Below are 72,089 nucleotides of genomic sequence, written 5' to 3'. Positions count from 1 at the left end.
GGTTTTGTAACATGCCCTTGATTTCGCTTTGCATGGCATCCGCGCGTTCTGTTTGCAATTCCATATATTTCTCCATTTGTATTTGCTGTTGGTATTGTTGTTGCTGCTGGGATTGGAGGATTTGCATTTGTACTTGCATGGCTTGTTCGTGGCGCTTTTGGGTTTCTTGGTTGCTAGCGATTAGCCCCGCTAGCAGCTCTTGAAATGGCACCGGGGTGGCCATGCTTACTGGGTCGGTTGGTCTATCGGTCAGCGTTGCCAGAACCGGGTTGTGCCCACATTCTCCACCAAATTGTGACAGCCCCCGGGGTGGACAGGGGGTTTCACGACAACACTGACCAATAAACACAACCAGTCGGCAGATAAACGGTTCAAGTGAGGCTTTTACTGAAGGTAGAGAGTGGAAAGAGGTAGGATAGACACTCAAGCACACAATGTCCGCTTTCCAGAGGGAGGGTCGGTGTCCAATTCCACGGGTCGGTGCACAACGGGTATTCCTCAGACGGTCCAGGGCGCGGGCAGGAGCAGGGTAGTCGTACAGGCAGGGGTCGTGAGCCGGGCGGGTAGTCAGACGTTCCAGGGTGATCCAGGGGTAAGGCAGTCTTTTCCAAGGGGTTCGTTGATCAGGCTACTTCTTCTTCTTCTTCTACTCCTACTCTCTCCCGGTTTCCTGTTTCCTGGGCCCTTTTGTAGTCCCCTCCTCCTCCTCTGATAGGGTGTGGTCGCTCCCTCGTCTCTCCTCCTCAGGTGTGGCTTGTTGGGCTGATGGTGGTTTGGCGCTCTTTTCCATTCCCTGACATGGGGGCTCCGCCTCCATGTCATGCAATATCGTCCCTCTATCACTACCCCTCTGGGGTTGCCCCTCCGGCTGCCACAATATAGATAGATAGATAGATAGATAGATAGATCTATGTCCATATATATATATATAGATAGATAGATAGATCTATGTCCATATATATATATATAGATAGATAGATAGATCTATGTCCATATATATATATATAGATAGATAGATAGATAGATCTATGTCCATATATATATATATAGATAGATAGATAGATCTATGTCCATATATATATATATATATAGATAGATAGATAGATCTATGTCCATATATATATATATATAGATAGATCTATGTCCATATATATATATATAGATAGATAGATAGATCTATGTCCATATATATATATATATATAGATAGATAGATAGATCTATGTCCATATATATATATATAGATAGATAGATAGATCTATGTCCATATATATATATATATAGATAGATAGATAGATCTATGTCCATATATATATATATATAGATAGATAGATCTATGTCCATATATATATATATAGATAGATAGATAGATCTATGTCCATATATATATATATAGATAGATAGATAGATCTATGTCCATATATAGATAGATAGATAGATAGATCTATGTCCATATATATATATATAGATAGATAGATAGATCTATGTCCATATATAGATAGATAGATCTATGTCCATATATAGATAGATAGATAGATCTATGTCCATATATAGATAGATAGATAGATCTATGTCCATATATATAGATAGATAGATCTATGTCCATATATATATATAGATAGATAGATAGATAGATCTATGTCCATATATATAGATAGATAGATAGATAGATAGATAGATAGATAGATAGATAGATAGATCTATGTCCATATATATAGATAGATAGATCTATGTCCATATAGATAGCTAGATAGATAGATAGATAGATAGATAGATAGATAGATAGATAGATAGATAGATAGATAGATAGATAGATAATGAAGTATTGCAAAACCCTTACTGGGCAGATATTGACTAAATATTGTTTTCCACTTCAGAGCATCACAATATATTGCAACTCATTGCACTGCACCATCAACATAATGTGTCATGCTGCCCATATTTGAAGAAATATGGCAACCAAATGACCAGGTTCCATCTGTGACTTGAATATTGAATAAGTCTACCTTGTGCAGCACATTTTAAAACAGACTATGTCCCCTTTTAGAAGACTTTGGATGTTAGTTTGACCAAGTAGACTCCAATGAAAGTTTCCCCTGAATCAATGAAACAGAGTTTTATATTATTCTTCCCTCTGGCTATGAAGTCACATGTAGCTGAACTATGGGCCTTCTTTATGACTTATGTTTAGGAAATCAAATAAAGAATTAAATGAAATGCCTCTGTGACATATCAGGTTTTTTCTTGATCCCATTCCCACCACTTTTTTAAAATAGGAACAAAAATGAAATCACTTGCAATCACAGGCACCTTTCCTACAGCTTTTAAAACAACTTAGATTGTTCTGTCATCTCCAACTACAGACCAGTCTCCAACCTGCCTTTTCTGAATAAGTTTTCAAACTTCTTCTGCAACAACTCTGTGTTTGAGAAATTACATTCAGGTTTCAGGGCCCAGCACAGTATGGAAACCTTTGTTACGTATTGTAACTCAAGAGTAGGCATAGTCTTCTTAGAGCTGAGGCCACTGAGTTCATCCTTCCACGCATGCACAAAGTCATGTCACAAAGTTCTTTTGCGCTCTTGTGACCTGCTAGGGCTTCCCTTGCATCTACATTTGTGACATATAACAGCCATGCAACAATAGTTCTGCTCCCAATTTAAACCTGCATTTTTTCAGCTGACATAGTTAGAGCCAGAGGGGGCCCCAGTTTAGAGCAGTGGTCCCCGACCACTGGGCCACGGACCGGTACCGGGCCTCACAGAAAAAATACATTTTATATTATTTCCGTTCTATTTTGAAAAATGACCGGATTCTCTCGCAATTTCATCCGCCTGTGCCTCTTGACACATGTCAAGACGCTTGTCTCGGTCACGTGATATGTTACCTCAAAAATTAAGCCCTCAAACGAGCGAAAAAGATGAACTTTTGGAGAGCTTCAAAGGCCCACTAAGGAGACAGAAGAAGAGCCTACAACTTCCAAGAAAATGAAAGATCAGCTGCTGGAGATTGCAAATGACTGTGGCCTTAAAAATATGTTTGAGACAACAACTCTGCTGGTGTTTTGGATTAAAATCAAGGCTGAATATCCTGAGATTGCCACTAAAGTATCGAAAACCCTGCTTCCATTTCCAACATCCTCTTTGTGAAGCGGGATGTTCTGCAGTGACGGCAATCAAAACAAAATGACGGAGTAGACTGGACATCAGGAACACACTTCGGGTGTCATTGTCTCCCATGACCCCCAGATGGGACCGTCCCGTTGCAGAGAAACAAGCTCAGAGCTCCCACTGATTCAGCGTTATTGTGAGTTGCATTTTATTTGTTTTCATGCCAATCATATCATTTTATTTCGTCATGTTTTTCTGCCACACCTTGAAGGCCGGTCTGTGAAAATATTGTCTTACATGAAACTGGTCCGTGGTGCAAAAAAGGTTGGGGGACCAGATGGTACTTTGTCAAACGTCATGGATAGTCACACTATGCCATGTTGAATAAAGTCATAACAAAGTCAGTTTAGCATGTCGAAAAAAATCATAGTAAAATGCAAATTGGGTTTCTTCCAATCAGAGCAGTGAAACGTGCTATGGAAACAAAAAATAATTCGTAGAAAGACGTATTATTTGTCTTAATAAGTATTATCCACCAAATAATTCAGTTCAAAACAGTTTTAATAATTAAGCGGACATTTTTAACACAAGAACCGGCCGCAGCGAGCGGTGAACAGCTGTTTGTGTGGCGTGTCTTCCGTCTCTTCCTGTTCCCTTCTCCTACATTCCCCTGGGTCCTAAGTCCTTAAGGTACAGCTTCTTATCACGGCTCCTCTCTTGGGCACAGATTATATCGGTGCATCTCCGGTCTGTCTTTGTTCATCCTGCATCGCTCTGTTCTGTTCTTTAATGTAACGTTACTGGAGCGACGGAGCCTCTCCCAGCTGTTAGCAGACTGTTGTTAGCGAGCTTTACCCAGCATGCAGTGAAATTTTATAAATGTACAATTATTAGTGCTACAAATTGTTTATCTGTCACAAACTGTTGTGGTGTTTTGCCCTGTTAAAGGGCGTTAGTTGTGGGTTGTTAATTGTTGTGACCATGACTAGGGTTCCCTCTCAATACAGCTGATACAACTAGCTCCGACCGTAATGCTCCAAGCAGCGAACAATATATATTGCTGCCTGTTGAAGAGCGACATAAGTTGTTTCGGCTGTGTGTTTCATATATGACGGTATAGAATAGAATATAATAGAAATGTACTTTATTCATCCCCAAGGGGAAATTTGTCTGTGGCAGCAGCAAACAGGGTTACACAATAAAATAAAATATTGGGAATGGAAAATGCACACTATATACACAATATAATAAAATAACAGAGCAGGACCTATTCAATTTAAGAAAACAAAATAAAAATGCACAGTATACACACTGAATAGAATTGTATTAAATTAACTCATAGGAAAAAATAAAAAACAAACAAAACAGTAGTGCACAAGATCACCAACAACAGTGTAGCAGTGCTATAGTCTTGTGTTTGACTTGGCCAGAGGTGATTTATTATACAGTGATATTGCAGAGGGCAGGAATGTTCTCCTGTATCTGTCCTTGTGACAGCAGAGCTGGATCAGTCTGTTGGAGAAAGTGCTCCGCTGTCCCTGCAGGAGGTGGTGGAGAGGGTGGTCCGGGTTATCCAATATGGATAATAGTTTCTTCAGTGTCCTCCTCTCCACCACCTCTTCCAGAAAGTCTTGTTTGCAGCCAATGATGGAGCCAGCCAATGATGGAGCCGGCCTCCATCATCATCTTGAAAAATTCATATCGTAGGGGAAATTAAAAATCGGTTGAACCGGTATACCGCCCAGCCCTACAAGGAACACAATTGAAATGTAGGTAACTTTGGATCTGAAATGCACATTTGCACTTCCTCAATGACTTTGACCCGTATCCATTAAAATGGCACCTTTGTGGCAAAAAAATGATGTAATTTTGGTTGCCATTTGCAGGGGTAGGATTTTTCAGAGCTAACACACTCGTATGAGGTTATGGTCCTTTGACAGCTTGGCTCGCATGTGGCTTCAACATGTGTGAGGCATTTCTTTGACAGCTACACTACCCAGCCCTCTGGACACTAAAGACAAAGGCCAGACTTTGTTGAAAGCTCTAGCATGTGCCTTTGTTGTGTGAAGCCAAGCTCACGTGACGAGGACTTCAAATCAAAGCTGAGCATATGTTAAATGTCAGTGTTGTTCTGACTGGGCTAACAAATTATTGAAGATGTTGATTTACATCCAGACCCTGGGAATGTGATTAGTCTTTCAGGTGTTTCCCTAAAATGTGATAATCCTAAAATGTTCAAGACCTATATGATAGTCTGCTTTAGAGGACAACGCTTATACCCATAATCTGGAGTTGCAATACATAACTAACTAGCCAGATATTGTTTGGGCTTCGCCATCTGGTAGCTGTCGCTATTAGGTTAAGGGTGAAGCTGATGTAGTCTATACTGTGACCCCAAGTCAGCCTTGTTTGGAGAAAAAAGGGGATGAGTTATGTTACACTCATCACACAGCACTGCCACTGCAGAAGAGGTGCCGTTTAACATTGAATGAGTCAGGGATGACTCGCATAAATATCACAGATGGAAATGGATGACAGGGCAAGAAACCCAGGACTCCACAGCACAGATGTCTGTCACTGTCGGCGGTATGATGGCATCACAGCCAGTGATACGAATGCTGTTTTGAGCCACGCCTTGCAAGTGTCCTTTGTAGTCAACAAACAACTGCTGTGTCTGTCTCATGTCGACGGTGTGTACAACACACTGAGACAAACAAAAGATTGTTTTTGATTACGTGTGGGCAGAGATGGGCAGTATTTCTATTACTTGTATTTAAAATACATATTTCAATTACTTTGAGTATTTTATAATTTGTATTTGATAGGGCCCATAAAAAATCGAATGTAATTTGTAACAAAATACTTTAGAGTGGAGTAATTTTGTATTTAAAATACTCAACATACTTTCTCCACCAATCAAAAAACAGTTCACGAGTTCAGATCGTCAAGTTAAATATTTTATCTGAGTGTGACAGATATCAACTAGCTTGATGTATAATTTATGTCTGGGTCTGGCTACATAGCCTATTGTACATGGTGATGGTTATAATATCAATCTAGCAATTTATGCTAACATGCTAATTTATTTAATTTAAAAGACATATTATGAAAGTATTCTTAGTTTTATTATTTCATACATTCTACAGTTGGCCAGGTGGACAACATGTCTGTGACTGTTCTTCCTTTTTGTGGGGTTCACCAGAGCTTTGTGTACATTATATATAATTATATTATATAGCCCAAACCTGAATGCTCTGCTATACCAAATTGTGAGAAAACGGAAAATCCAGAAAAAAGTATTTCCTATATTTTAAATACAAAATACATGTAGGCCATTGTATTTTGTTACATTTTCTGGCACCAGTATTTTGTACACCATTTACCTGTGTAATATACTGTAGTAGAAGGGGCTAGTATCCTGGATAGTGCACACCACTGCAGGGGGTAGCCCTAACCCTCCCAAGTGCTCACGTTCAGCACGAGGCCCATAGTGCATCTGCGCCATGGGAGCTGCCATGGTTTCCCCACCAGCATAATGGTTATGCCATCATGTATGCTTTACTGACCGACACCAGTGGTCCTCCATTACATCTGTCAGAGGTGGATGTCATCTGAAAGGCCATCTATCTAGGGCACTGCAAATACCATGATAAGAAGACTGAAATGTGCACAAACAATGTATGTTTGGGTTTCTGTTTATGCAGTCCAACTGATTGGAGATTGGATGTAAAACTGTTCTGCAGAAGTAGTTACTGGCATTCACAATCAGTGTATCTTTTCACACTGACAACTTATTACTTTTATCTCCACGACACTCATCTTCTGTGTCTCATGTGGCTGGAGATCGAGCAAAATGACTAATTTACATTCAGGACAGCGCTCAATCAGTTGGCTTGTTTTTGATCACCGTGCTGTCTTCTTTCTGATTTGCAGAGGAAATGTCTCCCTGAGAGTGGTTTCCATTGACAGTGAAACACGAGTTATTTGGCTGTAGACACATTTTAGAATTGCTGATATTCACGAATATTTACCAATGCCCTCATTTGTTGCACTGACACTGTGTGAGTTTGTGAATATAAGCATTTGTTTTGTGATTTTATGTGGAGTAATGAACAGACTTTTAGAAAGTCACTGTGTGCTCACCTGTGCTTTCTCCTGCTCCAAGATTGCTGCATCCCATGGACAGATGCCCCATAACGCAATTGCAAGTCAGGCAGCATCCACCACATAACTCATTCCATGAGAAGTCAGACTAAACGTATGGAAGTTTCAAGATGTTAAATGACAGCAGTGGTGAAGGTGAGTTTGGAGGTGCAGAAGAAGCAAGAAACAGAACATACAGTAACCCTCTGTAGGGGTTTTGGAAGAAGGTTAATTACTGATTAGGGCTAGGTGGGAGTGGAAATTGCTTCTGCTCTACGTTAATGTTCCAGTCTGTGCAGATGGTAAAATCCTAAAATAAAGGGCCTTTCATATTTGAATGTAACCTCTTTTTTTAATTGCCAAAACATTAGATGTCTAAACCTGATTTTTAATATACCTTTAATATATACAGTACCTGGCTGTTTTCCCTAAACCAGTTTACATAAGGATGGTAGAGCCCAAATCATCCATGTGTTAAAGAGGACTGTTATTAATAATAAAATAATTGCAAGAAGAACATTTGCATTATTTACTTAATGTAATGTTAATACATGAGGCCTGTTAATTATTTGGAATTAACTTTGGGAAGGCATTCTTTTCTGCATGTCATTTCAAACACCAAGAGAATATTGCATTCAACCAATTTTCCTTTTCATCCTCAAATCAGTGGATTGACTGAAATCATTTTTTTGAACATTCCAAAACCTCAGAAAACGATGCATGTTTTCACGATAGTCTAAAACACTTGAAATTTTCCCATTAAATGCCACCACAGCCACGTTAGCCTCTCAGAGCTGAGCTGTAATGGGGAATCAGCTTTGATTGCTCCCTGGGCCTGGAGTGGAGCTGCAGACACACAGGGCAGCAGTGGGCAGGTGCAAGAAAAGGCCCTGATAATTGGCTGGCTAGTGTGGCCGGGCCTCCGGTGGGGCTGGGCCGTAACTCCTGAGGAAGACACACAAAATGAGCAACTCCATCAAAAATTGAGGTTGGCAACCTCCATGCACGTCTGGCCGATTTTTCAAATGAGCATTTCTCAGCCCTGAAGGAAACCACGGCACTCCTGCTATCACAAGCAATTGGAATAGAAATGGACACAAAACACTTTTTTTCAGCTGGCATGCATGAGTAGGTTGGGCAAGAGAGCAAGCTGCAATGTTCAAAGCGTGGCTGATAGGAGTGCAGGAACTGAAAGAGACGTTTTATTTCCTATGAAATGAGGCGAGTATATTTTTGGTTCTGTAGTTTTTCTGTTAAGCCTCGCATTTCCTTTTCCTGTTCTTTAAACAATGAAAAGAGATCATAGAAATGGGCTTTGAGTCCTAATAAATCAGTAAGGGCTGCTGTGTGTCCTGCTCCCACTGACTGAGCTTTGAAAGCCCAGAGCAGAAATAGCTCAATTTTCACATCAGAGATTCTAAACCTCTTTTTTGATAGATGCAACTAGACAAGTATGCTATCAGGTTCCTTTAATCCAAAGCATTGATAATTTATCAGGGTGGACATTGTTTTTCAGTTGCATGAAATGCATGAAATGCAATTTATTCTTTAACTTGCCTTATATGACACATAACATGTGAATGTAATTTAAGGTGGGATTTGATGAAATTGTTCAGAGATTTAAATTGATTGATCAAAAGTGGTTGTTATTGTGGGCAGGGACACTTTCACCCACACCTGGCTCACCTGCACTGGGAACAATTCCAAGCCATGAAAGTTATTCATGAGCAACTACAGCTACTAGCTAAGCAGAAGTAGTTCCCTCGTCGGTCGGTATCCCTTTTGATTCGATTACATTTATGTTGCTGTGTTTGTTCCCACTAGGCAAATGCAAGTCAACACGCATGACTCACTCAGCCTTAAGCCCTGTTTTGGTCTCCACCAACTGGAACAAATCATTGAAGTGTCAGGCTCTAAAACCTAAACAATATGCTGAAAGATACTTTTCAGAGCAATGACCTCCTGTTTGCGGAATAAGACGACCGGAAAAAAATGGGCTTTCGTCAGAATGGGACATTTGCGGATTATTGGGCCATCAAAACAATGGGCAGTCCCCAATCCTCAGAGCCGTTTCCAAAGTTCACAGGGTTTCTAATATTATTCCCTTCCTTCTGGGGCTTTCCTTAAATCTGATGATTTGAAGAAAATGTGCTTGCCTTGGATCCAGATTGTACGCCACGCTTAAAAAGAACTTGGCAGTTGATTGAGGGAGAAATTTGCATTTAGCCGACCAAATCACTATTTTTATAGACCTGTTTCGCAATTACATATCCTCTGTGTTAATGTTACTTTCAGATGGAATTAGTTCTTTCTGTGCTCCGATGCTTGTAGTACATTAATTTAGTTTTATTGTCGCTAAATTAGATTCACTTGCCCCCTCTGGTAAGGAAGCATAATGATCATAAAACGTATAGCCCTAAACATTTGCTTCCAAAATATTCAGCTCAAGTACACTGTAGGTAGGCCACATGAATGTCAATAACTTTCAAAACGTCTTCGGCATCTTAGTTTTAGGCGTCTATTGTGATATGAACTGAATTACTCTCTCGTCTTCTCATTTCAGTTCTTCTAAAAGTCACAGGCTGCCTCTGCCCGTTTAGGACGCCGCGTCTTGCCGCCTACTTTCAGTTTCTATGGGAACGTTTGCTCCGAGGATCTGGCATTAAGATCATGATAATATTATCACCTTCACCCACCACTTTCTGTGCAGACGGCACATCCTTTAACATTATGTTTTAGTGCCACTATTAAGGCATTATGAGTTTGCGTGAGTGGTTTTTTTTTTCTGTTGGAGAAATGGCTGTGACTCTCTGGGTCACTTTGGGAATTGTGTTTGATTGCAGCTTGTGTGGTGAACTATGAAGTACATTTTCAAAGAGCCGCACAGATTGCTCTGTGGGGAACTGCAGCTAGGACTACGCTGAAGAGAGAACCAACTTAATGTTGAACAACAAAAGCAAAGCAGCACATGCTGATTGCGGAAATATGTGTCACAGAACATCTGCCCCTTGAGGAGGTAAATGCTGCTACTTGAAAGTTGTTAGCACATCATTATAAAAACTAGACCCACTGTTGGAGTTGTACTAAGATGTAGACAAAGTAAATACAAATGTTACATTGTAAAACAAAAGATAGTTAGATTCTCTGAATTAACTAATAACTAAGCGTAAATTGTACTAAAGATAGGCCAAAAGATAAATACATTTTTATCACTGCATGCCGACAATTTGTTTGGCATTCAAATCAAACTATCATCACATTTCAGTTTTTTTTTTTGCATCAATCTGTTTACACAAATTTCACTTTTTGCTCAGTGTTCCTTGCAACAGTTACTTCACTGAGGTAAATCCTTTGAGTGTCATATCAAATATAACATATCACATTAGAGTGTGAAACATAATGTTCAGCAGGACTTTGACCCAACAGCTTTAGGATTGATAACTGGAAGATCCTCGTATCTGCAAATATGAAAAATGTGGATTTTTTTGTTGTGAGAAATAAAGAGATCTAATGAAACATATGGAAAATTCACGAGTCACATTTATATTCAGAAAGATTTTCAGCGTTCAACTCATCTGGTTCTATTCAGTCAACACATTGGATGAATTGAAAGTTATTTATCACATGTTTTCCACCAGCTTTCAGTGCTTTTATGGCGAGTTGGTTGAATCTGAGAAATTCTGAAGACCAAAACCTTGGAACATGACGCATTTTTTTCCCCACAGTCTGAAAGACTTGAACTTCTCTCATCAAATGCCACCACTCTGCTAGCCTCTCAAAGTTGAGCTGTATTGGGGTATTCATTATTGGGGTTCATATCAGTGATTTTAATCTATTTTAATTCAATAAATGTATGTTATGCTGTTGTAGCATTGTGACATTTAATTATGAGCATGCCTTGTCTGTCTAATGGTTATATCTTTATAAGAAAATAATCACTTGAATAACCCAAAAAAAAAAGAACAAGTAATTTCAACCTTGCACCCTAGGGTAATAAAACTAACTGGTAATTTCAAGAAAAATCCATTCACATATTAGAGCCGTCTTCATCAGAATTTGAATTGAATGACACTGCTGTTAATTTCAATAAAAGAGAATAATATGTGGCTGCATAGCTAAAAGGTTCTGATTTCAAGTCAAGGCCAAGATTTAACTCCCCTAAGACAGAAACATCACTGAGCCATCAGTGAGCTCCTGAGTGATCGGTATGAGAGTTTAGAGAAGGTCCGAAGCAGCGATGAGTCAAAGATCTTTGCGGTACACAACGCGTTTGCCTTGATGACTATAAATACACTTTTAATGGATATTCCTTTGATTTAGTTACCACCTGCTCTGAGTTTAATGTCCCATGAACACTTTCAGAAATACCCAAATGTCCCATTTGTATGCCTCTTTATGCCAGTGACAGTTGTGGCCAGAGGCATTACGTTTATGGGTTGTCAGTCAGTCTATCCGTCCCATTTGCGTGAATGCGATATCTCAAGAACGACTGGAGGGATCTTTTTCTAAATTTGGCACAAATGTCCACTTGCACTCAATGATGAAGTAATTTGAATTTTGAAGTCAAAGATCAAGGTCAATGTGACATTGCAAAATTCCTTTTTGGCCATAACGCCACATATGTACATGCCAATTATGTCACACAAATGCCCAATACTATGAAATGATGAAGCTATGACAGTTTGGCAAGAAGTGGACATAAACTGTAACTTGACTGGTCGGCGGAGGCACACAGCCGCGAGGCGGTAATTGGTGATTGATGGTTGGATTATGATAGCTGCCTGAGCACGAATAAATTCAATTTAATCTTCCTCATTATTCCCACTTGGACCTGAGCGTTAATGAAAGTATCACATTTTTGGTGTGAATCCATATCAATATGCTGGCTTGCTCTGAGTTACATGGAGTCATAGAGCAAAACATTCTGCACAGACTTGTCTTTTGATTGTTGTAATGCATGGATCATTTCAAACCAAATCACTATGCAGAAAAATAATGAGCAAAACACCCGACACAGCCGCATAATGGGGCTAACGCTCCGTTCCATTACATCTTGAAGGGTGTAATTACAGTATGAGCTTGTTAAGACAATATATGAATGAAACATCGATGCAGAAATATATGTATGTTCGTCATGTAGCCGCTATTATTCCAATATGTTAGTGCGAGCCAAACTCTGTTCATCCCTCGATCAAATCATTCTCCGTACTCTCTTGTTTAGGTTTGCAGGGTGCTGTAGCATTTCCCAGCATCCACTTGGCCCAGATTACTAAATTAAAATGCAACTTTATATTCCAAATGTTTATGTTCAGTAACTGATCACTCAGATTTTGGTTTGATTTGACAGGAAATACTTTTAAGATGACAAACATGTTAAAAATCAACCGAAGAGTCAGTTTCTTTTTATTCTGATGTAATGTCAATCTTTCGAATTCTACCTATCATTTTCACATGATCTATTGTTTCGTTCCACTGTGCTAGCAGGAAGAAGCAATTTGCTTTTGTCTGACATTTTCGGCAGAAGGAATCATTGGCCTTTTTTTAACGTGTGATGGGGATTACTGCGGGCCATTTCAGTCTCTGAAATGGTTAAAGATCAGAGGAGTAGGAGAATGGCTGCATTCAGGTGACATACTATACGTCTACAGCAGGGGTCTCAAACTCATTTTCACTCCGGGCCACATCAGCATCACGGTCGGCCTCAAAAGGCCGGTTGTAAATGTAAGACTGTGTAAATGTAACTACTCCTAACATATTGGCAAATAACTGTCTCTGCATTGTATTATTGTTTATTCAAGTGTAAAAATATTGTACATGTAGTTATATGAATGTAAACATATATTTAAGCACATTTCTGTTATTATAACTTAAATCCTTTTAATTTAGGGTTAAGAAACCCACATTACTCTATCAAAGATCAAACTATTAAAGAAAATAGCAAAGACAAATATCAAACACAAGTTATTACAATAACTTTGTTCAATGCTTAAAATACTTTCAAGGGTGCATTTGCACAATCCGACATGAAGTATTTCATGTGTTTTTAAAGCCACGTTTAAAGTAGTCTTCAATGTACTCACAATACATTTCCATTTCAAATGTACAGTAACCAGCCAAAGAGCTGCTTCTGTGTTTAAGTATCTCATCATTATGTATTTCTATCATAGTTTTGACTTTCTATCTCATAATTTCGACTATGGGGATATTTTTATTGTCAATTCTAACTTAAAAAAAAAAAAAAAAAAAAAATGTTTTGTGTTGGCGGATTCGCGGCCCACATAAAATGACGTGGCGGGCCTGGTCTACAGCACAAAGCGTTTGGGGGACGTTTGGAGTGTGGCGCTCTTATTTCACGGCTTGGAGTAAGACATAAACCCCCGCAAATTACAACAGACTACAAACCAGTGATAGAACCACCTGAGATAACGAGCTTTGATGCTGTGTCTCCCCGACTGCCTCAAGCAGCCATCAATCACCACAAATCCAAAAGAGTTCTGAAGAATAATCATTGCTCTTCTTTTTATTAGAGCATCATATGCGGTTCATGTCTAAAAAAATTTGGTCAGTTGTAGTTTTAAATCACACGTACACAAAAATGCATGTATCAAATGTTCTGTAAATAACTATATCAAAAGAGAGAACATGTTTTGTCCTCATGAGGTCTCATATATTGGATTGATGTCCACAGGAATAAACTAGTATTTAATGATCCAGGTAAAGATGTTAAAACACCAGCTACCGGATCTTTTTCTGTAAATCAGTTATGCTTTGGTTAGATTACCTGACTCCTAACAAGCTATCAAATAACGTGAGTGTTCCACTCAATCATTTATGATTTGTTTTCTGTGGTAAGTGCTTTCACAAAGGAATGATACAAATGTCATTCAGAGATGCAATTTTCCAAAAGAGTTGAATAGCTCCTAATAATATTCATCTACCACTAAATGTTGCATTTTGTATTAAAAAAAAGGAAATGAGTCTTGGATGCAGCCGTCAACATTTTTACATTTGCACTTAATGTCTCTGATTTAACCCTTTTCGCTCTGCTTTTTCTTGGAATATTAAAATTATGAAATATATCTTGAGCATTTAAACGGGTCGCAGTGCCAACACTCATTGGCTGGATTAGTTAAACAGCTATCTGATGTGTAAAAAAAAAAATCCCCTCTACTGTTTTGTCCACCTCAGTCTGCCAGTGATGATCTTGTACACAACAGCTGGCTTCTACGGTGCAAGCACTTCCGGATACAAATTTGTGTGTGAATGTGACAAAGTATTTGGGCGCACCAGTGAGTGACTAGGTTCTGAGGCTGAGGTTGGCAAAGTGCACGATTCGGTTAGTGTCAACAGCAAAGAGCAGTAAGGTAGCAGCCAGATTAAGTTGCATAAGTCACTGGTTATGGGTCTAAGTCGGTGAGTAACTTGACAACAGGCCAAAAATAAACTTGCTTGGTTAAAGTGCTCTCTGAAAGCCAGTTTCTGTACTCAAAGGAAATTTGTGAGGGGAAAAACCGCTCTTTGGAACGCCACCGCTCGAGAGACCTTTACCAGCAGAAATTCTGAAGGGCACAGGTGAAGTTGACGACATTACCAATGATTTCCGTGAAAAACTAAGTGGAATGCAGCTCATAATACAACTTATTTTCCCACTATGTCAAAATGTATATTGCGAGTGGACTGTGTGTAAATATACAGTGCATTAAAACACTTTGTCAGATTTTGTTGTTGCATCAATTCATTTCCCCCTCATCATTCTATGTTTGATACCCCAAAATGACAGAGGTTTTCATCAGGTTTTGCAATTTGTTGTAATTAAACCAAAATATCACATCGCCATAAGTATTCAGACCCATCGGCCCTTTGTTGAAGCACCTTTGGCAGCATTTACAGCCTAAAGTCTTCTTGGGTATTATGTGACAAGCTTCAAAGATCTGGATTCGGCGACTTCTTGTCTGAGCTTCGCGCTCTGCAGTCAGGTCTTGTGGCTTGGTTTAAGATCTGATATGCATTGTCAGCTGTTAGACCTGATATGCAGGTGTGTGCGCTTCCAATGTCCAATCAAGTGAAATTTTCACAGGTGGACTCCAATCAAAGGTGATCAAGGGAAATGGGAGGCACCTGAGTTAAATGTCAAGCGTCAAAGCAAAGGGGCCTCAATACTTTTGCCAATGTGATACTTAAGTTCTATTATTTTTAATGAATTTGCACAACTTTGTCATTTAAGGGTATGATCTTTCTTTGTATGGACTTGGTTGTTGAAAAAAAGAAAGAACAAGTGATACGATCAATATTAGTGATGGCTGTGTTTTATTCCCAAATGACCATGACAAAGTTTATGTCATATTTGAATGTCCTATTTTCTGGTTCCATTGTTCTAACACTCAGACACTTTTGTGTGTTTAAATCTTTTTTGGATAGTATCCCACACCCAAGGTATTTAATTCTTCATTTATATAGCTTATTTGTAAAAATCACACCATCATAATGGTTTATCAATGGCCTATCTAAAATCATATTTTCACAGCATATTAACATTTATCATCATACCTATATATTTAAGATAAACATTTTTATCTGAAAATTATTTTTTGGGAGATTTAACTTCAAACATCTTGTAGCAAACAATGAATCACCCTGTCATTTAGCAGCCTGTCACTCTCAGGAGCCAAGCCTAAAGGGACAGCCCAGAGTGGGCTACTTGCCTATTGCACTCGTCTCCTAAAACAGAGCCCCCCAGAACCCGTGGTCCAGGGCCTCATCATCAAAACAGATGACTTGGCCGTTGCATGTGTGTTAATGAGTCCACCCCCAGGGGTGGATCGTCCTGCAGTCAGTTTGTTGTGGAGATATGCGTCTCTGAACCCCAAGCCTATTTAAATGTTTACAACCTGTACTTATTGACCCTCTGGTTCTCTTATCTGTGAATCAATGCTTGTGATTGGAGGAGAGTTTTATTGTTCTTGGAGTCTAGGAGAGGGCGGAGCCTGTTTGAGCTGGATGTTTCCCAGACAAGGCTGGTTTGCATTTACAGTCGACACATTTTCACAAGTGCTAATTTACTTAATTTCAGTTTTACCAAGTGAAACATGACATAAAATCTATAAAAAAAAGAACTAAAACAGAGTAACGGTAATACAGAAAAAGTTAAAATTTTCACAGGTGACAGTGTCGGATAACCAATGATGCACTGCCATATACATTTACTTCTGTGGAGAGAGAGGTTTTCTATGACTGAAACTGTATGATGAGTGCCTGCGGCGCAGAAAAACATTGGTTATAACCAGTGGCGGCTGGTGGAAAATGTTCTAGGTAGGGCCATCCTATCAATTTCAGCAAACATCCCACTATGATTTAATGCAAAAAAAATGTAAGTATCAAACACGCATTACTACTAGACAGTTAAATATTTAACATGTATTCCAACACGAAAACAATCAGTAAATAACACTTATATAATATAACATGTTTATTTATTAAGATGCCCCTATGGACCTTGTTATAGGAGGTAAAGATCAGGAGAAGTAAACATGAAGTGTAATTATGAATACTGATGTTAAATGAAGCTATGATGAGTTTTCACTGTTAATTTAACATCTCTGTTACATGTTGATGCCTCCATGACCAAGTTAAGCAGATGAGACTGAGGACAGCTATGTAGAAGAAAAGATGTTCACTTTGCATAATATGTAGCTTGACAGAGTTCTCATGTGTGTCCTGGTGTTCTCATGTTTCCTTACCTCCTCATCCCTCACTCCCGTAACTGTCCGTGCTGGATCCGTCCCCGTTGTTTTAAAAAGCTAAATAAATGATTAGCATGACGTCATCCAGCTAGCCAAACCTGTCTGGTGTACAGCGAGTACAGAAGCTTCGCATGTACTGCTTCCCTTTCCCGCGAGTCTGCTGTCTGATTGTGAGGTCAGGCTGATCTGATATCAGCTCTTTGGCTGCAGAATCTCCGCCAAAGTTATCCTCTCAAACGGGTCTTGGAGGAGGAGTGCTCGTGGCGCGGGCGTCTGTAGAGACTTCTCCTGACGAGAACACGCAGCGAGGGGGGCCTGATCGTTCTGGCCCACAGCTGAATCAGTTTGAGGGCGCTGATTGGCTAAATTGTATGTCACTCATTTATATCTTGAATCAGCAATTGGCTAAACTGCTTCATAGACCCGTCTCTTTTGGGCCAAAACGATCAGGCCCCCCAAGCTGCGCGTTCTCAGAGTGTCGTGCACACAGACAGAGAGCACGAGCAGAGAGCACACAGGCGGAGAGGACGAGCAGGAAAAGCATATATTTTGAGAAGATATCATATTTTACACACATTACTGGGTACATTCCATAGTTCAAAAACAAATATTGACAATTATAATAATTTATGATTATTATAATTTTTTTTTTTTTGTGTGGCTCATGGTGGGGCCATGCCCCATGGCCCTCTATTGACCAGCCGCCACTGGTTATAACCATATCAGGGAAAGCACAGGCACTACTAACAACCGTAATGAAGGTCCTCTGTCTTCTGCATACTGTCTCACCAATATATAATAAACTCGTCATTGATGGTATTAGTCACAAGGTAAAAATACTCTGTGTGTATGTCAAGTATCTCTTCCATGAAAAGTAAACCATTTATAGACCACACATAAAAAGTTTTTTTTATTTAGTGTATTAACAAATTGTATTATACATTTTATAGACAGATTTTTTTTTCTTCTTTCGATTCACAAACGACAGCAATATAAAAATAAAAGCACATGTAACATATATTGTGTTTCACGGTGTTGGTTTCTTATCTGCAAATCTGTAGTAATACAGCATCTATTTATTCATTTTGTGTATTTATGCTTTTGTTTTTGTCTTACAAAAATGTGTAGTACAGCGTAAAAAAAAGGAGTGAGTTTATTGTTGACTAGAACGCTTAAAACAATGCGGTGCCCATAATGTGCCAGGTTAAAAGACAGGGCCGTGATAGTAAAACGGAAGTGTGTTTATTTTTGAGCCTGGGGAATAAATGTGATGGAAAAGTACAAACATAAAAACATGCTGGTGTTGAAATGTTTATATCTGTAAGATGATAACATTGCTTGGGTAATACTTCATCAGCAAAAGCTTTTGTTTACGCATGACAGCAATTTCAAATGTATGCAACCTACAAACATCAGCACACTGGCAACATATCAGTGGTGGGAGAGCTTTAAATTCATAGTATTAACTGTCAAAGTTAATATTTCAGTCAGGAGAGAGAAGAAAAAAAAGCTATGAGGCAAGTTTGGTGAAATCCTCCTTAATTCTACAATGTTGTACGAATTTATAGGAAAAGCTGACATGAGGATCTCAAATGCACTCTCGAGATCCATGACGACAGTGACAATGTCCCCCAAATGTCCCTTGCTCGGCTCCAGAATTGCTCTTAACATCATCAGGCCTGTGTGATAACTGCTCTGCCATCTGTGCAGCTGGCTGCCTGCCCACTTATTAGCTACATAATTTGGTTGTTTCGTATTCGATCGAGTTGGGCTGCTTGGCACTGAATGTCTGCAGCGCTGCCTGGATCCTGGCAACGTCCGTGGTGGACAGTTTGAGCCGGTGCCGCAGCAGACAGGAGAAGAAGTCCAGAGGCTGAGCTCCAGGTGGGGAGAGCCTGTTGACCCGATCCCGGATTTCCAACAGCTGCAGCAAGGCAGAGTCCTGCGATCCCTGAGTATATGGGTAGTCAAGCTGTAAAATCAAGTCCTGGATTGCTTCTGGGTCAAAGTGCATACTATAGCCATACACCTGGATGCTGTTAATCTTCATGTAGCCTAGATTTTGCCCCGGTTCCAGGTACTCCAAGGGCTCATAATATACACTTCCATTCCCGGTGCTGGAGGGCGCTCTGATGCGACTCCGGAGGTAAAAGTGGACAGTCTCAAAAAAGGTTTTCCACTTGTTGCCCAAAGTCAAAGTCCAGTTGTAACAGTCATAGGGAAGGTCTAATTTAGTCCTCTCCCAGTCTGGGTAGTTGCTCTGGTCAATGGGCATGATCCAACTCTCAGAGTGGCTCCCCCCAAACGGGTTGATATAGACAGACAGCATGGGATCCAGAGTGCTGTTCTTGGTAAGGCAGATCTGTAGAGACATCCCCAGGAGCATGTGGACATGGTTTGACTTGTATTTATTACTTTTCAGCGTCAGCAGCATCCTCTTTCTCCACGACGGGTCAAACCAGTTATTAAGCCTGACATCGTTGCTGACAAAGATCCCGTGGATGCTGATGCGGTTGTCTCGTTTCTGCAGAAGGTAGCGTAGCTCCATGTCCTGCAGGTCCGTCTCAAAGCCGATGTAGTGATCAGTGGAGTCGGGCACTTCGTTGCGGCACACGCCCTGGCTTAGCATGTAACCCTGGTTACAGGTGGCGCAGCGGGAGCGGTTTTCGTAGGAGCACGAGGCGCATGAGGTGCCCTCCCCCACCGTGCAGGGGATCACACCCAGGCAGGGGGGGTGCTCGTAGGGGCAGGAGCAGCTCCTGGTTTTCTCCAGGTAGTAGCCGATGTGGTTGTTCTTACTGCAGTACATGATGGAGAGGATGTAGTTCAGCCAGTAGCTGAAGGGCCTGGAAGAGAAAAAGTGCAGCATATAAGAGTTGTAGATATAAATACATCTATGTAATAAAATAAAGTGCTCACAAAGAAAAAGCCTTGTCCAGAAATAAATTAAGGGAATAAGTGTAATGTCGGAAAGCAATTGTTTCTTGACGTTTTAAGGTACCGAAGTAAAAACGAGAATAAAAGGCTTTGTATTGGACTCAATAAGATTTATACTACATCTCGTCAAATATTCAGTTCAAAAAAAATTAAAAGGAATGAAAAAAAGTGTTCACTCTGTCTGTTTTAATCTGTCAAGTATGAATATAATAATATAAAATAATATATTTTTGATGATTACAAAGATGTATCTGTTATCTTCTTGTATAAAATGAAACTATCTTTTATGACACGTAATGTGTTGGCGACCAAATAAATCCACCCATTATATAAAACCACACTACATCGTTAGCTTGCAGTATCGTGGGTTTGCGATGTGTGTTTCTATGTTATGGCAAGAATATATAAAAGAATCCTTGGCAAAGGTTTAATATCTCCTTTGTCAGTTTCCCGATAAAACAATGTAGGCGAGGGCAGCATGGGAGAAGGTCAACAGTCCCCACAGTTCTGTATCGCTTCATGTTCTCCTGAGACTCACGCCCACTCAGCAAAGCGCACATTTACAAAAATGTTGATCAAATCCTTCTGTAAATTATTTTTTCTATTTTTCTATAATACTTCACTTTCCAGAATATAGAGTGTTTGAGAACAAAATCCATAGTTCTATATTTAAGTTTAGCACTCAAAGCTGGCCAATTGGCTTTACATGATAAGCTGAAAGCAGAACGACTTTAATCAGATTCTGATTGGTGCTGGAGATACCTAACATCTGCTTTTTCCAAACAGTCTCGTCCACTTTATACCAATAGAAGAGCTAAGACAAAAACTCCTGTATAATGTATGTTTCATTTATTCTGAGACACAAACTCAAAATTCCTGAGACTGTTTATGAAAAAAGAAGCAGATGGGCCACATGACAAAGATATAATGCCATAAATCAGTCTTTCACCATCTTGTTCCACATCTGTTACTTTTCTGAATCCTCTCCTGTGCTCTAGCAGTGTTAGCAGTTTTGTTATTGTTCTCGTGTGCAGCTGCTCAATTAATTTAGGGCAAACAATGGTGCATGAATAAGTCATTTACATTTAAAAAAATGTATTTTCGAAGGAGTAATACAACATTTGTTCCAACAGTTGTTTGACTACAAGCCAGGCAGCTTAGTGTGTGCGGCACTGAGAATTTTAACTTGAATGATGAATATTAGATCAAAGCCATTAAAAGTCAGCAAAGTTTCTTTCCACAACTTCAGTCTTCTCATTGTAGAGCAAATATATGAGGTATGTTTCAGCATTTCAAAATAAAGTTCTGCCTCATGTCGCATTTCTGCACAGGAACAAATACTATATGGCAGTATTTGGTGCCGACTTTCCCTTTCCAAACGTTTGATGAGACACGATGATGACAAATGCCGAATGTATGTGCGCACACACAGCACCGTCACCAAAGTAGAACAGATTTTACAATACATTTAAAACAAAACCCTCTTTCCAACTAAACTGACGACTTTAATTGTAGCCGTTTTCAAATCCGAGCCAGAGCCAGAATAATTGGTATCCAAAGAATCATTCAGTACAGAATAGACATCTATTAGAACTATGTTGATTTGATTCAACATATTGAAATTCAATTAGCTTTAATCACACAATATAAATTGACATCTTTATGTAAGAATTGCATAGCAATGGCAACGTTAATGTGATAATATATTACTATATGCTCGGTGATGGATAATGGTGAAATTGTATACATGCATGTGACATTTTTAAGGCAGTTGCACGTTGTACTACATCATGTATTTTGTTTACATTGTCACAAATCTTACAAAAACATGTAAATTATTAAGTATTAAAATGAGGAATATGGTACACATCCTGTAGGTTTCATTCTACTTCTAAATAATAAGTTAACAAATATGAAAAACAAATATGCTAATTACACCTTCTAAATATGAAGACAAGAATAGAGTGAAAACTGCAACCGATATTTATATGTATTATATTTTTCTTATGGAGTCTGTAGAAACACAAGTGCTTCGAACAAACAAGCTACTTCAATACAATATTCCGACATCAAAATCGGGTGACATTTTGTCAAAAGACAATAAAATGTGTTCACAGTCCTAACAGTACCCGGCTACTCTGAAACTCATCAGTTGGAGTCAGTTGTGCATGTATCACCTCCACAGAGGCGGCTGTGCACAGCAAGAGAGGGGAAGCTGTCCCACCATCACAAAGCGCATTGTGTCAGCACGACATGTAAACTGTCATGGAGACATAGTGTGCAGTGCGGGCCAAAGAGAAGCTGGGTGTTCACTCTGCAATCTGTTCACTGTCTGTCAGCTCATTTCACACTAATCAATGCATTACGTGAGCAACACTTTTTTCTCCACTGAAGAGGCACTCCCTTTTTTTCCCCATTTATTAACGGCAAAAAAACATCACATGTTGTTTTGTGCGGCTCTATCATTGATATTCGGACACCTTGTGTGCAGCTCGAAACCGAAAAAGCCTGCTCTCTTTATCTTTTAAGACTTTACGAGAGAATTACAATAGAAACTCCAAAATGGATATGTGGCATACTGTTGCAAAGCAAACAAGGGGGAAAAATATAAAAAACCCTCCATGAACTAGGTCATTAGACACAATACAATACGGAAAGAATCTGTTGAATAGAGGAAATCATTCTATTTTTTAAGTGTAGAACAAAAACATTCTGCATTTTTATGAAGCTTGTATTTTGTGTAAAGTTTGTAAATTATATTCCAAAGTGAAAAGGATTTTCATCCTGCAACATTTCATTTATTCCGACTGCTTGGCTTTTAACCGCGCTATTATGAAAATAAAATAAAAAATACAGACGCTCCTTAGACCTTTTGAGAGCACCAGGTTATTACACAGCAGGAGCCAAAATATCCAGTTTTAAGTATTTATTTTAATCACTCCCACTATATCTTATTACTGCCTTTGCTGCTCTCCCTAAATTTGCCCCAGATACTGTCACAGCGTTGAGAAATATTGAATATTACATTCAGTGCAGATGGTGTTATTTACCTGTAAGGATTCATTACCACATAACCCACATGCCATGTATTTCATCTCATCTCATTGTCAGTAGTTAGTTAGTGCTGTAGACAAGAATAAGATATATTGCCATTCTACAGAGTCATTTTGCCTCCGAACAGCATTCAAAATAAAAGTATTTTTGATACATCCAACAGGACAACAAGTAACACATACTCAAGGAAGTACTTGAAATGAATACGCATAAAGAAGAGCAGTGGATTTAAACATGCTGGACCACAGGAAACTGATGAAAATATGTGTCAAATATCCTGATGTTAGCTCAACAAAGACATCCATAATTAAGTTAAATTATGGAAATGTGGGAGATTAGCAAAACTGTTTAAACTTTGACAAAATTATTTCTGTAAACGGATAATATGACAGCCTATTTAATCACCATTACTGGCTCATCAAATAATTTTGGACTAAACTGGACTGGAGAACTGTGAGCCAATCAAAGTCAGGAAAAATAGGCAGGGGGGAGTTGCGGGAAACAAAAAGGGTAACATTGTGTGGCATTGCTGCTTTTTTTTGTGTTGCAGTGCTGAGAGGAGAGCTCCTCCAAACTAATTCTATATTGCATTTTGTAATTCGCAAGTCTTTTTCTGTCTGTGGCTTCAGTCTCACACCGAGTGTGTCTGATAAAACGCTTCACACCTGCTTTCCTCACACATTGAGATGCAGTTTCCTCCGTATCATGTCAGTCTACAGTGATAAATCAGGTGCAATGGCTGTTACCTATGGGACCTTTTTCTCCTATCATACGTTTCCCCTACTTTAAACAGCAATGCCGTCAAATGCGTATTTCATTTTAATAGCAGGTAAAATCTTGGTGCATTCTATTAGTAAGTAAGGACTAATGCAATTTGGCTGTTCAGTGGGGTGTAAATCTTTATGATTGTGTGCTTTGACTCCGTAGTTCACTGGCCATTTTGCTGCTGAAACATTAGAATCGGCTTTGTTGAACTGGCAATACAAAAGGGGAAGATTAGAAATTGTAGCAGCTCTAAGGTTAACACTCCTGTATGTATGGTCTGATAAGATTTCGTAGGTGATTGGTAAAATGAATGAACAGGGATTATATCCTCTTCAGTGGTGGGCATGTGAGAGATGTAGCTGCAGCTAAAAATCACATTGCAGAGAATGCATATGTGGTTCTCACCTCAAACGGCTCCTAAAATAAACTTGGCTGAAATAGCTGTGCTGACTAAATCAGCTTGGAGTTGGCAAACTATGACTTTTCAGAAAAACACAAAAAAAGATCGAATGATCTACTGAGGAGACAACTTTTTTTTGTCTTGACGAGTTACCCAACAGGAAGAACTTGCAAACTTAGCATATTCCTTTTAAAACACTGCACACATTCATTTCACAGGACGATGGTTTTGATTTCCTGGATGTGAAGGAGACTTGGGCTGGGGAGTGCAGCCAAGTCATCAGGTGTGACACTACAGCTCATTTCGGTAGGACCTCAGTTGAATATCAAAGCGCCAACGTATTGTATGTGTTATTAGCATAATGCATAGTTGAGGGGATAACAAAGCGCTGCGCACAGAGTGGGCTGAAGAAAATAAACGAGCTCCGCCGTTCACAGCTTGCTTGAAAGAACTTGTGATGTGGCTGCAGGCATTGGATTTTTTTTCTCATTTTCACACATGCACAACCACACGCTGGCTTGCACACACGTACACACACACACTTTCACATCCGTATTAACAGAAAAGTCAGCAGGAATACTTATCAGCTTCTCACCTCTCCCTCAGCATAATAATTTTGGGCTGAGTTCGACACCTCTTGCTGAGGGTGAAGAGCTTGTTGATGATGCGTCGCGCTTTGCTCAGGAGCTGCTGGGTGCTGAGCTCAAGTTGTCTGTAGCGTTGGTGAATGGCCGGCTCCATCTTCCAGAAGTATTGGATGGCGGACGTGTTCAGGGCGTAGAACGTGGGAAGCCTTCGGACGAAGTTCTGAAACTCATCTGGAAGGCAAACGGAGACGCAAGATGAGAGTTGGACACTTTCTCCAGCACAGGCCAAACTAACGCTCTCACTTCCTTCCCACTCTACTTGGCTAATGTTGTCAAACTAAATGAGATAACTTTGCAGGGGTCACAAGCGCTCAAGAGCTGCTGGTCAAAGTGGAAGTGATATTGTTTGATGCCTATGCTAATGGGAAAAAGGCAAATACTAAATACAAGGTTGGGGCAAGATATTTTTTTCTTCCATTATTAAATAGCCAACAGCTTTTCCAGGGCTACTTCTGCTGGTTAGTCTGTGATATAATATTATGGACAAGTAGCACAGAAGATAATATCCTGTATGTCAACCCTTCAGAGCTGAAAACACAATGCGCAGCAAACAGATTACATTTCTGAGGCATTCAACAACAATATCATCATCATTGTAATCATTTGTTATGTGGGACGTCAATGCAAAGCTCAACACGGATGAGAAAATGACTTTACTGTTTGTAATTAGTTAACAATATCTTGATGATATAGCATCTGATTAGAAAACCAATTAAGTGCCAATGACTTCCTTGGTGATTATCCAAGGTGTATAACAGGTTCCTCTGAAATTAATAAGCTGATTAAACAGCTTGTAATAAAATATATTACAGGGGTATTTGGGGTCGGGGGGCTTTTCATGTCCTACAGACCAAAATGAGAGACATTCTCCTGAGGATTAAAGCAACTACACGGTGCGGCGTTCATATTTGTTCATCGGATTCCACATATTCATTTGTATCGTAATGCAGAGCCTGTTCATGGCCACATTGCATGAATAGCTCCACAGATGTCGATCTTTATTTGTTTGTACAACAGAAAAAAAAGGTTGAATCAAGAGTAAACACAAAATCTGATGAGACAAAACAAACAAAAGTAGAAATAGCTGTAATGAAAAGTGGAGAAGGGAAATTACAATTAAAACCCAAAGAAAGGATTAGGAAAAACAACAACAACTTGCTCGAAGGATATTGCCTGGCATTGAAAAACTGTGGCATTCAAAAAATGACAGTCTAGTGCTTTTGCATAGCACCTCATCAGGGTGGTATCTTTCTTAAAAAGACAAAGCTATGGTTTCCTCCATGTTATTTAACCATTGTTAAAAGTATTAGGTGATCACCGTTCACCGTGTGTATGTCCATGTCCAGTACTTCATCCTCTGGAAAAGAGATCGATTGATATGCTACAGGACACAAGGTAGTGGCTGAACCTGTTCAGTGTTGAGTGTCCTGCGGAAGGTTGAAACTGCAAGCTGCTGCTGAGCTCGACCATTATTTTATCACCAAGACAACGATAGCTCATTGCTGGAGACCCACTCTCTGTCCAACCATCATTATCTTGTCAGCCACTGAACCCACTAAGGTAACAGCACTCCCCCTCCTTTGGTATGATTTTTAAAAATAGACGACTGTCAGATTTGAAGGGGCAGAAGAACAGACACATTCTGGGCATTGTGAAAACTGAATTGGTGTTGGAGGGTAATGATGTGTAGAGGCTTATTTGGCAGATTCTTCATAAATCGCTTAATTATGAGGCTACAATTAAAAAATGATCCGTCTTTAGTTGTTCATTTTGCACATTCTAATCAATTGTACAACAAATGCAAAATATTATGTTTAACCAAGATCTCATTTGTCCGTATTGTATCCCCTGACGTGTTACATATTGCACCCTCCAGTCAATGGATATTAGACTGTTGTGTGTTTCAGTTTACCATGATGAATATGACTTTTTTACTGACTCAACGAAAAGATCACCAAGCAAGTGTATAAAGCAATGACAAAAAAACGTACATCTTTTAGGAAATTAAGATACTGATTCTAATCAAAGCATCATTCAGTGGAAGGTCCAAGCTAATCACGACCGCTATCAGCCGACTATAGAAACCTCATTTAACAATCAGAGTCATGATTATGAATCGCTGATGTTAGTTGTTCTCCATTAGATCAAATACACAAGTGGATCCCCAGGGGTTTCAAGGGAACTTACTTATTTTTTTCCATTTAATTCAGCACTGCAACTGCAGTTCTCAGGGCACCTTGCTGCTTAAGTTATTGCCAGCTGTGAGCTAATCAAGTCGCCCTTAGTGCAGAAGCATGTCACCTGTAATAACATTATTAGCCAGCGAGGTACACAAAGAGCAGCTTAAGACAAGGCTGGGAGAGACGAGATGCCCTCAGGGTGTGTGGCTGCAGCTCACAGTTTAAATAAAGACAAGAACACAGAAACAGAGCTTTGTTGGAACATTCAGTAAAATGTGTGACACACTGTGAGGGTGCAACATTTGAGTGTGCCTAATAAAATCACTTCGCAAGAAGCTTGTACGAATTGTTTCTCACAATCATTCCAAGTGAACACCTCGGGTAAACTGTATTAAATGAGGTTAACTGATTAAATGGTTATAACTCAGCTGCAAAGTATTACACCACAGGTTACATCATAGGCTAACAGATTACAGCTCCTGTAGTTTGTTTCTAGCACGGGACAGCTTCCTCTTTCGCTATTAAAAAAACCTTAATGTGACTGAATCACTGTTGGTGACCTACTGTCGTCACATTACTGTCAATCCTACTCTTTCATTTTCACAATGCGATTTCTGCACACAGACAAGCTCAAATGGCAGCAAAAGGCAGTTGTTTGAATGCTGAAGAGCACTGGGAGATGACAGATTTATCAACTGTTAAGAAATGTTTGCCTTCATTATTTCTGGCTGTATCAGGGAAACTGAGGGAAATGTTGCCAACCAATAGGCTGGACTGCTTTATGGCAGTGTTGGATTCGCAACATTCTTTCTTAAATTTTATGAAGTAACCTTAATTTGTACATCATCGTCATCGAATTTAGCAGATTGTCCAACAAAAATGTATCTATAATGAGCGACTCAAATGATTTTACAGACATTTATCAATATCAAAATATAGCGATATTGTAAAATGACATAATATTTAGTTCAACAATTGTTTTGGAATGGTGTTTACATCAAAACTTAACAAAAAGCAATTCGAAATATGGAAAACGGCCCTACATTTATGAGACAGACCAGTATTTTGTAGTTAATCAAGTTTATGTAAGAATGTATAAACTATGACCACAGCTAACAGTGGGATTTTACTAATTTATCAAATCTCAGTCATTTCAGCTTATAGGCATGAAATGCCCTTCTCTGTGGTTTTCTTACAATTTTGCAAAATGCAGGTTTAAAATTGCACCTCTGTGTACCGTTGAATTCCCATCACGTTGATTGGATGTAATTGCCCCTTGTTCTGCCTGTTTTTTTTGCCCATCGGCTCCTCTAACAATAGAGTCTAATTTGCCGTCAGTGTGAGGGTCACAGCCAATGAATGAGTGCAAAAAGGAGAACACTGACCTGACTCCTCAAAGTCTTGGTTGGCCACGTTCCAGGAATCTCGGATTTTCAGCACACTGGCTTGCATAGCCCTCAGATCCACCTCGGGGCAATTACACTGCGGGTAGTCCACTTTGCAGCGGCACCAGCAGTCACTGTCCCGGCACACAAACTGGCCCTCCTCATTACAACCGATGTAGCTGAGAGCTGCCTGCACGAACCTGGCCCTTATGTACTCTGGCAGTATGGCCTGGAGGCCTATGGCAAGGACAACAACATGGAAATGTCACAGAGATGAATGAATATGGAGCTGTAAGTACTTTAGGTATTTCAGAAAATGTGTAAAGATGGCTGTTGTGCGCTACATCTGTAAATCACAAAAGGCCGGCACTCGTTTTATTTTTTATTTTTTTGCCACCCTTGACATACGCTTTGGCGTCACATGCAATATGCTGAGATTCACTTAAAGTATTATTTTCACTGCACAGTTCTGCTACTTTTGTTCTGAATCATTACTGCCCGGGATTCATTTGAGAATCCGGCAAGGATGCGTGGCAAAAAACAGAAAAAGCGAAAGAGTGATTGAAGGTAAATTCGTTCTGACACTCTCATGCTGCAGTTATAAGCTTGCCAGAGAACAGACACAGCGACAATTCCATCAGAAATTGGGCGAGTTCAATTATGAATGCCCAACCTTGCAAATGAATCTTATTTTCAGGGCTCTGAACCAAAACGGAGCTGACAGAGTCCAGGTTGTCATAGTTACTGCATCCAAGAGGGCCCGTCCTTGTTTCGGTCACCTGAAGGGAGGAAAACAGAGGCACATAACAACACATACTGAGAAATAAAACGCACTGATGGCATTAAATATAGAGAGTGTGAGAGATAAAGGACTAACTGTCATGCAGAATACAATTACCAACACCCTTTCCCTTCACTATCTCGACTTCAATTATATTACTTAGACCTGACCTCAAAACTTTGTGAACTTGTGGGCTGGAAATCGAGTTGAGATCAGGATCCCTGGAGTAAAGCGTAATGAGTAAGGTGTGGTGTCATCTGTCAAATTCATCTCGACGTTGTGTTTCCCCATTACAATGCCCCCTGACACTCATAACATGCTAAAATCTATTGTGATGCTAGAGTAAGCATGTCCTATTCAATTACATACACACCTGAGGATTCATGTAATTGCTCGGTGCAAACCTTTACATGAGGTATGCAATACTGTTACAGCACTACACCCAGGCTGAAATGTGATGAGGATTGGCAACAAGAAAAAATATCATCTGTCAATTTGGGAACCATGATTGAATTGGTGGAGTACTCCACCAATTGCATTGCTCTTGTGTTACATTGTCAAACACACAATGTACAAAAAGTATTAAAATCAATGAAGCACAACCTGATACGTTTTCTTTTTTTATTTATTATACGTTTCATCTTCATGCCAAAGCATGGCGCCTACATTACCCACAATGCAAGTAACATCACTCGAGGCAATTTACCAGATTGTACAAGGCTCCCTCTGGAGCAACAAACTGCTTTACACAGAAAGGCTTTCATTTCATATCGTACCCCTCAAGACCTGTAAAGAAACTCTGACATACAAAAATTGGCCAAGTTCCACACGTGAAGCAGAAAAAGTTTGACTTCGGAGTGTATAATCATCATGATCCTCCGCATCAAGGGGCTGCATAGAGCAAGCACACTAGCGTTTCCTTTCACTCTGCCTCAAAGCCGCTCAACCTCAGGCTCATTCACGTGAACAGAGGAAGGAAAACAAGTCTTTTACAGAGGGCCCTTTCCCAATGTGCGTCTGTAGGAAAAGGTATTTTGGGGCTCAATGTAATCATTTAACTCGTTTTAACTTATGTTCTTCTCTACATAGTAATGCCACTTAACCCAAATAACAATATTTTCCTAAATCTAACCCAAATGTCCGTGTTGCCTTAACCTAACCAAGTTGTTTCCCGTAAAGACGAAGGTCCATTTTAAGACTGAATGCATGTAATGAGCGGATCAACACGCGTTGCTGGAGATTTTTTCGGAGAACGGACAAACAATTAGGAAAAAGAATATATCATACAACCATGTATGAGGATATGTTGAAATACTTGATCAATTAAGAATTTGACCCGATGGTGGCTTTATGAAAAGTCAGTGGATCACTAAAATTATTACAATTCATCCTGTGACACGGTCCTATAGTTTTGGAGAAATTTCACTCAAAATGTGAACCTCATGGTAGCACTAGATGAAAGGTCAAGGGATCATCAAAGTCAGTTGATTTCATCCTCTTGGGACCATAGATGTGTGTGCAATGCATTCAATAGTATTAAAAAAATATATATATATATATATATATATATATATATATTTTTTTTTTATATATATATATATATATATATATATATATATAGTGGTCCGATGTTGCAACATAAGAAAAACACTCCAGCTAAACTATATTCCATGGTGGAGGGTGGAGGATGAGATTAGGAGTCTCACAGCCTGAGGAAAGAAGCTGCTCTGAAGTCTGGCGGTACGGTAGCTGATACTTCCGTATCGCTTGCCAGACGGCAGCAGGGTGAACAGGACGTGGCTGGGGTGGGTATTGTGTTTTAATATCCTTTCGACTCTCCGCAAGTGTTACTGGTGGTGTAAAGACTGCCAGAGCATGATTATAGAGACTCTTTCTTTTTACTTGCTTTTTATTTTCTATATCAGCGGCACACAACCTCTGTCAAACATGTATGATGGGAGCTCACATGGTGAAACAAATTATTTTTGGCCATTTTGGTGTGCCTGTGGTGGAGCTGAAAACAGAACTACAATTGAAAGGGTTATTATTGTCAGTAGGTGGGACTACTTCAATCATGTCAAAGTCGCCCTTTTTTATTCTCTTTTGAAGAGTGCAGTTTGGACAATGGAAGCCTGCCAATGTCGTGAGGGAGAAAACAGTGTAGAGCAGGTTTCACCATACAAACTGATGTGTGCGACGTGTGAAGTCTCCATGTGAGAATAAACGACACCCATATTCAGCTATTGCGGGTTGGAGGATATTAAATAACTGAACGCATTTGGTTAACATGAGTTACTCTTGTCCAATGAGCACTCTTGTATGAATCTAGGAAACGGTTCAGTCACATTAAGTGAAGCACCAAACAAGTTGGCAGAAGTTGCTGGTTTGGCACTGAGAGTTATCTACCAGCCAGCCTACATCGTTCAGTTTTTCTGCTCCACATATCTGGAACAAAGTCCCAGAAAGCTGCAGGTCTGCTGAGACCCTCAGCTCATTGAAATCAAGATTGAAGACTTTTCTGTTTGCTGCTGCCTTTAATTGAACCACATTCAATTAATATATTAATCAATTTCCTGCATTTCTGCATTTTACTACTGTATTTTATTTCTTACACGGTTCTTAATTGCTGTTAAATCTCCTTTTCTTTTGCCTTATGTTTTGATGCTTTTAAAAGGACTGCACAATATATCGCCATTTCCTCCGGGACCGAGTTTGTGCAAGGCGTACACTATAAAACGCAGATCGGCAGAGATCTTTTCCAGACGTGGGTTGTGTGCGAGTAATTGCAGAATTGCGGCAGTGTATGGTTGATTGCGTGCAGCGTAATGTCTCAGGGAGACATCGATTATTGTTTCAATGTATGTTTTAAATCTCCTTTACTTTTTACTACTGCATTTTATTTCTTACACTGTTTCTTTAATTGTTTTTAAATCTCCTTTTCTTTTGCCTTATGTTTTTATGCTTTTAATGGTTTTATGTGAAGCACTTTGGATTACCTTGTTGTTGAAATGTGCTACACAAATAAACTTGCCTTGCCTTACATAGAGGATATAGCCACCCTATTTATCCATGCATCATTATGGCATTTTTGTACATCTGACAATCTGTCACACAACAGCTATGTGTACATATTTGACAATGAAAACATTTCCTGCTGGTTTAAGGATTCATACCACATCGGACAGCTTCTATAAAACAGCACTGGAAAGAAGGTCTGGTCATGAGTGCTGTTCTGTCACGAGTGTTGGAAGCACCAGCTTGAGGCAGAGAGGGGACCTCATTTTACACACCGATTCTGAGTCAGGTCAATTAACTCAGAACAGGTGCAACCATGTAGGAGTAGTTGAAGAAAAAAACAAAAGACATCAATTGACACACATGCAGACAACTCTGTCCACCCGCCTGTTCATTTGAAGAAAGACGTGTCCATGCAGAGGCCTGTGGACAGTTGCAACGAGTTGTCTGTGTGCAGGGATTGTGAAGAAGCCAGTGTTTGTCTGAATTGCCAGTAAACATCACTGTGTCCTCTTGTCTGTGCTGCAGAGTTGAGTTGAAAAACGTTGCAATTTGCTTGGTAAATTCATGAAAATCAGCACCTGTAATTACTTTTACCACCCAGTGTTGAAAACAAAATAAGAGCAAAACGTTCAGCATTGATTGAGAAATGCTCATGTAATATTTTGGTGAACAAGAACTAAATGACAGCAACATTTCTGTACAGGATTGTTTGCTTGTATTTACTTATTAAACAAGCAGAATGAACCTGTCTTCTTCCTCTTGTTATTTAAAGAACCTTATGTGTGCCAAGAGGAAATGATTCTCTGCAAGAAATGACCCTTTTGAAGCTGTTCAGGCAGATAACTGCTCCACTCGAGCTGCATGTGTTTATTTATATTACCAGTTGGGTGATCTATTAAAGCTCATCGCTCATTCTTTGCTGGCTAAAAAACCCGCAAAGAAAGCATGACAAAAATACAACTATTTTTATGGAGACTGCTTCAATTTTCTACAGCCATTAGGCTATACTCTGCTGTCAAAATGAATCAGAGGCTAATGCATTGAGATACATGGGTGAAAAAGGGCTTTTAACACAGTAAGTGGGTGCAAGCATAGCAGACATATAATACTAATGGTATTCCTCTTGAACATTGAACAGGCTGACCGCGTAGCCAAACGCAGTCTGTGTAGTCACCATAAGTTGTACAGGAAAAGAAGGCAGTATTTTTAACACCAGGTTCATTTAAAGGTCCCTGTGGTAAGATAGTGGTTTTGAAATGGTCTAGGTTGTGTTTTAAATGAGTTCATGGGGTTCATGTTCTTCAAACTCACCCACTGATCTAACAGCACAATCAATCCATACTTCAGGGGCTTCTTTCTAAGTACTTGTGTGTGTCATGGTTTTCATGCAGGCTAGCCTGCTCACTATAGAGCATGAGTGCACCGAAATCATTCAACTTCATGTCAGACCATGAAAACAGTCGAAGAAGAGATTCTCTTGTGGGGTACTTTTTGTTAGATCTGCTGCTATAGGTTTTATTTCACCCAGGTGTAACCAGGTGAGCTATTTTCTTTGAACAACTGACACAAATTGCTAAAAAACAGATTAAAAAACAGCAAATATCTGAGATCATTCATGTCAAAAAATGCAAAAATATTCACACTAAGAGCAAAGGCCAACATGCACACACGAAAAATGCAAAAAACAGTCAGGTCCAGACCCTGACAATTGCCCCAAGTTTGGATAGTAAGCTAAATGAAGCCGTAAATAAGCTGTCTTAGCACAAAGGTCAAAGAGACATACAGCATGCATACAACAGAAAGTAATTGGCAAAAACATGTAGGTGTGAAAGACAACACCCTCTGGGATAGGCATTACAATATCTTACAAGTTCACTTTTGCCCCGCGTCTTGAAAGATGCAACTATATAAAGGCTCAAAGACATAACACCATGTTTGTGCTGAAAACACAGACACACACACACAAACATCACAGCGGAATCTATCCTCTCCTTCTCAGCTAATAGTTAGATTGTTCACAATCGCAGCTCAATTATCCTCGACAAAAGACTGATTTGGAGCGTGCGTATATTCAGGCTCCACGAGCAGCAAAGATAAACTGCCAACCGGAAGGGAAATCCATCTCCTTCGCTGTCACTTGCGAATTATTACCAAACACCATGACGGTGTCTTCTTTTTTCCAAAGGTCCAATACAAGTAACAACATCTCCTTGCCAGATTAAGGACAGCAAGTGTGGTATTCAGCCAGGAGGAGAAGGAAGACTTCTACTGCAGTGGGAAAAAAAAGTTGTCTTGCTCTTGACATCTACAAGGTCAATGAGGAAACTAAATTCAGAGACACGCAAGGATGAATAAAAGCCGGGGACGCTATGCACTCTTTTTTTTTTTCTTTTTTTTTTTACACTTTCAGTCTCCTACTTACCGGTAACTAGAATAACTGCCTCTTGGTATGCCTTTGGCAATCATTTATTTTACAGTTTCCGTCAATGTCTGCCGAAAATTTCATTACCTTTATCCTATTAGATAATTGTGACAAATTGTCATACTTTAAAACCACAGAAAAATCATGAGATTATGCCTGTGTGTGCGACCGTGAGTGTGCATCTCTGTGTCTGTCCACAACTAATCTCCACTAATCTCCAGCAAACTGCATAAGGTTTAGGGTTGCCAATTATACATGCATGCTCACGGACCTCCCGTGGTTGTGGCGACTCACGCTTTCCGAAAACACGTTTTATGGCCTGTTTTATACAGTCATTGTTTGCTTCTTACTACAAACTCACTATTTATACCCGGTTGGAAGGGGCTGCAAGTGATAACACAGCGGAGTGCATCTCCGTCTGCTACTTTGTTTGCGGTGTATTTGATTAACCGCTAACGGCTAACTGGACTACAAATAAACACACCGATGTACAGACTGACTTTGTTTTGGACTTTGTGTTTGGCTGACCTTTTAACAGCGAATGGAGCTACCCGCTTACGGATATAGCCGCTGCTATTAGACAGCTTGTTTGAGTTTAATTTGGTCTTTGGCACAATTGTATGACGTGTCTTATGTGACAACTCTGAGCTAATTGTCTTTTTCAGAGTTTTAATGTTTTGAAAAGATTGTTTTTACGACGCATTACAGCGCATTGTTGTCGAGAAGGGAGAATAGTGCACTTTTGTAGTTCGCACATGAATTCTTGAGTGTGTTTGTGAGGCCACAGTGACCTTTGATGATCAAATTCAAATGACTTCATTCTTCAGTCCAAGTTTGATGAAATTTGCTCATGGGATGGACATGAGGTTAAAGTGACCTTGACCTTTTGACTTAAGTCAGTTCATCGTTCAGTTTGGTGGGCGATTCTCATCCAGACGTTCCTGAGAATGGGCCGAACGGACGGACGGATGGGCAACTTGAAAACTTAACGCCTCTGGCCACGACTGTCATCTCTGCAGAAGCTTGAAAATACTTAACAGAGCTACTGATTTGTAATTTACAATTACTTGAATGCTGTCTTCTGAATACAACAATATCATCATTTCAGGCAGGAAGGGCAGAGGGAGCGATGTGGTAGAGAGAGAGTAAGTGACTTCAATTCTTCTTTTTTATTATTGACGCGTTAACACAATTAATTAAAATCCGAGCAGCCTCCGTAGGGATCCACAGATTAATTTCTAACACAGACATGTCCAAACTTAAAGGGGAAAATTGACCAAATGCAAATCTAAAGATGGCTTTCCATGCATAGCAATGAGACCATCTGCAAAAAGAACCCAGTGGAGCAGAGCATGTGTGCACAGTCAGCCTTCTCTATTAGAAATCGACCCCAAAAATAAAAAATCCTTTTTGTATATTTCACTACTTTCAAGAACCCACGAGGCTTTTTTTTCCGCTAAAAGCAAGAAAACATACAAGTGATTCCAACAATATGGTATGCAAATGATATGGATCAGGTGGTGGGGGAATTATTAATGTGCCATAATTGAGTACAAGATAATTGTGCTGACTGTGTTGGAATAACTAACTGCTGCATTTAATGGAACATTTAATTGCACTTAAAGGCTTTCCTAGAATAAGCAGTTTGCGATGCTTACACACGCTGTGGACGTGACTTGTTTATCGCATCACTTTGCATTTTTTCACTATGCCCTCTAGGTTTGCCTTTTGATGTCTTCTCACTGTCTAAATGCTCCTTTCAGAATTAATTAATCCTGAAAATAGATCTTGTATAACCTCTAGAGTCCTAAAATCTTTAGCTTATTCAAATGTCTTTCGGGCTGACTTATATGGATGCAAATTAATTTTACCACGGTAAAAGGAGTGTGGTTTTTTTTAATCACAATATGGACATAAAAATCATGACTGATCATAATGATGTTCAGCGCTGGAGCAACCGTGAATCATATTAAAACAGAAAGTTGTTTCCAAAAAAGCAAATGATCAATTTTAATGAATTCACAAAGCCTAATGCTCATTTCAGTTTTGCATTAGGGGAAAGCCATATTCCTCCTGTGATGTCTGTCTTCTCCAAATCACCATTGTTCACAGAATCCTTGAAGAAGCAAGCTTTTAAGCCGGTAATCTAAATAAATAAATAAAACTCCTGTCAGATTAGTGCTAAGCTTTCCAATCCTCATATGGGCATATACAATACTGCCCCTCAGCAAGGAAAACGGAGAGCTAACGGCCAGCAAGTCAACTACAGATGGGTGACAAATGGGACAAATCAACATAAAGTATCTGAGGAGTTTGATCAGCCCGGACTGTTGTAACAGCTACATTGCTCTTTGGTATAGATGCTTGGAGTCTCTGGAACTCTATCAGAGGAATGAATGCTATTCTCCCCAAAGATACTTTGTTATTTAGTGTTTTAGTGGAGAGCACGGTCTTATGGTGTGTTTACACTCAACGCAAAGCAAACCTTCCCGCGGCGCAATGACATACAAAGGCAATTCAAAAAAACGTACATTCAAATACTGTAGAAAATATGGGTATACAGGTAAATTTATAGCCCATAGACATCCAACCATCCATCTAAAATGCGTCTTAAATCTCATCACTGCTCAACTGAGGTGAGATCTAATGACTGTTAATGCCATAGCATATGATATTTACCATTTTCATCAAACTATTCCCTGAGCCCTCATACCCTGAATAGAGGAATTATTTGTTACATTTCATAACTTATTCAGCTTTTCCATTGTAATTGCTCACCAGTCTGTATATTCAAGCAGCAGGCAAACATTCCCAAGTCAGCCCTTTATTTTTAGGTTGATATTACACTGTGCCGGTGAACATCTAGCTCTGCCTGCTGCCAGACACTCAGGGAAACACCGCTGCTTGGAAAGTTGACATCGTTCCACTCTCAGACAACACAGCGGCCCAGCTCACAAGTGCGGTGTCTCAGGAAGTGTCATTTTAACTATTGGAGCAGATGAGAGCCAGAGCCAGTATTTGGCATCTTAAGCTGGATTTAACTCTGCTCAGCTGCTAGCTTTACTGAGTTTCTGCAGCGGAGAGAGAGAGATATTGTCGGATACAGTGTTCCCACTAGAACACTCTCGAGTTCAAACATGCTTGATGTGGGAAATGACTACAGCAAATATAGAAAGCAGGATGAAGAAAAAAACAAAACAAGAACACACAAAAAAGCACACGTTCAATCATTAATAAGAAATGTAAAATATATCAAAACTAATTCATTATCATTTTCTCCCAGACTAAGTAAGATATCACCATGATAATAATGTCTGATTTCATTAAGAAGCTAGAACTGAATATTTATAGTTCATAAATTCAATAAAATGAACACGATGCAATGAAATGATGCTACAAGTTGGCAATTAAATTACGCCTCGTCTTGCATAATGTATAGATGGATGAGAGGCTCCGTACTATTGGTGTGGACCCTTGGAAGGCAGCACAGCGCTTAGCCTGTTAACATGGTTCAGTGATTCACATAGCTCTGAGGCACATCTATTATTTAAACATGTAAGGCTTTAATATTATTATAAGACCAGTTAGGTGTGAGCATTTTACTGATGGAGATTCATCACTTCAACAAATCCCTCGTATGAATAATTCCACAAAGAAACTGCATAAAATGTCACTTAGCGAGCTTGTGTTGTCGGATTGAGCAACAATGAGCTTTTAAATTGCGGCACTTTTTTTGCTTGCTGGAAAAAAACGGCATTAATGTTTCGTGAAAATCATGGTTCATTTCAGAATCGCCTCATTCGCTGCACCTTCAAGAATTGTCGTTGGCTTAATCACCACGGCATAGTAAATATGCAAATCCACATTTGCATCTGAGATAAGTTTTTTTTCTGCTGTATATTCAGTCTTTTAGGATTTCCATGCCTGTTTTAAGACCACTTTGTTGCAGTGGCTTACACTAAAATGTCAACCAGCGAGGGATAAGCTTAGAAACTAAGCAAGAAAAAGCAGAAGATGAAGAAAAAAACCATCAGAATAAGATTATTGTGTGCGTGTGAGAGAAACAAACACTCAACGCCACAGGGGAGCAGAGGGGAACCTTTGGTGGAAGGAAGTGGAATTTAATACAGTATGTGGTGTTTTGTTCACTGAGACTCTCCAAGGGAAGCTACAGTAAGCGATGTGATTTTACAGGAAGTACCAGTCACCTGAAACAAGGCCAAATGAGCTAATTCTGCATTTGACATCACTTCATTGAACCAGCTGCAGGTCGAAGAGAAATAGCCAAAATAAGTGAAATTTGTGACATTGGAGGTCAGATATGAGACTAAACCAGGAGCTGTCATCCATCTACTTATACCACACACTTATCTGTGGCTTCTTCGCTCTACACATATCCAGGAAGGAAACCCAGAGATCCCGTTAAAGGTTAAATGGGTCGAAGACACGGTGAAAAGACAATAAGAAGGACATTTATGTTCCTTTCTGGAGAATGAAGAAGCAAAAAAAAAAAAAATCTTGTCAGTAATGAATTATTCATCAACGCTTGTGATAACGGAGCATTTTGTTTTGTTTTGTTTATCCTGCCATCAAAACTGCCCCGAACTCGAAACCGTTCCTCAGCAGCCATTATCTGATCTCTGAAGCTCGACTTGTACTTGTGTTCTCTTCCACGCCAACAAATGAAGTGTATCGCCGCACGGCTGCCTGAACACTCGAGGCTCGCGTGTCAAACGTCCCTCACCACTTCTCCTCCCAACTTTAGTTTAACGAATCTTCAATACAGAGGAGCCTGGGCTGCAAATCAAAAGGTAAGCTCGTTGATTGATGCAGCATTTCCTGCGTAACTGCAGCAACCCGATCCTGGACTTAAAGGCCTGCTAAATAAGGCCCGCCTGTCCTCGTCTCATCTCTTCTGTGCAGTCGCACATGACACCTTAAATCAAACCGCAAAATGTTTGACGAATGATTGAGGCTCTCAGAGGAAATTACTGAAATGGAGGGGCTGATTCATCACACTATGTAGCAGCAGGGACTTTTTTTCCCTCTCCTATCTCCTTTTTCTCGTCTTTGATTATTTTCCAGTGCTGCTGCACCGAGTGCTTCAGGCCAGGCATTTCTACTATTTAGACTATATTATCTCTTGAAACCAGGGGACCAGTGCTCTTCTGAAAGGCAGCTTTGTTTTGGCATCCGTCTTCATTGGGTGAGGTAAAAACCCATGTTTCGGAAATTAAAGGCAGCTGAGGGTTGTGAATATTTTACATCAGTCACCTGAAAGTGCCTCACAAACAAATATACCCCAGAGGGCTCTTTCTCTATTCATCTCAATCAGAGGGGTTTTTAGCAGCACTTTGGTTCAGTGGAGGCTGCCAAATCAGCTCAACGTCCTTTTGCCAATTCACTTTAGAGAGTGTACAGTTTTATCTTTGACGGACTGTATAGAGAGGGGCATCAGTAAGGAGGAGTGGATGAAAAATGGGCTGCAGCTCAGAAAACGGCAAGCAACTTAGCTACACACTCAGAAAGAAGGAGATAGACCTGGATTTTCCTGCTTTTCCAATGGAGTACTGTGTTAGAGCTCGGTGCTCGCTAATGACTGCTTAATGAACTGTGTACAATCTTGGCATGTAAATTAGTAGAACACCGTGAGTCTCTCAGAATATTAGGAGCGTGGAAGGGTGGCCGGTTTTTCTTAGTGTCTTCAATCAAAGTTTCTATGTGCTTTGTTTACAACGTCGACCCTGTTTGCATGTTAGTGCATGTGAGCGTGCCCCACTGGCTATAGCAAAGTGCCGCCGCTCGTCCCTGCTCCAAACGGCAGATGCAGCTGATAACGCCCTCCCGACTGATAGTGTCGTCCGCGGTAAATGAGCCCCCACCGCTAGGTTCCGCATCAGGTTAACAGTGTTGACTATGTGAGCACTGTTGCTGTTGTTTGCACTGTTAGCACAATTAGCTACAAGCTGCGGGGCCGTCGTTATATATTGAGAGTCGAGTAGAGGCGAAAGATATGCTCTGAATCTGAAAGTGATTTAAGTCACCAAGAAACAAATACTCGCTCTATAACTAGTTCTGGACTTTCTAATGTGAGGCTGTCCTGTTTAGTTCTGTTTTTAGATTATTGTATGTGGCCGGTTGGTCAGAGAAAACATCACCTGCAAGACGTAATGGATGTTTTCACTGGTTTCTGACATTGAGACTAAATGGTTGGTTTAAAAAAAAAAAGAAAAGAAAAATGTTTAAAGCTTTACTCCCACATAATCCATAACAATATTGTCACTGACAATGAAACAAGGTATTTTTTGAGATTCACGGTTTTCACTGGCAGATGGCAGATTGCAACAAATAATGCTACTTGAAATCTGTAACTTTAAACCCGGGGATGACGCCTGAGTCAGATCGCTTTTATGTAAACACTGTTCAACTTAAAAACAATGAATGGGGTCTATTAGTCAGGTGTGTTTCCAGTGGTAGTTTTTTTTTTTGTATCACTGGATGTACCACCCCCAGAGGCAGTGCAATCGCAGCATACAAAACAAACAGACTGAAGAAGCTGCCAGTGTCTCAGGTGTGTGTTTATGCATGTTGGTATTATGCCGTGACGTTAATCTGTTGTTTACCACAAGCAGGTGTGAACACATAAAAGCCATTTGAGGAAAAGGATTCCTCAGAAAGCAAAGGGAATTCAGTCTCCAGTGTGAAGGGCAAACTCAGCCAATTCCATTAATTCAGCTTGATAACAACTGACAGAGTGATGAATGAACACACCCTGAAGGTCATCATAAGCATATCATACATACATCATAAGCATATCTTGATATGCATAGCATGTCATTCCATGCAAGAGCATGTACACGGATGAAAGAGCGAAGAGGGAAGCAAACAGTACCGCTCGCTTCATCTCTTCTCTTGCTCGTATACTCTCCATTGCTCATTGGGTTTGCATGCGTACATTTTTACCCCCATGTCTTATCAAAGGGCTATGAAGTGCATACATTGCAAGGAATATCTTATATGCTGTGGGACACTGGTTTCCAAAGTACATGAAGTGGCACCCATGGGTGCCCTAAGGAAAAGCCAACGGTGCTGCAAGATTCATTTCTTTCTTTTAAACAATGCTTCAACGCATCAAAAAGGACAGTGCATTTTCTACAGGTTTATATTATTTATATATTACATTACCCTTATGCTGCAGCTCGCTCACGGTTTCTGATTTTCATCGTAAAAAAAACATGTTTTACAGCACACAATAAGTCTAGTTGCACAGAAACTAAAACAGCAACAATTCAGAGCAAGCAATGGAAGCACTTGTCACTGGAAATATAGCTCTAAGAAATGCTGATACGTCTCACACAGTCTCAGACAAATAGACCTGAGCTGAGCAAAGCAACTCAACTGGAAGCTACATGGTTAGTTGCACTCTTGTCTGTACAGAACAAAGGGGGGGGGGGGTGTATTCCACAGAGGGATGATGGAAGGACAAAAACAAAAACATTGGACTTCAACACGAAAGACCACCGTTTGTTTCCAGTTTTCTGTAGAAAGTCAACACTGGTTTATTTTTTATCATAATGACAATCATTCCTTTGTCTTTATCAATTTGTTATTACTGAACAATGACAATGAAGCTATACCCTAACCTTAATGAAGTCGTTTTTAAATTAAATCTCAATATATCCCAAACCAAGTGAGTTTTCGGTCAGTTTTGGGAGGCAGTGACAAGCGACGCTGTGCTGTTGATAGTGAGCAGATTCTTTCCAGAGGGCGTAGAGAAGCAGCATGCTCTATTTGTTTAATTCTGACGAATTTGGCATTGGTAAGTTCATAAGACATCTTAAGACAAATCCCTATGTAGCCAACGAAGATATTTAGTGCTTCAAGTAAGCAGAGGTAAATGAAAAACAGAATTAATACATGTTGTCATGAGCTCTTACATTTGAACAGAAAGTATTAATACTTGTTAGCCAATTAGGACAAATATGCTAAATTGAATGCATCATAAATATGAAGCACCCTGTTAGCGTAGCATTAAAAGGGGAAGGCAGTTTCCTGGTTTTAATAAAAAATGAATAAAAACCTGTAAAACCACTGCGGACACATTTTGCCCAATGGTTTTCAGATCTAATGCACAGTCAATTTACTAAGTAGCAGAGATTTTCTTCCGAGAGGTTTTCTCTCGATAATTTTCCCTTTTAGCGCCGTGGAAATATTTATTTGGAGTTGGTTTTTGCTCCTTCAGTGACCCGAGGTAACCTATGAAACTTTCACTACTGCCGCTGGGTTTTTGGCTGGAACATTACGTGAGGTCTTAAAATGAATTCACTTTGAAGGGTTTATTAATTAAAAATGGAAGTTCATCATTCCCTATAGAGGGTTTCAGTCTGCTTTATGTCCTTAAGATTATGTTTCATTGGTCTGCAGCATGATGACATTCTGCATTATGAAGCAGGACAGGGTAGCCCATGGAGGGCCTGTTGATGGGTCGCCAACTGCATACAGTAATTGGTAGTAAGTGGTAAGTACTTTCCACTGTAGACGGATCTTCTGAATTTGTTCCAATACTTTTTCCCAGAGGAAAGCACAAGCAACATTGTTGTCTCAAAAACATGAGCTCATAAACAACATTTAGTTGTTTTTTTGTCTTTTTGTTCAGTCCAAGCAGCATCAACGGCTTCTATCAGAATAATTAACAAAGCTGTAAAACAACAAACCAATGTGGATGTTAAAGCATTCATTAGCGAAGCAGGTCTGTATGCACCGTCAAACAATATGAGTCAACATTTCATCGTAAAGATCCCATAAAATGCTGTTGTCATTATATTGTTTTATATCAACTGCAATGCCATGTAGGTCAGTAACTTAATAACTTTGTCTATAATGTTTGCCAGTAAAAATATAATGGTTAAAGGGGCGTAAGCTGAATCCTAAAGACTAAAGGAGGAGACTAAATCCACAGAGGCCAAAAAATAAATAAACTGGACCCTGATTAGGAGGCAATAATAGCTTGTCTCATTAAAATGAGCTAAACCTGCTGATTGTAGGGTTTATATTCAAATGCTACATACTGGCCATGATTTCATTAATTCTTTAGTGAGTGAGCGAATCAAGACCACTTTCCATGTTTTGAAAAATACAATAATTACGTTTATCCACTGAAACAGAAGCTAATTTAAATGATGTATGAAATGCATGAAATGGCTGTACATGAAAAAAAAGAGAAAATCCAACAATGGTGGCAATTGTTCTTTTTGACTGAGCAGCGAGCTTCTTACCTTGATGGCAGTGGAGGCGATCTGGATATGGTGCAGCTTGTGCAGGGTGCTCTCCCTGTCAATAAAGTAGGAGGCAGCCAGCTGGTGCAGAGCTTCCAGAGTCACAGCTGTGCCATTGGATTCGCTCACTTCAGACGTCCGACTCAACTTCCGCTTGTCCACAAAGATCATTAACGACTCTTCCCCTATAAATACGCACACAGACACATACGCACACTTCATCAATGCCTCATCCCCTGCGAACGTAGACACACAAAATGTTCTCAGTGATGTAGTGGTAAATATTAACCCGTTAACACCTGCCAGCGCTCATTATACAGTCACGTAAGCAGGTGAATTGAGCCACAAAATCGAGACGCTCCACGGAACACGTCTTTCAATCCAAACAGAGCCAAAGCCTTAAGAGGACGATGTATTGACGAGCAGTGGAGAGAGTGAAAGATCGATCGAAAAATCCTTTTTAACAGCATTAGGTTTAATGGGGAATGTGCTTTTAATTTGGACGCATTAGAACAAACATACAGTACATTGGGCAAAGATAAAGGTTAGCACTTGCCTCCACCACATTGTGAAGAGAAAATTACCCATTTTAATAACTCACTTTGTCTATTATTGGCTCCTGAAATCTGTCAACAACCATGCGTATCCAATACTAAAATAAGTACAGGTATACGGCAGTGTAAATATCTTAATAATATTGCAACAAGCAAAACAATAGGGTTATTCCCTTGGAAACACAGATTAACTTGCAATATTTGTTCTTGTTTTTTTAATAAATATTTTATAACAAGTAATCAGTTTCTCAATATGTATTCATTTGAATAAAATGCGCGATAAAGCACCGTAAAACACTGGCAGATAGAAAAACGACCTATATATATGCCTTAACACTTTCCTAAGGCGAGGTTATATGAGGCCATGCTTTAACTGATGCACTTTTTTAATTGCAACTCATGATGCACTCGATTGCCTTTCCAATCTATTTTAAATACTGTTGGTATTCATCTCTGCTTTGAGGGTTTGTGCACAAGAGACAAGGGATGAAAAGAGCCGGCAGAGGAGCTGAGAGAAGATCGTGCAGCAGGAGCTTTGCTGCACATCACAGTTGTCTGGCTAACTTACATCTATTGTTGTGGAGGATCCACTGACATTTCTGTTTAACAACTCCAAACATAGATTCGCCATGTTGAATCAGGGAATATGTGCTAAAACAAGCAAAACCAACCCCATAGTCACAGCTGAGACAACACTCAATCAAATATTTTGTCGTTTGAGTACACAACAAAGATCTCTTTTCAAAGATTATTCTCATGACAATTCCCCTTCATTTGACAGCTGACAGTCTACAGCCATAAGGATGGACAAGTGGAGAAAGGTACCAATTTAGAACACGGTGGTCCGGACTATGAGCTGCAACTACATTCAGGATATAAAAGTCCCTTGAGCCCTTTCTACTTTTTTGATGTATATTCATTACATAGTTCTTCTAAAAATGTTATCGCTGCCTTACTGTGATCTTTCAATGAGTGTTGGACTGGAGAAGTTCAGGGGTCACCAAAGTAAAGATCTCGAGAGTTAAACAATTAATAAATACAGTTTAGTTGCATTTTGTTTCACTCACTATCGAATTTAGACCCTGGTTCCCCAAATTGCAACACTTGTTAAATTCCTCAAAATGTTTGTTTTGGGTTTGGGCCACATGGGTGTCCTAAATCGCACCATTAAACATTTCCTTTTCCCTCGTTAAGGCAGGCTAATAAAAGCAAGCATCATTTATTTACCTCCCAGTGTAGCGGAGAGCAGAAAGTGAGTTCCGTATTTCCTGATAATGTTGTCGGTGATGGCGCTGAGACTGGGCCTCCTGCCCAGCTGCCTAATGGTCTGGTGGAACTCGGGGTCCAGCGGCAAGGAAAAGCCATTGTTCTCTTGTCTCTCCAGGGCCAAGCTGTTCACCTTCCAGCGGCCAAACTCCCTGCAATGTCACAGAAACACATGCTAAGAGGAAGCAAAGGACACATGTGAATGCTGCATGCGGGTCCAATAGAAATCACACATTATATGGACAATGCAAAGATTAAATGCAATCAAAGTCTATCTGAAACAGTTGTATTCTGCTTCTTGAAAAGGAGGAAAATGGGGCACATTGTTGTGATTTAAAGTGGACAAGGCACAGCTTGTGTCCCTCACAAGGAGGCTGTGAAGGATGTTGTCTGCAAGCCCTCAAAGGCAATCTTGTGTCCCACTTTTTAGAATGTAAATGGGTAACAATCTTTTTATCCGTGCTGCAAAGCAATTCAGACGAGAAGTTAAATTGTAGACAAATACTATCGACACAAAAAAACACATACAACTGTCCTTATAGATTCAAACAACTTCATTATAGTGTGTTAAAACATCTTTTCATGGTCATTTGTTTATAAAGGGACTTAAACGTGTTGCTGATGAATAGTCCCATTCTATTTCTAGCTTGCAGGATTGTGTTGCACCATAGTAAAAGACATTGTAATTCTCAAGCGATTTTCAATAATCGCGCAATCTTTTCTCATCTCGAGTCACTATCAGAGACTCCGCGGTTGGACGAGCTATAATCACGGATGGAGTCTTGCTGCTTTCAGGGCCTCTTTTGGAGTGAACAGGCTTCATCTGAAGTCGTTTGATATTCAGCCTGGCCTTGGAGCATGCCAGCTGCCTTTATCTACCAATTGCAGACTGAATGCTGCTGCTTGATGCATAGATTAGCGGCATTGAAATGCAGCTGGTAAAAAAAAACATAGTTCTACCGCTACCTAGCAGGGGAGAAATTGAAGGCCTTTCAATTGTTGTTTGCTTGGTGGTTACTTGTCTTTTGGGAAAAGGACCTCACATCTGACAGGAATTTTGAGTTGGACTGTGCTTTGTAAGGCTGCAAATAGGTGAGATTAGCATGCAAAAACACACATTTACATCTAAAGACACAAAACATACCCCTTCTCAGAAGAAACGATCAAATACTTTGTTGATTGTATTTGTAACAACTGTAATCAAGTTATAATGTATTCAGTCAACACTCAACGTGATTATACAAAGATGCAGTCTGGAAGATGTTGAAACAAGGCAGACTGGCAGCCACCACCCATCTTAATTTTCTGCAATTTTGGATACCAATTTTACAGTTAATTGGTCAATTCGACAGTTTCCTGTCAACTGAAACAAAGAAATTCCTAACATAAAACAATACTAAGATGTATGCAGACTTGGAGCAACATTGACCTTCATTTGGAGTTGTGTTTCTGTCAACTGAATGAGTGAAAGTCAAAGTATTAACTTGCCTTTTAAACTCGTGTTTGGTCTCTACCAACTCCTGAGAAGATATCTGGCTTATTAGTTGCTATTTGCTGCACTTTCTTCAACAGCTAGTTGCTATCTCTGCAGTTTGATGATGGGCAGGCAGTGTACAGTGAGTTCATCAGAGCTTGTTTGCTGGAAACAGGACTGATGAGGGCACTACGACCAAACCATACAGTAAATGTGACGCAAAATAACAACGATGAGCTAAAGGTGTTGAAGTGTGAGTTGCAGTTGGGTAATAATTATCCGTAGGTTGATTGATTAGTTAAGGTTAGATAGGCATGGTATATCTTACATCAGGGACATTAAATTGTATTTTTTCATTCACTGGATTAGCCCCCCCAAAAAAGACATTCCCATCACGTTATTATATCTATATGGATTCTCCATTGATTTTTCAGAAAATGTGCAATATGACAGTGACTATTTTCAATTTCATCAGCATTACGTTGTCTAAATCACCTCTTGTAGCATCCTATGCATACAAATCACCATCTAATGTGAATGCAAGATGGCTCTCAAGAGCAAAAGTGATATTATAGCTTCAACACAGTTTTTACAGCATAACACTGACAACTACTGCATGCTTGAAATGCCTGATATGGTTTCTGAGGAATAAAAATCCTCAAACCATCAAAAATGTCTTCAAACACTGCTTGCACCTTCTCTTTTGCAAAGGTGCAAATGGGAACTCATGGGCTCAATACATACATAAAACCCCGACACACACCAACTCCCTCATGCAAAGACACTTGGCCACACACATGCATTCACACACCCTGCAGCTGCACACATCTAAACAAAGCTGCCCTTGCTGCAACAACTCTGCTATCGCCCAGAATGTATCCCAGAGCCCCCATGGGTGCGGGCCAGCTGCCAATCAATTTCTCACCAGTAACAATGACCCCCTGAGAAAAATACAAAACTGAAAACAGCTCATTAAAGCCCGTTTCATGTCTGTGTTTCCCTATAACGAGCGACCATTAGTGTTTCTATGCGTCCGCTGGGGCCGGCTGAAGAACGGGCGTAGCGGAAAGACAAAGAGGCAGAACTTGACTGTCCATCGACACACATCGCACAAAGCCTCGCGATGCTGCTCGCCGCTGGACATCTATGACCGGTGCCACCGCTAAACTGAAGGCTACAGCGTCGAAGACTTCAATTCAACCTCAAAATTGGCACGCCACACACATGCACACAAAAAAACTGATTTTGTGTTTCATGAAAGACTGCAGCTTTATTTAAACATTTACATCTTTAACTCCTCTTAGATGCACACAGACACACACAGGTTTGTTAAGCGCTGCAGCTCCCCCCCCCCCCCCCCCCCCCCGAGGAGGCTGGAGCGCTGCAGCAGGAGGTGAGGAGCTACAGGGGTCGCGATCAGAGCGGGGGAGTCATATCCTGCTATACCTGTCTGTCACAGCCCAGGTGTCTCAGATCCATCTCAGCGTACAGGCAGCCTGAGGGTGCCGCTTGGTGCCCAACATAACAAATCAACGCGGTGAATAACCTGCTGATGCAGTCGAAACGCGCTGCCGAGCACAGCAACAGCAGATTGTGTCAGTTCAGAACAGTGTTTGACTGAGCAGGGCTCAGTGAGTGTCTCCTATTGCTGATGTTATCTCTTGAGGCATGTGAACAGGAACATTATCGTAAGAAAATGAAATGGTACACACATGGCACATCATGGTGTAGCTCAATAACAAGAGGGCGCACACGCTAAATCAATTTTCAATCTAAAAATGGAAAACTGCCATTAAGCTCAAAGGAGCCTTCTGCAGTGCAGTTAAAATATCACGATCATAGAATACCAGCAGCACGGTTATTCCTTTCATTTATTTATTTTGTTGCTTTTTGTTTTTCAAGCACCAAGTAAAGTTCAATCTGAATTTTATACTGGAACTGTATTGAATGTGATATTGTATGCCGAAGGAACAATCACAGTGGCACTGGCCCACATACACTATTAGCTCAGCCTCAATGTCATTATTCTTCGTGAAAAATACCCAAGGGTGTGCCTATATGAAGGCCTTCTGCCGGGTGAAATCCTGACCCTTTTGGTTCATAAAAAGCCTGTAAGCTATGTTAAGACCGCTTCATAATTCTGTTAAATGACTGACACCACACATGGCCACACCACAGCCTTTAAACTTCAGGCAAAAAAACAAGCTTAATTAGGTTATGTGTAACAATACTCGTATTGAACCGTTCGGTACGAGGCTTCAGGTTCGGTACGCATTATGAACCCAACAATACGTTTGAATAATACCATTGCATTTGGAAAATGCAGAAGCTTAAATTATGGGAAATATAATGTGCTCAACAAGGCAAACCACAAGACGTAACAGACAACGTGCTGTCTGACACTCCCACCACGGATGAAAAACATTCTACTCTGGTGATGCACTTGTGTTCTGGGAGAGGCACGCTAAACTAAACTATCTTACCAGGAAAACCAACAGCAGCACTCACACTACAAACTCTCCCCGCAGCATTTAGGTAGCTGTTCCCTACCAAAGCAAACGCCACGGCGAATGGTATATTTATAACCACGGATATGAGACCCTACTCTGGAGTGGAAAACGCAGGCTGTATGAACATGCTTCATGCTATTGAGCCCCGTGACACGACTCCTTCACCAGCCCATAATTCCTTGAGACTCTCACCAGCGAGGAGTTGGTGTTTCTGCTTTTTTTGCTGTATTGAAAACGTACCGAACCGTGGCACCACTGAACCGAACCGCGGATTTTGTGAACCTTTACACCCCTAGTTATGTCACATGTAACTGGCATCGTGTGAGGAACTCAAGTAATTGATGCATCACCCGACCCTCTGTAACACGGAAAATGAGATTGCACAGAATACTGACACCTACTGAAACTATCCCAAATGAAATTGTGTGAGGTAAAAATGTCACAGTTTTTCCTCTATGGGTTGCATATGTGCACACATTTTCCTAACCTGCAACGAGATTATTTTTTGTAGAAAGATATATACGTATCATTTCGGGTTAAAATACCTCTTTGGCTGCACGCTATTTAGTCTCGCATGAATGACCTCAATGACTTCTCTGTTGCTGGTGTCTCAGTCAGGCGCGTGTCACGGGAGCTGTATTTAACATTCAGAGTGTTAATATAGCAGGCATTTGAACACCTCATAAGAACATTGGAATGTCTCAGAGAAAGAACATGAGGGGAAAAAAACAGATCCTGTAATTGTCTTTGCAGGTGTTCAGAGTATTTGCATGTATACACTGTTTCAAGCAGCAAGCTGATTACCTCTGAGGGCATTTTACTTCCATCTCTCATTTCCTCGCTGCTTTACTCGGGTATTGTATGTTGACTTTACACCAGTTAGGTCGAGTCCATTGCTTTAAATACCAAAACTCTGGATTCAAACCGTGATTTACAAGGCAAATGCACAATATTTACATAATGGAAGAACTGCGGCATTGTTTTACTTATACTCTGATGTAATTACTTCACATTTCTGTTGAGCCATATCAGTTAGTTTTTTAAGGGGGAGGAAGTCAATTAAATCACTTGAGTGACTCAAATTTCATCTCTGACTTCATGCAGTATTGAGCTTTTATTTAAATCAATATTTGAATTGCATTGCCCATACGATTTATAAAAACAGACACTGTTTAGGCACTGCTCATTTGTTTCGCTGCAGTTAGTTTTAGACAGGTAACATAATTGCTGGTCAGATTATGCTCACTGGCAACTTTTTTCCCACAGAAGAAAATGTCAAGTGTTTTTAGAAATCTGAGGAATTTAACACTGGTTTCTCATCTTGAGTCCCACATGACATTATAGCAACCAAAGCACGTAATGTTACTGTGAGGAACTTTTAAGTGGTTACGAAACAGTCTCAAGACAATAACAATGCCTCTATATGATCTACAAAAGTAAACGAGACCATAAAGGAAGAGATTGGCATTCTATGCTTGTCATTATTGCCACTGTGCAAAATAAGAAGAAAGAATGCAGGTTCAACAGAAAGTCCTTCAACCTAAACTCCAGTGGGGCCTCCAGCAGTGATCAGCCCACCGCGGACAGACCCAGGGCCGGCTTCCCTGCATAGCTCTGGCTGGAGAGGAGATATCCGCACCCGGCAGCCGCGGCTCCTCCTGCAGGGAGCAAACACCGACACCGCGCTGCTGGAGACCCAGGCCACATTGCTGGGCCCGCTTGAGGGAAGGGAGGCATGGGAGAACCAGGACTGCACGGGGGCAGATAGTCAGACCCCTGCTGCAGTAAAATGAGAGGTTGGCCCAATACCAATGTCCCCCCTTACGGACTCACGGACTTTGAGGCGCGCTCCCGTGAAGTCCGTGAGGGTTCAGGGTTTGAGGCTTTAGGACATTGGGATTGGGCCATTTTCAAAACAGAATCTGGTGCTGTTGGCTATTACCATATTTGTCCACAGTAAACTGTATTTTTGTATGTATTACCTCACTGTTGACTTTTTCAATATTTAAGGACCTCAGTGTTTCTCTCATTCTAACCTAGTGCTGTGAGTACCAAAACAATACTATCAATATGAATATAGACAAACTAGTACCAGATATGTTAAGAATCAACATTTTGTAACTTGCCAGATATGTCAATAGACAATATTCCCAAGATGCATATCCGGGCAGCATAATATTTTTTTTAAAGTAGTAGTAGTTAAACATAATTTCCAGGAGATACCCTGGAACATCTATAATCAGCTGCTACAAAAGACTTTTGTTTTTATCATTTCGACAAATGCATGTTTCAAACTGATTAAAGGTCTGGATTGACGACATTCCGTTATTCAAGAGAAAACAGGGAAAGAGGCAAAAGACTGGCATCTGATGAAAGAGAATCAGGTGTATTGTAAATGGATCGCATAGTTTTTGTGTGGATGCACAAATATTGGTGAATCCCCCCCCCCCCCAAAAAAATGATCTAGCCTACCTTACCATGATAGACAAACATTTGCTTACCATCAACAAGGCCTCAGCAAGAATGTGTGTGTGTTTGCGTGCGTGTGTGCGTGTGTGTAGTTTGGTTACCCCAGATACCAAAATAACCCGTTGTGCAAAACAGTTGGTTGATGTAGACTCAATGTTATTTCAAGGACCTCCCCAAAGAGAATTCTGCAAAATGAGAGAAAAGTCCTTCATGCTTCATTTAGGAAAATACAGCAAATTATATATATTTTGGAAGACCTTGCAACCAAACTTTTTTTCTTTTCTTGCTTTAATCTGATGTGACATTGATCTTTCTAAATATGCACGTGCCATTAGCAACGTAAACATTATTTTAGAAATTAACATCAAAATATATTCCACACATGTCTGCATTTTCCTGAAAGTCACCTTCATAGTGGAATACATGAACTTTGTTAATTGAGCTTCTGATGATAAAGAGGAGAGCTGGAGACCCAAATGGAAGTAGGATGGGGGGGAGAAAAGATGGAGAGACTTGTGTCTTTTACAAATTTCCCCCTGGGGATGAATAAAGTATACATCTATCTATCTGTCTGTTAGTAATCCACCCACGGAGGAGACCAACAGGGAACGAAAGCGAGATCAAGACGAGAGTGTAATGATGTACTTAATAGCTGCTGGTTGTGAACGCTTCACGAAATTGCCACCAACATCAAACAAACATCAGACCATTTGAGAAAACCCTATTAAACCAGCCGAGAGCTCCTTTAAACAAGACAGCAAACTGTTGCTCATTTTGTTTTGTTCCTGCCTTTGCTGCTTCTTAGTGTTACCCAACTACGCATTTCAAATAATCTTTAACCACCAAAGACTGCATGTGACCGTCGCCACTTATAAAACGCCACTTGAGGATCAGGATGAAACTCCCCTGGTTGCTGAGTGCTGCTATAATGATTTTCTTTAGCTTTGGACAGAGTTATTTTCGTCGTTAAGCCCTGCTTCCAATCTTTATGTTAAGTTGATTGATTGTTTGAATTAAAAAACTATAAAAAAAAGAGCCAAAGCTATATATTTCTCAGCAAGAAAGTAAATAAACGTATTTCCCAAAAGGATAGGCTTGACTGTAGGAGGTGGGGAGCATTAACAGCGACTATCACCTTATTAATAGATGTTGGTTCGGGTTTATCCCAATATGAATACAATAAGACGACGCCCACCTCCAGTGGTCGCAGTAATTGTGAGGCGAGTACAGGAGGAAGTCAGGTGACAAAGCGAGGAGATTGGGCAGATGGATGCATCAAACAAACACAGGACTTCATTCATCATTAATCTACCAGATGAGCAACAATCACATGTGCAGAGGGGTACACAGTGGCCGTAATAACCTCACACTTCTCATTAATTGCTGCTCGCTGCATCAGCCCTCTCCACCGCCTCAAGCTCCACCTCCGTATACATTATGATGTTGGTATTGTTGACGTGTGTGTGTGTGTGTGTGTGTGTGTGGTGAGAAAAAGCATCCTTGTTACTCTGATTCTTTGGCACCAAACGGTATAACTATTTGCTATGAATGGGTCCTTGACTTGAATGTGTTCGACTGAACGGATGACTGGTGTTTATTTACAAACCAAAACCATTTTAAATGAACTCTTTATATACAATGGTGGCTCTCCCTTTTTTTCCTTTTGCATGTTAGCAGAGCTTCAACAATTGGAAAACAACTGCAGGCAATTTTACCATATTTTAGGATACAGAGGCAATCCAAACTCAAGCTGGTTCTGTGAAACAGTGTGCAGCGCGAAAAAAATACAGCTAAAATGTTGCAGGAGGGTGAGTTTAGTTAAAAAGGCAATTGATTTGTAGCTGCTATGAACATCACAGCAGCTCTGATAACCGAAAGCAAGGGCAAGTCAGAGAGAGAGAGTGTGAGAGTGTGAGAGAGAGTGTGAGAGAGAGAGAGAGAGAGAGAGAGCGAGAGAGAGCTTGATTTACAGGAGGGTTTGCTGACATGAGGACTGCTGATCCCTTTTGTACTGCTATTTGTCATAACACTGTCGACAAGAGACTACTCTTCACACAGAAAACAAGGACTGGCTGGAATCACATTGTGTACATAATGAGGCATGCACATACTGCTAATACACACTGTGCATACACACTCATCCTCATAAACACACAAACAAACAGAACAGAGGCTAGAAGAGCCACCAGCTACGCTAAATCCTGCTGTCGCTTTCTGTCAATGACATGCCTGCATGGGCTTTTTAAAATGATAATCACTGTAGCTGCAAACAAAGTGTCACCACTTATGTGCATGAGCTCTATTTTTCTATTACACACTTAGTTGTGTAACACTTTAACAGTTGATATGATTTGACATGTTTTTTTTATTTGGTCTTATAAAGACAGTTATGATCCCATTTTGCAATGTTATCATTCTTTGTTAAGCTGCATGTGCGTGAGAATCACGGCACATGCTTGGACCACAAACATTTGGTTTCTGATTCGAATGAAATATATCATAACACACACAAATTGATGATCAAAAGCATGGAGATGGTGTTTGGAGCTTGAAGGTTGATAAGACTTTGTTGCAAAGGCGTCATGAAATGTCTATATGTCTTTATATCTTTGTGAAGACATAACAAAACACGATAAACTGTGCTATGAAGAGTCTTTATTTGAGACCAAATTCTACTTTTTTGATGTAAAAATCTTGCTGAACTATGAGTAGTTCTTCAGGGGACAAAACAACCTACACCAATGATGACAGCTCACGCCATCTGTATAAAAATAAAGCCGTTTGGCATGCAGAGGCTCTTTTTCATAGAAGCTGCTTCTATGACCTCTGGCCCTGATAACTCCCCCATCACACACTTGTCAGAAGCCATTAGCTCCGCGCTTGGTGAAGTCCTCGTCACTGCCATCGCTGCTGGTGAATAGGAGGCTGCTCTGCTTCTGTCCCGGAGACACATTCAACCTCTGAGTGGAGGACGATGGACTTGTCTCCACCACAGCTCCGTCATTGAACGAGGCATTCATGCATGAGAGAAAACTGCAGTTCGATGAAAAGCTGGCTCTCGGGATGCACTTCTGCTCTCTCTGCGTCTGTTTTGCCCCTGTGTTTGCAATCAATCGTCACCCTAATAATTTCCAGAGACTAATATATTGATTGTAAACTAACAAAACCATCGCACTGAGGATCAACTCCCATCTACCTTCAACAGCATTCCACATTGTGCACAACAAGGTCAGATTGGATTTGGTTACGCGGGGCAGAGGGAAAGTGCTGGAATGTGATGTGCATTTTAAAAAACACAGCCCCAACAATAAATGAAGTGTGAAATGAACCTGCATCAGCTAATTGTTTATGGTAATTATACCAAGGCAGAATAGTCAAAGAGTTTGATTTTATTTACCTTTTTGTACTTGCCCAGAAATCGAATTATCCCCAAATTGCTTGAAATAAGTGCAAAACAAGCAACTGAGTCGCCAGTTCACCTGCCAGGAAGAGTTACTGTAGCAGCCACAATGTTGTGTGCATTGCCGCGGACACATGCGCCACTTTCCCAGGAAGTCGTTTCCACCGCATCAATTAGTTTCGCTGCTTCTCAGCTGTGTGTCTGCCGGGCATACTTGACATTAGCGAGTGTCCGGGCGAGAGAGAGAGAGCACGTGCGTGACAAGTATGAGGTTATCGGTAATGTTTTGCCGTGAACGTAGCAGTGCAGTGTTTGTAAACATTATTTTGTCGGTGGATAAATGCTACAACTCCTCAAGGCCCAAGCCAAGTTCTGGTGTCTTGCTTGCCACCTGCGGATTAAAGTGAATGGTGTTAGCCCACGAAGTTAGCAAAATCTTGGGCTCAAATCGAGTAGTTTTTCCCCGCTTGAAAAAAAATCTTTTGATATTCTTTTTTTTTTTAAATGTTACTGTAACTGATCGTCAAAATTCTTGTTGACGATTAACTAATTCACGGTTAATTACAAACATCCGTAGTGGCACCCATAGTCCACAGTCCATGACCCGTTGTCTCGTGACACAAAAAATGAAGGCAAACTTTCCAACAAGTCCTCCAAAGTAAACAATGAACTTGGTTTATCGTTGCCTTTCAAAAGGGATATATTGATCTGGCATCCCGGTTGTCAGAACCTTACAAAACCATCACAAAGTGGCTGATGTAGGAAAGTTTGCTTTGTTTAGTCACAAACACTACTTGGTTAAGTTTAGGGAAATATGAGGGTGATAGAAAAGAAGACAGAAAATGAAGGTTTAAAGAAGACATTGTTGACTTTTTGTCTTGCATGTAAAAGTCAAACCCAACTGTGCTCCCTGACCTCTTTGATATGAGGTTGTGATGTGCTTCATCACACCTCGCATCCAAGAGTAACATTCTCAAGGATGCTTTTGGTCTGTGCATTACCGCCGCTAATTAGCATACCATCATTCTGCATGGAGAGATCTAAAAGTATATCCATGAAGTCACTCCGCCCTCTAGAAATGTTTCATGAAAACATTGATCTGTCCCGTTTGATTTGACAACACATGGGATGCGCTGGTGAGCAGGCAGTGTCAGACTTCCTCTACATTTGGTGACCGATTTTAGCATTTTATAATTTGGATTATGTTTATCCTTCAGAGAGAAAAACGCCATCGATTAACCAGTGGACTAGTAACAGCAGGATGCCGCCGGGGATAGGATGGAGAGCTCGGCTTTGCTAATGCAGCCTGGGGCCTCACTGTCTCAGCTGTTAGCGGTGGACCCACAGCGGGTCCCCGGTGGCGTGCGGCAGCCAACGTGATGCTGCAATTCGCTCACCCGGGAGTCGGGACTGGATCCCGGTATGGCCGACGGACTGCAGCACACCCGTCAACCCCCCTTGGACTGACAGGCTTCTAGTGACACATCACTCACACACACACACACACACACTCTGTTCTCTCTTTCTCTCAAAAGCATTGACAATGGACCCGTCTGTGAAAAACACGAATATCCAAATCCCAATATTGAAAACTAAATACATGCCCAAGGAACACATATCCGAAGAGTCAAATATTCGGGTCCAGCCCTAATTGTAAGATCACACCTCTGCAGTCTATTCTCGCAAATATGTTTGCATGTAATTGAAACACTAATCACTCTGTAATTACAATAGAATACTGCGTACGTCACACCACGACAATGTAATAGCCAGTGGGCGGACAGGAGAAAAGAGAGAAGAAAACATGGGAGATGAGGCGTGACATAAAAGTTATCGCCCATGAAGAAGAAGAAAGGAGGAGCTGACATTTTGACGAATATGCTGCTGTCTGTGGAAATGGCTCGACTACAGAACTCATGGAGCAAAAGCTTCTCGAGTTCCCAAGAACGATTTCACAACCCCACAAGCTCCTAAATTATGAAATGAAACATGCTTTTGTTCATTTTACATCCATTTCCACCTCTGTAGGAGCTGGAACTGCAGAAACATATTTCTAATTTGAACTTGTGCTATCAGCATGAACAAGTAGAGCATTCAATGAAGAAATGCTGTTCACTGATGACGTTGTGTCTCTTTCAGACGTACCCAGGTGTACAGTATATGGTGGACGAGGAAACATGCAACCAGCTGACTGCTCTCGGTATAAAATAAAAAAAGACACAAAGCTTTGAGGAGATTTTCCATCCTTGCCAGGAGAAGACAAAGAATGAAAGAATGAAATAAATAAATTGCTGAGGAAGTGATGTTATTCGTGCTTTTCCTGTCTTTCTTTGAAAAACCTCCATGATGACTGATATAACAGGTGCAATTCCAGTCAAAGTAATATTCTTAAGTGCCTCCTTTTCCTGGTTTTCACTGCTTTGGAATCCGCTGAATCCATTAATCCATTGCATCATCTCTTTCTCTTTCATTTTTTTGTGTCATGGAGGACTTGCAGTTTGAAAATGACATCTTTTACAATGATTCACAGAACACCGCTGTGACAGCAAGCTGTAATTCTCTAAGCTTTTAAATCGGTCCTTTTTAAACGCAGTCCAGACAGAAGATGAAAGGTTATTAGTGTAAAAATCAAACACTTTAAAACTCCTACTCTGATTAATACTCCATTCAAATTTCCATTTTTTTTAAATTATGATTAGAAATGGCTACAAGCTGTTCCGGTGCAGTGACCAGCCTGCAGGGGGGGATAAAGCTCTGGTTCCTCTCATGTCACCTCCTCTGTACTAAAACTCCTCCAGCCCCCCCCCCCCCCCCCCCCCCCCCGCTTCATCCCCGACTCCCTCTCTTCTGCCCCCTGACGGGAAAGGCCAACTGAGCTCTGGAGAATATTTATGAGCGAGGGAGAGCAATTGGTTTGAGATCATTCGACGAGGGAGGGAGGGAGAGAAAGAAGAGGGGGGTGGTGAGAGGAACTGAGACAAAGCAAAAAGGACAATAGAGATAGACGTGGAGATAAAGACGTGGAGATAAAGGCTGTTTATCTTCTGTTTTTATTAATACTCCTTTTAACCTGGTGGTTAATTAAAATGTTAATTAAAATCGATCTCAGTATGCGTATGTGCTTGCATACATATAGGATGAGTCTTTCTACAGCTGCAAGGACCAAAAATGTGCACAAGCATACGGAAAACAATTCAACCCAAGGATATTTTGTCTTCTCCTCAGCTCTACAAGGGACCAGTTTGGGTTTTGGACTTGGATTGCAACACGTAGCGGTGACAGTTCAAGAGCCAATAATAAGACTTTTACAGTTCCATAAAGGGTCGTATACGTGTCTGCAAGAAGCAGAGCAGTGTTGAGGATCAACACGAATGACCCAAAGTCTTTTTTTTTTTAGCCAGATTTCTCTGGCTTTCAGAATTCATGAGTCTGTTTTTGAACAAAAAAAAAACTGCGCAGCCCGTTGCATTATGAAGGCAGTAGAAAGGCATCTCTTCACTTCTCAACTGGCATCCTCGACTGCTCAGCGATGAATGACGGCGCTTCAGGTGCAAGATATTTAAAGCCTGCAAAGACTTGTTATTCAAGGCAGGGACAGCCAATGACAATGCAGGAGCATTATTCCACTTTTCGACATGGTAATATTCTGCCCGTTCACTTGAGTTTCTATTTGGTTTTTGCTCTAATTGGTCAGCTTGCTTTTCTTCAGAGGAAACCGAAAAGGCCACCGTAGCTCAAGGGAAAAGGAGGGTTTTAGACTTGTCAAGCTTTCATTTCTGGATATTTGCTGACAAGGGTCAATCGTAGTTAGTAGCCATACTCAAGGTTACAGAATGATTTAAAAAACAAAAAAAGGTCTCATGCTCAAGTCTTGGCAATGAAATTGGTCAGGCAATGTCCGTGTGAGTTTTAGTAATGTAAAACTGTGAATCGTGTGGGAGAGAGGGAGGTATAGAGACATCCTGAGAGACAGCAAGAAGAGGCCAGCAGCGAGGGAGGAAGTGATGGATGTGAGGAAGCCAACAGCGCTACAGTCTCTATCTGTGCCTGCATTGTCACTCCTGTCAGCAGCTAAATGCCAGTGTCAGTCAAACCTCTGTTCGACTGGCATCAGACCCTCCACGTCACGGCTGCGTACGCTCCGCCAGCATCGTTCTCATCAACGGGTATCACAACACTTACCTGGCACAACACACCGGCACAAATACAGACACTGCAAGTAATGCACGCCCAGTCACGGTTTAGCTCATTGTTGTTGTCTGAAAACAGTATAGGCTGCATCAACGTTTCATGAAATTAGAAAACCAACATTGTTTCCGGGCTAATCTACATTAAAAAAGCTATTTGCAAAGGTTTTACTAGATCAGAGACATTTCTTAACCTCTAGAGAACCACGTCACCCTCAAGCCAAAAGAAGAAAGTATTCAAAATCCACTGATGAGGGCAATTTGTAAAATAAACATGTACACACACATCGTTTCTATCCTGCAGAGAAAACTCTGTGTATGGATGTGTGTTGGTATTTGTATGGCCAGTGAACTTTTGGTGGACTGTGAGACGCAAGACTTAGAACGACGTCTACTTTGAAACAGCGTACATGGTGTGTGTACTATTGCATACCATATATCTGATTGACAACAAAATGGGCAACTGCCTCATATCCTGTGAACTCATACAGCGGGGTTTGTTTGCATGGAATCCTGTTATTTCTCTCTCCTGTCTCAAACTACGGAAGAGAAATGTTTTCCGTCGCAAGCTTTCAAACAATACCCTGCTGCTTTCCAGCGCACACCCACTGTACTTCACACCACACACATCTGAAGCCATCCTGTCTACCCACTGTCACACATCAACTAGCTCAGTCAGATATCTGTTACGTCCCGCTGCTTTGCCCAAACCCCTCCTGCGGTATCTCCACTTTGAGTTTCCACTGATATGCAGCATTCTGAGGGTTTGTATCAAACTCAAACCATATGTCTCTGCAGCCCACAAAAAAAGAGGAAGCAGCCAGTCGCACCCAAAGAAACTGTCACATGCAGCGCTTTCATTTGTATGCTAAACTCCACTAAGTAATCGCTTTATCCCACTTTTCCACCTACTGAATGTGCATCTTTTATAGTCCAAACAAAAGTATGATGTAATATATTTCCTATGCTGTAAAAAATGCCTATTTTCCTCCAGACAATCGAGCTTTAAGGAATTACACAACATCTCTGCATTTGGTTCATTTAACAATCAACCTTCCGCTCAGGCAACTCAGCCTTGCAGACAGGCATCCCTTACCCAGCCGCTTACGGTCTCTCACCTGTATATCTTGTACTTGGTGGTGAATCCTTGTTGGTAGCGCTCTGTGAAATCAACAAACTCCTGGGAGTGGTGAAAAGGACCCTTGTCCGAAAGGAGCCAGCGCAGTGGGCCTGTGGCGCCGCTGAAGCCAGCCCCGACAGGGTCCGCCGCCCTGGCCCCTACTGACACCCAGCTCTGGAGCAGGCTTAGTGTTAACCACTTCCATAGAAACATGAGGGCCGTCAGTCTAATGGAGATGCACGGGCCACTCATGCTGCTTCCCCCGGCCCCGGTGACTCCTCATTCTCCCTGCACTCTGGATGAGTCCTGCCGGGAGGAGAAAGGGGAGGAAGAGGGAGAGGAGTTGAAGCAGGGCAGACACAGAGAACGATAAGGTTGTAATTGTGGTTTGGGCGTGAGTGGGATGTAGATAAACTGAGAACGCTGCAATTCTCCAGTGTTACTGGGTCAAAAAAGATGACAAAAGGTCATTAGTTTTAGAGAGTGTCTACATTGTTTTTAATGTAGATCAATAAGTAAATCATATATTAAAATGATTTGCTCGAAATGTAAATTGGTTGTTAGAAAAAGTGCAATGTGTCAAATTCTGTTATTGTTTTAATATGATGAATTTTTTACCTTATTTTGTAAGCCCGTGACTGTTCAGAAGTAGTCCCCGCAAAATCCCCTGATAGGACCGTGAAGTTGGGTTCAGCGCATGGACGCGGCGACATTGGCAAAGGACTTTTTTTTTGTTGTCTCGGGGATTAGTAGCGCCACAAATGCAAACAGACGCACAACCTCCTCAGAGCGCGCTCGTGTCCTCTTTATCACAGTGGCATATTTCCGGCGGAGAGCTTCAAACGCTGCGCAATAGGTCGTGTAGGTCCAATCCAGCGGAATGAGTCGCAGCGCACACGATGCGTCTAGAGCGCACAGTCTCAAGCATTCCAGGTAGAACCAATTATTTAAACACAACAGTAGATTTTGGAATCAGGTAATGCGCATGAGAGGAGCGACCCTAGTTGCTCCTCTAACTCATTTCTGCTCTTTTTTTGGAAATGACCGCTGACATAGCTGCTGACGGTGCCTGGGCTCCCAGCGCACTGAACGTGTGAATGACATTCGTCTCTCTCTCTCTCTCTCTCTCTCTCTCTCTCTCTCTCTCTCTCTCTCTCTCTCTCTCTCTCTCTCTCTCTCTCTCTCTCTCTCTCTCTCTCTCTCTCTCTCTCTCTCTCTCTCTCTCGAGCACACTCCCGGTTGGCTGAGACGTAAATGGAGGACGGGGGGGGGGTTAGATGAGCCGATGGTCAGAGGAGAGACATCCTGAGAGACAGCAAGAAGAGGCCAGCAGAGAGGCAGATGTCTCATTTTAGAAACCTTCAGCATTCAGATAAAAAAAAAGATGAAACTTCAAAATGTATTTGTGAAAAGTTGAGTTTTTCAAGAAAAATTGAGAAACGGTCCTTACAATGTAATTGAATATTCAAGGATCTATGCGATGTAGAGTCAGTCTGCTAATTGTAAATTGTTAAAACAGATATTATCTTAGTGTAAATGAATCTTTAACAGTTGAAATCATTTTAATGATGGCTGTGCTGATGATGATCACGACGAGGAGAGGGTGTATCCAGCCCCCTGCAGTTATTCTCGTTATTTTATTTGCCCTCTTCCTCCTTTCTTCCTGCAAACTTAATTACATTTGCTCTATCCCTGCTCCTTTCGAGCGCCTGTGCGTCGGACACTGAGCGCGGATCAGAGAGGCAGAGAGCGGGCGAACGAAGGGAGGGATATGTGCTGCCTTTCAGCTTTTCTGCAGACGTTCAAAGGGAGGCTTTATACAGGGATTGGATTACAGAAATGAACACCATTGAGTCGCGAGATTCACTGGCTCCCAAACTCAAAGAGAAACTGGAATCCCGTGGCATAGCGACTTTCAGATTCTGCAGTGAAAGAATGAGTTGATTTGGCACGGTTTCATCATCATGTCTTGGGATTGGGTGGCTTTTCTTCTGACCCTACATGCCTTAAAGCCACGACGACTTGAGAAGGACAACTTGGAACATTCTATAGTGTCGTTTGTTTGATGAGGATTTTCAACTTTTGTTTTAAGCTGCATTGTAGCTGGCCATTTAAAGCGTGTCTGCAGGCAGAGGTTAAAGTTTCTTTTTTTCTTAAGTTTTGAATAAAAGATGGAGTAAGTGTCACAGCTCATTACTTACATGGATTCACAGTGCATTTTAGGCCGTTTTTAGAACAATGTTTTCAGGTTTCAGAGCCCTAAAACGAGCAGAGTGGAAACACTCTTTAAATAAATCATTTATCAATGTGCTACGTTTGCATGTGTATTATGATGTGCTCACAATCAACTGTGATTATTTATTTATTTTAGTTTATTATTGATGGAACATAGGGATGTCCATGAAGACTGGATGTGAACCAACCAACATAGTACAAGATAAAAAACAAAGGGAATGCCACAGCAAAGTGCTCATTATGGTACCAGATAGATGCAGGAAGGATACAAGTCTCAGCTGCTGAGCAGTGAACAATAACAAGGAGTCATCCTTATACGCTCTTTCAGGCCGCAGTATCAAAAGGTTTTGATAATAAGCACAGGCGATGCCCTCTTCTGGACTTTATTTCAGGCCAATCAGGATGCCAATCAGGATGTGCCTAGGATACATGCAAACACCAGTGTTTATAGAACTGGGGTTACAATATCTTAACTTTTGTCATAACTCACCCAGGCTCAGCCCTCTACTGGATTATATGGGTACAGTGGGTGGTGCCTGATGAACGCATGCCCTGCTGCTTCATAACGTCAACCCAACCACACTGATCCTGACCGACTGCAGACCACCTACTCTTTTATAACCTCTGCAACCTAGGAGATGTAGAGGGCCCCACCGTCCCAGCTAGTAACTGAACTGGTTAAAGTCATGGCCTAACCCTGAGGTGAAAACGAGAAGCTGTAGACACCCTTCAGACCACAGTCCCAGGTCATCAATGAGCACCATTCCTGTTTCTTTCCAGCAAGCACAGATCCTGAAAAGGATCTGTGTTCTAGACTTAGCCATGGCAATGAGGTCTTTAAGATACAATAAGACCCCCATGTCCTGATTGCGCAGCAGCTGAAGTGCAGTGTCCACACTGCTGCTGAAGGTGCTGGGGGCCAGGGCATAGCCAAATGACAACTTGCTAGAAAGGTCTGCAAGGGGGGCTGAGGTGAGCTGGAGACTTGGGTGATGATTGTCGTTAGGTTCAACGCAACGAGGAGCTACTTTCACTGTTATCACAGCCTTTTAAGCCATAAATTACACACAGCATGAGAGGGGCTTATGCATCGGAATTTACATAGATCTATGGATAAGTATCGTGACACAACACTTTTTTTGTCCGGCACCCAGGCCAGGCGCCAGGATAACGTGACGAGGGGGCTGCTCATACTAATTAAATTATTTGATTCAACCATGCAATAGTCTTAGAAAGGCTGAATAAAAACAAGAACATAAGACTATAGTCTCAAAATCGAAGAATATATTCATTAATCAGAGCACTCACCTGAGAAAGTAGCACTAGCAGAGCACTAAAATATGTTCTGAATTCATTTATTTAACGATTCTCAAAATATGCTCGGGGAGGCCGTAGAAAGCTATTTGCAGCTCTTTCGCTCTCACTCAGTCTTTTTACAACCACAAAAAGCAAATAGAAACTAAACTAAGTCTGTCCATCTGTGGATATTCTCAACTCAATATAAGTTTTACGGAAAGCACCGCACCTACACATGCGCCGCCACCCTCTATAAAATAGAAACGGCGTTGTCCGTGGTTCTGAAACAGCTAAATGAGCATGCGCCTTTAGCAAAAAGGCACATGTACATTTAGCTGTTTCAGATTAACCCATCTAATCTAACAGAAACAACAGGCAAAGCCTGTTTACTTTGAAATGTACAGAAGAAACAACAGCCAAAAAAACAAACATCCTCTGTTTTTCAACCTTTTCTGACCCTCAGTACATTCTTACATTAAAAAGATCCAAAAAAGTTACAAAATGAATCATATATGCTGCCACTTTAATGACAAGTCTCAGTGTGAAACCTGGGCCCGATTAGATGAACACAAAGCTGATATCCTGGCAGAAACTGAGAAAAGGCTCTTCCTCAACAGCTCTCAGTCTCTCTCTGTTTTCAGTTGAGAGTCTTGTCACAATGGCACATTTTTTTGCAGCAACTAAATACTGTTTTTTTGGACCGATTAAGTGAAATTGGACACTTTCCCACAGCACACCTGCCAATCTCTCTGTGGTTGAAAATCACTGCTGTACACAACCAAAACACTGCCGCAAGTCTAAAACAACATCAAATTCATTATTACGAGTCAACACTCAGGAGATACACATCTTATACACACACAGACGGCCGGGCTGTGCAATGCCTTGCATGCCCTGTTTGGCTCGTTTATCAGACTCCAAAAGCTACCTGGGCTGCAGCCCCCCTTGTCCCCCCGCTTCCGTGCTCTATGCTTAAAGCTACACTAATGGATATGTTTTCCATTCCATCAAATGACATGTGAAAGTGGTCATTCATACCAACAAACCTACAAGTCATGTTCCAATCTCTGAGCTTTTTAGCATCTACCTGCTCATTATTTTCATGATAACCTTACTGCCAGCACTTGGCAGACAGACAAAGTTAGCGACCAGCTGGTGAACACAGTGGACCATTTAGCAGCTAAAGAGCAAGATAGTTCCCTCAGGAGTTGGGGATAAACCAGATCAGAGCTAAAAGGAGGGTGAACATTGGACATTTGTCTGCCAGGTGACCAGAAACTACATTATTGAATGCTAATATATGTATGTGTGTCAGCTGGCTATGAAGATGTACAACCATTTGAGACATTCAACCTATTACTAATATATCAGTAATAATGTGTCAATGTCGTGTTTACTGCTTCTTGCACCGCCCTCAAGTGGCCAAAAAAGAAAATGCAGCTTTAATTACAATTTTGCAGTATTTTCATGTTGAGCTACTTTACGTTTATTTTCAGAGGTTCACTTTGCAAACTAGTTTAAAATATTAAACAATAGCAAAATACGATGCATCGTAATACATTGAACTATCAAAAGGTTTATTGTACATAAAATATATATTAGCTTCACCATGAACAGCTGCATGACTAAATGATCTTTATGCTCTGCATAACTGTCATTTTGTACGTAGGATTTTCAATTGTAATGAGGTATTTTTTGGACTTTGGTACTGCTACTCGTCCACCACGAACAACTTCACATGAAATAAAAGTGATAAATGTTTTATTATAAAACATTTATCATCCACTTCATCTCACCTCATCATCAAAGACATTTGAAATTGCTCAGCATGCATTGGATCAGGATGAACACAGACAAAGAGAAATTCACATTCAGATTCACACATGCCGACAATTCCGATTCTTCCATCAACATGACTTGCATTTTTTTTAAGGCAGCAGAATGAACTGGCATGCAGCAATCTCTCTCATTCTTCCTATTGTGAAGCAACGTTGTGCGCCACTGAGCCACCGTGCGGTCCAGCAATCATCACGCACAGCTAAATAATAACAACCTGCAAATGGTCTGGTGTCGACAAACAGCTGGAACACAGACCACCGACTGAGGTCTCGACTCTGCGCCAGTGTGTGTGTCTGTGTGTAACCTTAGCGAGTGGCGAAGAGGACCGAGGCAGTTGCATTTACTCAGCACTGAGACAGATAGTCATTAGGGGAGGTAAACATTCACTTAAGCCTGAGCGTGCTCATTGATGCCACTCAAGGGTCTTTGTGAGGAGTGATCAGGGAACAGAGTGAAGCTGAGGTTTTAATTAGCCTGAAAACCTGACAGCCTTTGTCAGTGCTTTGTCACAGCAGTGTTGGCTTTACTTGTTTTTTTCCTGGTGAGCGGTAGGACGGGAAAAATGCATGTGTTTGACACTTTTATAATGCTAGATGAAATACACGCCTCACTGTACTCCCAAGCAGGTGTGTTTATGCACACAAATACATCTTCAAAGTTATCTCCGCCTATGAGCTTTGATGGATAAGACACTGCATCTTCTTTGTTTGGATAAGTGGTGCAGGATGCCCATTAACTGCTTCTATGTCTCTATGAATGATAAACTGCTTCAAGTGAATTGTGAAAAAAGATAGCCAATCATCCTCACTTAATATTGACCACAGTACATATCTCAGTGCGGTCAGAGGCGTATATAATGTGATGATCAGAAGAGCCAATAATGCTTTAATTAATCAGGACTATTACTGATTGCTCATCTGGGTCACCAAACTCAGCATTAATCATCTTAAGAAAATGCTGAGCTTCTTTAAAACTCAAGCAGGATTGCACAAGTTGACTATTCTGTAATTGTTTTTGGTACCAAGGACGAACAATTGAAAATCACCACTCAGCTTCAGTCACTGATGTTAAAACCCACAAACCAAGCCAGAAATCTAGGTGTAGTTATGGATTCAGACCTCAACCTGAACAGCCATATCAAGACAATTACAAAATCAGCCTACTATCACCTGAAGAATATATCAAGGATTAGAGGACTTATGTCTCAACAGGATTTGGAAAAACTTGTCCACGCATTTATCTTCAGCAGACTGGACTACTGTAACGGTGTGTTTACAGGTCTCTGTAAAAAATCCGTCAGAAAGCTGCAGCTGATTCAGAACGCTGCAGCTCGAGTCCTCACTAAGACCAGGAGGGTGGACCACATCACTCCAGTTCTGAGGTCTTTGCACTGGCTTCCTGTCCAACAAAGAATTGACTTTAAAATCCTGCTGTTGGTTTACAAAGCACTGAATGGTTTAGGGCCAAAATACATCTCTGATCTGCTGCTACCTTATGAACCATCCTGACCCCTCAGGTCGTCTGGGACCGGTCTACTTTCTGTTCCCAGAGTCAGAACTAAACATGGAGAAGCAGCGTTCAGTTTTTCTGCTCCACATATCTGGAACAAAGTCCCAGAAAGCTGCAGGTCTGCTGAGACCCTCAGCTCATTTAAATCAAGATTGAAGACTTTTCTGTTTGCTGCTGCCTTTAATTGAACCACGTTCAATTAATATAAATCAATTTCCTGCATTTCTGTATTTTACTACTGCATTTTATTTCTTACACTGTTTTTTAATTGTTTTTGAAATCTCCTTTTCTTTTGCCTTGTGTTTTGATGCTTTTAATGGTTTTATGTGAAGCACTTTGAATTACCTTGTTGTTGAAATGTGCTATACAAATGAACTTGCCTTGCCTTGCCTATTCAAGTTTTTTGGAGGGTTTACAATTAATACCGTTTTTTCTAATTAACTGTCTGGTTCACTGTGAGGTCTTCTGAAAAGTGAATAAAATGCGGAAGTCTCTTACACTTGCATTATCTCTAATGGCCATCAGGGGGCGACTCCCTCTGGTTGCAAAAAATTATTCTGAACGTACAGACAGCCCTTTCTCATTCCAAGGGCGTCAAATACTGACCCTTCGGCATCTATATGAGATGCACCAGGCTTTCAATTCACTGTAATGTAAACCCATCCGTGTCATTATGCTTAAGGAGTGGGATGAAGTACCATGAAGACTGCAAACACATATACAGGGTGGGTGTGAGGTTTCCCATGTGAAACCAACAACTTTTCGTTTGACTTTGTGTTTACGAAGTTAAGTTTCACTTTCACTTTACGAACGTAGTATTTTTTTATCCAAAGCAGGATTTTTCTTCCTGAACCTAATTATTTCGTGTTTTTGTATGAATTCACAATTGTGACCATAGTGGAATGTCATAGTTTGACATGGTGGGCTACCTACTGCATTAGGAAGTGTCAGTATGTGGCGAGTTAGGATGAGAACAGGTTGGCATAGAAGTTCATGAGAAAATGACCCTACTTCTCACTTGATTTATAACCTAAGTAGGAATTTGTAAACATGAGTTTACAGACTCAACCGTTTTAAATCTTCATTTGGTAAATGATGGTCCCATTTAGAGTAAAATAGACAGTCAAGAAGGGTAATGCTAAAGGTCAGTTCATCTCATACAGACAACAAAGTGTGCCTTGTGCATCGATACCAAAACGCTGAGGGCCACTGCCAAAGTGTTGGTATTTGACACACTGTTGGTCAATGTTGGCAATGCCCTAAAACAAAGATGGTGACGTTGAAAATGCCAAAAGCCAGACTTCAAAACATATTCCACAAACCAATGGGTGTTGTAGCAGTGAAGACGTCCACTTCTTATATTAGGTCTATATTTCAGACACGTCATTGCATTGCACACAGATAGTTAATAGATCAATCCTGCATGTCTGTTTCAGTGCTTCATTGTAGATCTTGGCCATGGCTTCCGTGCATTATACATATTCTTTCATTGTCATACATGCTCTTTTTTTCACTGTGCATGTATAAATATTTTACTCGATTGACATGTTAAAACCACATCCTGTGATGGTTTTTATATTCCAGAATATGTTTCATTCTCCTCTCTGTCTGTGCACACAGAAATTACTGTATATCAGGTTAGGGTATGCCTTTACTTTTTCTCTAGTACTTAATTATTCCTACATTTGGACATGTGTGAACATTCTATGCATTTTGTGAGGAGAAAGTCTGCATTCTGTCGTGTGAAAATACATAAACACAAATATCCGCAGAGTCCTCACCTGCCATCAGCAAAAACAGATGTTTGATGACACCCTGTAAACCCATTATACTGTATATAATTATATTCAAAACATGTGAATGTGACTGTATTGGCAATATGTGTATCTGCATGCATCTATGTGCAACGATCCAATATGCCACAACAAGATCCAATTTCTATTATTGTGCATCATCATAATTATATTACTTAACATTTGTATTATTCATGTTCTTGTTTCACATTGTCAAATTTGTTTCATACCTGCCAGCAATGTTTATTCTACATACATTTTGCAATTTTTTTGAATGATACATTTTCAACTGGGTAATTTCTGTTATCATGTATGTTCTTCATAGGTTGTTCATATTTTTCATTGTTATTCATTTTCATTTATATGTTGTCTTTTGTTTTATGCTTGTTTTACAGTTTCCATTACCCATTCATGCAAATAGAGTATATTGGCAGCAGGAGAGAGCGAGAGAGAGAGAAAGAAAAATATTATTGTATGTAACTCTGTCCACAGAGGGACAGGTTCATACCCCTCTTACAGCCTCCCCAGATGTTCACCCTCTCCCTGTGGTTGCCTCTCTCATTGAATGAATCAGATATTCAGTCAAAAATGCCGGTGAGTTTGTGTGCGTTCATGCATGTGTGCTTGCACGCATGTGTGTGTATATATGATATGATATGATATGATAAGGAGTCTGTGTGGAATCATTTCCCGCCGTTAATGCTTGTAGACGTCTCACCTCACCAGGGAGTGGAGTTCATTTGCAGGAGCAAAATTGTTTTTTGCAAATGTGACCGCTCCAGTTGAAAAACCATTAACTTCAGAGATTGAAATATATACTGTGTTGCACAGTAAAGGGTAAACATTATTGCATTTTTATTGAATGAGAAAACAGTGGACTAACAAGCAGACGGCAAACTCCAGCATGTCTGGCTTTCAAGATGTGCTTATAGCAATTACACTATATTCTTGCTCTCGTCAGGGATTCTGGGCATAAAAGTGAAGCAGGTATTGACACAATTGTCCAAATTGTTGATCAGATGTTCCATTCACCCACTACCAATGTGCACGGCACAAAAAGCTGAGAATACAGAGCAGAGTTTTACCAGCTTGGGGTTTATCAGCGTTGTTTTCTCATTGTGGGGACTCTTGCTGGTTACCTGAAGCTATATTTTTCTAACCCTAGGTACCATGACCTGAACACAAAAGAGCATGCCTGGAGTCAAATTAGTGCGGTACTGGAAATTTCGGGTGACTGGTTACTAATAACTAATAGGTAGTTCGTGGTTTGTCATTGTGTGGTTGCCTCGAAACAATAAAAAAAGATCGGGCAACAAAAAGACAGTTTGGTGCGCCTCATGTTTCCCACCTGTAAAATGCGCTCCATTTGATCAGGACCTATGTCTGCTTTGTAGGAGTTTAGAAGTCTGACATCCCTCCTTTACACAATCGTTATCCTCTCATGGACTGCAGCATTAGTGGCTGTTCATTCCTCCGTATGATGATTGATTTTTAAAGTGTGTGGTGCAGCTTTACTTCTAACAACATCAGCTCATGATGGAGCTTTGGATTTTACCACAACACAGTGATCATGTACTTATTTTTACAGAAATTGTTATTCAAATTGTTATCATTCAAAAAGAAAAAGAAAAAAAAAAATATATATATATATATATAAAGCCTATGCAACCACAGTCGGTCCTGAAAAGTTAAAAAATCAGTTTAAGAACACTAATGTGATTTAACCAATTTCTTTATTAATGATCACCTGAATAAATGTTCATTTGCAATTGTTCAACATTTGGTTATTGGCTGAAATATCCCTTTAATGTAATGCATATACATAAATAAACAAACAAACGGTGTCTTATCTGCCTGTCTAATGCCCCCCAATAGCTCCTCTTTTTTGCTTAGCAACCAGTTTAATCTTTGTCCAACTGGGCTGAATGTTCTTAAGGGTCTCATAAAACATGGTAAGAAAGCTTATCAGACCTAGCAGAATGCTTGGCTGGCATTACCCATTGTATAAACCTTGTTAGCGTTATGTTGTCCTCCCTCTTCTGTTTTTACCTGTTTTATAGTTATTCCCCCTTGATGCTGGTCTGCATTTGCAGGGCGGGGGGGGGGGGGGGGGGCAAGGACGATTCATTCCCTCTGGGGAACGAAAAGCAAACAATTCAGCAGTGATAGAGAGACTTTTACCGGAAAAAATACAGTCTGAGTAGGACATTGTCTCGGTTTATAGAGAACATAGGTCAGGGATAGACTTTGCCCAGCCTCTGCCTGTGGCGACTTGCTGCTGATAAATGACCTCAGCCAACAGCCTCCAGTCTTGTGCAGAGTCCAGCTGAAAGACCCAAGAGGTCTGCTCCAATCCTCTCCACGCGGCGAACACATTGTATACAAGACTGATTGGATTCGCTGTTGCTCACTCATTGTGTAGCTGTGATCAGACTATGCAAATGGCCCAACTGGCTTAGTACAATCAGTCCGTTTTGCACTCCTGTGACACACTCAAAGGACTAAAACACTCCAAAATCTATTTTATTACCAGATTTAAGTCAGTCTGAGCCGTGAATATGGTATTATTTATATATAAGAAG

At 40.6% G+C, this 72,089-nt stretch overlaps 1 protein-coding gene across 1 annotated transcript; it reads right to left on the bottom strand.

The window, feature by feature from the left end:
* Positions 1-18,720: 18,720 nt before the first annotated feature.
* Positions 18,721-61,592, bottom strand: LOC306776950 (BMP/retinoic acid-inducible neural-specific protein 3-like; the record flags this gene model as incomplete). Its single annotated transcript, XM_079267851.1, has 8 exons — positions 61,454-61,592; positions 60,834-61,141; positions 45,637-45,827; positions 43,856-44,040; positions 29,033-29,138; positions 28,360-28,596; positions 24,743-24,965; positions 18,721-19,837 (listed from the first exon to the last, which is right to left on the bottom strand). The coding sequence occupies exons 2-8, from the start codon at positions 61,085-61,087 to the stop codon at positions 18,721-18,723; spliced, it is 2,313 nt and encodes a 770-aa protein (XP_079123977.1). The 5' UTR covers positions 61,088-61,141; positions 61,454-61,592.
* Between the last annotated feature and the right edge of the window lie 10,497 nt (positions 61,593-72,089).

This window comes from Melanostigma gelatinosum, assembly GCF_949748355.1.
Source record: "Melanostigma gelatinosum genome assembly, chromosome: 4".
NCBI classification, from domain to species: domain Eukaryota; kingdom Metazoa; phylum Chordata; class Actinopteri; order Perciformes; family Zoarcidae; genus Melanostigma; species Melanostigma gelatinosum.
The sequence above is the reverse complement of the archived record's forward strand: the minus strand, read 5'-3'. Positions and strand labels throughout refer to the sequence as shown.